Here is a 72,089-nt window from a genome sequence, read left to right as displayed (position 1 = left end):
AGCTATTTCACTTTTATGTGGATCATTAAGCTCTTCTTTTCATGATCAATAAAGTGATTATCCAAGGGAGACTGATCAGATGGTTGATGTTCTTGATGGAGTTTTTCAGAATCTTCCATAAGCTAGGCAACACTCACTGTGGTGCCAATTTCTTATCTAGGAGTACAGAAGTATTTTTAGAGATATCAACGCGCGATGAACCAATAGACACTAAATTATTTCAAAATTCAACAATGAAAGGACCATATCCAGAGTGGAAAGATGTGTATAATTTCCTTCGGTATGGGGGATTTCCAGAAGACTAGTCCCAAGCAAATAAGAAGGCACTGATTTTGAAGAGTCTAAAGTTCACCATCATAGAAGGAGCCTGAGAATTGATGGGGTTCTTCAAAAGTGTGTGCCTATGCAAGGAAGAATGCGAGTGATTACAGAGGCTCACGATGGGATCTTTGGAGGACATTCCGCTGACATCACTTACAAGAATATTTTGCAAGAAGAACTATGGTGGCAGACTATGATGGTTGATGTTAGGGCTTTCTATGAACTTGTGATATTTGGCAAAGGATGGGAAGGCAACATCAACAAATATGACCCCTCTGACACCCATCCAACCATTAGGAGTGTTTATGAAATGGGGATTGGACTTCATGGGTTCCATTCAAGAATGTTACCTCTAGGAAGAACAAGTATGATGGCAACATGCTATGTCAGCAAATGGGTGGAGGCTAAGGCAATACCTAACAACATTGCTCTATCAGGCAAAGTTAGGCCCAAGGAAAACCTAACCTGAAAGTTGCATGGCCAGGACCTTAAGAGATGGATTGGGTGTTCTCCAATAGCACAATTAGGTGAAAGGACTTATCAGGATTACTATTACTAGGGGTCTACAACGGGGCCAAAATTAAGTTGTATTATGCCAAATGAGATGAAACACTTGTAACACCAGTTCAGTATGCAAAGACAACAAACCTTTGAATCTGTTTAATATCAGATCAATTGAGGAAGGAGTGGAGGATACTAAAAAACTAGTAGATTTGTTCGGTATGGTCCTAGTTTAGGATCAAACTACAAAACCATCATATGAGTCTAAAATGGATAATGGTCACTCGCACAACATTAATGAACAAATTATTGACAAAATCTTGCCAATAATCATTAGAAGGACCAACCAATGCATGCATGCCACATCACAAATGGTGGAAATAAACCCGAGGAAGTAGGAACATGGCACATTCATGGCATGTATTCGTATAACTATGCAAAGAGTGCACAATTCAACACTTTATCCTTAGAGACTTGCACGCCTAGCTTGTTGGACTACAGAGATTCCTCCACAAATGTCTATGTCCTTGCCATCTACACAGCACGCCTCGACATTGCCAATGCCTTCTTCTTCAACTATCTCGGTTTTTCAACCAAAAGCCCCCAAGTGTTTGTGTTTTGATTTCCCATCCTCATTCAATGAGTTTTCTTTCTCTACGCAGGGTTGTTCATAAAATTCAAAGATGGGGAAACAAAAGTAATTGATGCTGCAAAAGATGCCAGAAGCTATGGATGAAAAAGCTACAAAGGTTGAGGCATTGTTTAGTCTAGCTGAACAAGAATGTTTGGTACCACATCACATGATACGAAAGCATGGTTTTCATCAAAATGAAGGGCACTTCTCAATCTCTGGAGTATAGAGGTGGTATTGGAAGCTATCACAATTAGTTTTGATGGAGAGACACTTTCAATCTAAATACAGGCACTGTTGAAATTAATGGCGGACGAGTACAAGCCACAATAACAGTGCTTTTCCACGTTTTGCATCTGCCTTTATCAACTAAGGCCAAACCAGTTAATTTGCTCCACAACATCAAATTTTACTATGTTTTATTGCTTTCATATATGTTTTCTGTTAGATGCCTCTTTGATTGTTTTTATTTGTTTTCACTTGCCTTTTGTTATGTGAAAATTGCTTGGATTGATTGAGGTTTTATAACTAATCTATGAAAAAAATTTGTGGAGTAATCTTTGGTGACCATAGCAAGGACAACCAACGACCTTCATGATCGAAATTGAACTAAAGTGAGGAATGCCAATAAATTTTGGCATTAAATTTGATGTGATAATTGGGTTAGAGCCTTTCCTTAAGGATGAGCAACCATGTAAATTTTCCTTTCTTAAAAGCGAGAGTGTACCCTTCAATTTTGATTGTGGTATCAATGGGCAAGGAGTGTGCATGTTTGGCAGGGGCCTATGGAAATATAGTATCAAGAGTTTAAGAGTGTTGCCACAAAAGGTTTCTAAAATTACTTCCACAAAGATTTTCCCTAGTCCATTAGTGGTGGCAATTATGCAAACCCCTACCACAACTTGCAAATAGTTGGATCTTTTGATTAATTTGTAGAATGTTTCACTCACACTATCATTCACATCTCTCTCATTACCACCAATGATTGAGACATGAAGCCCTTGGTCCGGCGTCTAGTTCTTCTCAAGTCACATACACCAATTAAGTTGCTCGTTAAGTTATAATTATGGTCATATGTCCTTCCCATGTCCCATGTACCCTTCCCATGTCCTTAACTTATCTCCCGTAGGTCCATTCCTCATCAAGGAGTCATTGCTTCCTTTCTTTACATAGTGTATGCATTTAGGAAATGTCCATGTAGTTTGGTTTGTACAAGTGTAGTGATGCCACAAGCCATGAGCTTGGAGTAGCATGCATCTTCAATTTAGATGTAAATAATAATAATAATTATTACTATTATTATTATTAGTTAGTGATGTCACAAGGCATGAGGTTGAGGTAGCATGCATCTTTAATTTCAATGGCCAAGCATATACCAAATGCGATAGAGAGGTACATCAAATTTTCTACACACAAAAAAGATGTGTTGAGATAGATTACTAGGCATGAAGAACATGCTTATTTTGAGTGATATCTAAAATTTAAACAAATTTATATATATGTGCACCAATGTAGACAACAATGGTCTAGGCTACATATGGACATATTATTATTTCCTAAAGGGTATCTATCCAACAAACATGCTATTTATTTTCTATGCACATAATCATGATAATTTCTTCATTTATATCACCGCCAAAATTACCACCCATATTTGAGCAATATCTTCCATAGAATTGTTGAAAAATATGGGGAACTGATTTTGGGCCTCAAGGGTTCCAACTTGTGATGAGTTTTACCTACACTATGCCTATCCTTCACGTGGAAAAATTTAAGAGGAATTTGTTTGCCCAAATGTAAGACATCGAGGAGGAAGTGTTATTATGATAGAAATACTAGTCTCATCTAAGACATGACCTATCGACCTTGTTGAGTCAATTTCCCACTCCAAGGACAAAGGAGCACTTCTCACAGGCCTTATTGACCTTGTTGAGTGCATAGCCCACTCCAAGGACAAAGAGTAGTCAAGGTCATGAGAATAGTTTTTCTCCCTTCTATGCATGCTCATTGTCAATGCCACAACCTTCTCAATATGGGCGCCCTTTCCCTTTATCTGCATGAATATACACCCATACATACACCTGCAAGGCACATGCATACCTACATTTATGCACAAAATACATATTTGTGCATGCAAGTATGTACCCATTCTTAAACATAATGCAACACACAAAAGCACACTTCCATGCACAAACACATTTAGATTGCTAGTGGGTCATGGTTAAGGACGATGCAACATAGGTATTTGTACAATAACGTATCCATTTCAATATAGAGGGAATGAACCTAGTTGAAGCATGAGGATTACATCAACTTGTGATACTAGAATGAGCTGGTCACTTTTGACAGCTATTCGAGATTGAATTATTAGTTAGTCATACCATATCAGGCTGGTGTCATGTATGCTTGAGAGTCAGTCGCTACCTGCATCATCGCCTACATCATCGCTAGAAGGATCCATAAGAATCTAGAAGGATCTAGAAGTTCTAAAAGTATCAAAGAGATTCTAGAAGCATGGAGAAGATTCCGAAAGAATCTAGAAGTTTCTCGAAAGCTCTAGAAAGTTGAAGAAGAATCTAGAAGGTTCCACAAGAACTAGAAGGATCAAGAAGTTTCTAGAAGCTTGGAGAAGATTTCGAAAGAATCTAGAAGTTTCTAGAAAGCTCTAGAAAGTTGAAGAAGGATCCAAAAGGTTCTAGAAGAACTAGAAGGATCAAGAAGGTTTTATAAGATTCTAACCTCCTCAAGAAGAACCTAGAAAGTCCTAACCTCCTCAAGTAACCTCCTCAAGCACTAGTATAAATAGGGGTCTTGGGCCACAAGCCCCTCAGTCTGGCCAACACCAGTTGTGAGCCTCCTATGAGAAAATCCCTCTTCTAGTTCTTATGTTCAAGTCTTGTCCTTGCAATCAAGCCTTGTCTTGTACTCAAGTCATGTAATCCAAGTCTTGTATCTAGCTCTCTTAAATAAGTATTAAGTCTTGTACTCAATACTAAGCTTATCATCAAATCAAAGTTCTTGTACATTGCGAGCACCTCCTCTTGCTCTATACGCGCTCATAAAATTTTGGCAAGACTACCATCTCTTAATCTTCTCAAGCCATCATGGAGCCGATGATGGAAGGTGTCATCAATGCATTGCAAAGCATCCAAGCTCAGTTACAAGAACTTCGCGAGAGTAATGCTCAACTTCAAGCAGGGCAAACCCTAATCTTGGGACTGCGGCGTTGTAAAATCTTCAACGTCAAATTCAAGAGCTTCAAGAGACAAGCACACATCAAGCACAAGCTGCAAGATCTAGCTATTCTCAACAACATAAGAAGGAGCCGAAGGTCAGCATGCCTGAAAAATTTGATGGGACTAGATCAAAGTTTAGAGGTTTTCTCCAACAAGTGCATCTCTTCATTTGAATGCAACGAGAGCGTTATCCAGATGATGCCTCTCAAGTAGGCCTTATCGGGACCCTCCTCTCGGGTACGGCTCTCTCCTGGTTTGCTCCCTTACTTGAAAAAGAATCTCCTCTTCTTCATGAATTTGAAGCTTTTGTGCGGGAGTTCTCTGCAACCTTTGGGGATACTCATAGAGCAAGGGGTGCTGAAACCAAACTTAGAAATCTCGCCAAGGATCAAGAACTACATCTGTCTATGCATCCAAATTTCAACAGCTCACTTGTGATCTGACTTGGCATGAGGAATATTTCATTAGCCAATTTCGATGGGGATTAAAGGATGACGTAAAAGATCTTTTATTGACTATGCCAAAGATTCACACACTAAGCGAGTTCATCTCTCAACAAATAGAATGTGATAATCGACTATTTGAGAGGAGACAAGAGAGGCGTCTTGGGGCACCATTGCGACCCCAAACAGAAGTGACACATAATGGCTACACACCTCAACAGGGCCATGAATCAAGCATTGAGCCCATGCAAATTGATTCAGTACGATTTCAACCTCTCTCAGCCCAGGAGAAGCAAAGGCGACGCACTAATGGCTTATGTATGTATTGTGGAGAGCAGGGGCACATAATTCAACAATGTCCAAGGAAGAGAAGGATGAAGGTTCATGGTGCAATGGCCTCAACGTGTTCGGAAAACATGGACGTCCAACCCCAATAGAGACCGACCGGTTGGACAAAAGACAAGCAAAAAAAGGTCTCTTTCTTCCCGTTGATTCCACTTCAAGTTTTATGCTACCAATCAAGATCCATATGCCGGGTAGGCACATGGATTGTAAAGCAATACTAGATTCAGGCGCAATGGCGTGCTTCATGGACAAAGAATTTGCAAAAGAACAAGGCATACTACTTGTAGAGAAGTCTAATCCAACAACTGTAGAAGTCATTAATGGTCGTCCCCTCGCTTCAGGGGATGTCAGGTATGAAACTCGCCCCATAGAAGTAACATTGCAGGAGCAGGTTTCAAGAATAGCGTTCAATATTATACAAAGCCCAAGCAGTCCAATTGTTATTGGGCTACCATGGCTTGAATTACATAATCCTGACATCGATTGGAGGGCTCGCAAAATTGAACCACGAAAAGTCCAAAAGAAGAAGGGAAGGCATAGTAGGCCTATATATCTTGGATCCAAGGTCTTCATGCGTGCAGCCAAAAAGTATCCAACTTTCCTGATATTTGCAACACCAACCGACACGTCGACAACAAAAATCATGGAGGTGTGCGCTCCTTGCCGCACTGTCGAAGCAAGGGACTTGCCAATACACCGTGTGCGAGCCACAAATGGCTCCAAGCACACAACAAGCCTAAACTAGCAAGCTCAAGAGAACAAAGGGTGTGTCACTCACCGCTCTACGCTCGCCTTCGTGGTGGATTCCTCGCCGCGATGAAGAAGAAGCTGCAGTCGTGCCGCGCTCAACCGCTTCGCCGCCGTCGTGCCTTCGTAATGCTCGATCGCACACACACTCTCCCTCTCTCTCTCTCTCTCTCACACACACACACACAAGGAGGTGAAGAAGAAGAAGATGGAGATGGAGCAAGAGCACTCTTCAATTGCACAAATGAGAGAATGAGTAAAAATTAGGTTTAGTTGGCTTTTATAGGAGCTCACCCCATTCACACTTGGGCGCCCATGCTTAACCAACTAATCCCTTGAATGTCCAAGTTAAAGTGCGCCTCTCATCGACGATCACTCTACCTTTTCCTATTGGACCGACAAGCCCGGTGCCTGACTCTAAATAATACAACGTTTATAGATCATAGGGTGTCCGTGTGCCGTGAGGGTTAACATGCCCCCCTTCCTGATGTAGATTCCGTCCTCGGAAGCTATTGAGTTGAAGCTGGTTCGTCGAGGTGGAAGAGCATTTGAGATGAATGTCCTTAGCCTTCTTCAGTCACTGCAAAATCAAACAACATTGGCACAGTAATTGCATTCTCTTAAAAAGCATATGCAGTTTTAGGTAGACAAATTGATTGGTAAAAGAATTTCAAACAATTTGGTAGCAATGAGCATTAAATTGCAATGTAATCAAATGCATAAACAGATGTAAAGGTCAAAAATTAAACAAGTCTGGGGTCGCTAATTTGACGGTCGAAAAGCACTAGAGATCGAATATTAATACCATGGGTAAGCTTCTTAATTTTCTGTGGTCAATTAAGTTGTTTAATCGCGAGAGCCAAGTATTCATGTTCGAGGGCTGACTAGAGGCTATATCTAGAAAACCTTGTAGTTAAGCTACCATAAAAGGAATTTCTCATGAAATCATCGCCTGACTGATTACTTTTTCTTTGACCCCCCAAAGTCTTTTCACATTGATTCAATTATGATGTGTGTGCTTATTTTGTATGCCTTGGGTTTTTTGCTTTTCAAGGAAAAGCGCCCACACTGGGAACCTCTAGGGCTCTAGTACCATAGGCGATACATGTGAGTGAAGTACCAAATCAAGCTGAGATTTCTCTTCCAGCTTAAAATTTTACATTGTGGCACTTTGATTTTTTGCTTGTTCATTTTCAGCATTTAAATTTTGTAACTTTGGGGGGTCATATAACATTGTTACACTCCCCAGGCTCATCACATTAGTAAACTCTCTTTATAATACTTAAGCTAAAGGTCGATAGGGTTAAGCCCACTAGAAAGCCCTAGTACATTTCATACAATGCTGCCTAAATCGGATTAAGAACCTAAGTAACCACTGCTTATTAGGAAGGCATTCCCCATGGTATTAAGAGAAGATTTCTAATACCTAGCTTGGTCAAACTAGCTTAGTCGGACTGCTTGATTTTTAAACCTAGACAAGTGATTATGACAAAACATTGCATTGAATTAAATGTTTGATACTAAGCAAATGCGCTGAGTATTATGCTACCAATCACAATCAAAGCAGACAAACATGGATGCAAAAAGATAAAGGCAATGCTAATGGACAAGAAACACCTGTTTGTGTTGATGGCCGCGCTTGATTTGAAGGTTCCATGAAGGTCCAAATCCTATCAATAGCAACACGCTCCTGTACACACTAGGAAACAAAAGGAATACCTCCAGGAGGCACATCAGTGGGAAAAGAGAACTTCACTAATCACGCAACTCTAAAACAGTCATGACATAGGTTTCTGTTTCACTGTACCAGATGTGACATGTGTAGGTCTGAGTCAATGTTTTGACTTTTATTGTGCATACTCGTTTGCTAATTGCTCTTGCTCTTTTTTTTTCTTTTTTTTTTTGAGTATAAAGCTTTATATGTACATTCCCTAAGATTGGAATTGAGAGGTCAGGGAAAAAGGTTGAGAGGGAAACAAATGAATGATGATTGTCAGCAAACACTCCCCCCTTCCTTGGGTAGATCATACCGTTTGAAATGAGCTTGTCACCCTTTGAAACCAATTGTTCCAGTTGGTAATAGGTGAGGATTTTTGCCAGTAGTTTTCTATTACCCTATGCGCCTCGTCAAGTTGCAAGGGTGGTAAGGTACTCTCCCAGGATCGAACTTGAAGTGGTTCATCAGGTGATTCTTGAACACTGGGAGGTGTGGATTCTTTTGTAGCTTCATGGAGGTCCACTACTATAGATGGAGGCTGTGTAGAAGCTTTTACCTCTATGGATGTATTACATGAGGAGCTAGAATCTTCATGGGACTCCCCCCTTCCTGAGCTAGGTGGAACAAATCGTTCTTTCTTTGGTACCCAAACTAGCTCGGGAGCGGGTGTGTAGCATTCTGTGATTTTTTTCTTTCCACGATCATTGATTCGTTTTGGAGCTACGGGATTGGGCTCACTTGGGTCAGGTGATAGGTAAGAGCACAATCTACGTTTGGGCACCCAGATTTGATCATTTCCTTGATAGTAGCCTTGGGCTTCCAATAGTCGTTTAGGGATCCATCGCAACATTTCTTACTTTTCTTGGAGCGAGTGGTACGTTTCTTACAAGGCTTCTGTTTTTTAGCACTAGCTATGGTCACTAAAGAAGCTTTAGGGACCCACTTGTATGTTTTCTTCGTTACATTAGGATGAGTCTTGTCGGAAGCGATATGCATTGCTTGTAGCATATTTAAGGGTATAGGCATTTCATCCCCCTCAGGTGTTACCCAGGTCGTCCCCCTATTTCCCCAAGTGTCTATGGTTGATGCTAGGTGGACCCAATCCACATTGTCTGATTCCGTCATACCCGGTAACACATCCATGTAAGGAGAATCTTGGCCAATGTCTGTATCCTTCTTACAAGTGTAACAATATTGTAGTGGGGCCGAGTGAACTGTGGTGTCAGAGCGATGATCAATAATGGTTTTACTCCCTAAGGGGTGTACCTTACCAGTCACCAAATCCACTCTAAGGACAGAGTCTTGGAATTGCAAATAGACATGATTTTTAGACCAATCGTGAACCATTTGTGCTTCCCTCATGAATGGTCGTCCTAAAATCATTTCATATGACATAAGGTGTTTAGAGAAATCCATTACAATGAACGTATGTCGTACCTTGTGTCCTAGAACTTTGATCTTAAGATCCTTGAGCATCCCCATAGGTTTGGCTATGGTACCATTTGCCATCTTTACCACAATGTTAGTAACACTGAGGCGGGGTTTTCCCATGGATTCCCAACAATCTTTTGTAACGATGCTAACTCCCGCACCACCATCAAGAATTCCCTTTATAGTTAATCCCTTGGTAGTGATGGGTAGGGTCGCATTAGACTCGTCGCCTTCAAAATACTGCCCTAATTCGTTAATGGGTACCTCGATCACAGACTCGTGTCCATCTAAGTCAAGTGATTGCACATGATTTTCCTCATCAATCATAATCGAGTCAGGCCTATTTGGTTGCGCAAACTGCGGTAATCCCGTTCGTAGCTCTCCGTTAAGGAATGCTCGAAGTGCAAGGAATAACTCAGGATCTCCATACAGCTTTGCTATGATCGTGGTTCGGACCTCAGAAGACATGAAGTCCACTAGTTTGGCAACATTCATTGGCGTTTTGCAGGGTGTAGGTCCTTGACTAGGAACTGGTGAGGATGGAATCTCATATTCCTCAATGGGATCAGGTATTCCTTCGTTAAACATCCTTTCCAACAAGAAGGGTGTATGCTCACTTTCTGATGTCCTGTCCTCACTCCCTTCTTGGATGATACTAGATATGGCTAACGGTCTATGGTTCATGTGGGGTGGATGAACTTGCGTGGGAAACACTGTGTCATGAATTTTGATATGCATGGGTTCTGGTTCTAGTTTCCTTTGAGTCTCCTCCACTAAACCTCTTAGATGTTTCACCTGCTTAATCTCGTCTACTGGGTTTGGGTACGTCCCAATCTTCTTTTTACGATTCTTCCCTTTTTGCCCCTGCGGTTTATCTTGGGGGTCTTGGATTGGATTTGGAAACACTTGTGGTGTTTTCAGAGGCTCTTTATGGTTTTCTCTTATTCGGTTTTCATTTGGTTCCATGTTACGGTTTTCTTTGTCGGTCTTTCCCTTTGTGGTATTGGTTCTAGTCTCCATTGTCTCGACTGAATCTGAATCATCCTCGAGGTCATTCATATACACGGGGTCATCTCCTGTTCCTATGTTTGTTTTGGAACTTGGCTTTGAATTTTCCGTATTCTGCGACTTCTTCCTTCGTGTCTTCTTTTTCTTTGCTTGGATAACTGACGCGGTATCTCTCTCTTCGAGGATATGTCCTGGCCCTTGAAGCATGGACCGTGTAATCGCATAAGCGGGTGCGACGGGTGGTATTGGCGATGTCACACTAGCAATTTCGACCAAATTCAGGGGTGTGATTTTAGGCGCATTTGGGTTATAGGGGCATTGGGCAATCAAGTGATCTATGCCACAACGATTACATGTGAGTATTGGCATTGCAGACGTGCTCCCTTGATTCATTTGCATCTGTGCAGCATTCTTTTGCAGCCTAATAGGGCACTCCGCTACTCGATGTGGTCCACCACACTCGTAGCATTGAAGAGGTGGCCTCCTAGCCTGGGTGTTGATATTTTGACCTCTGGATGCGAGAGCAGCAGCTTGATAAACCGGCTTGACTTGTCCCCAACAATCTTCCATGTAGTATATAGGACACTCTTCCAATGTATCAAGTCCGTAGGCAATACTAGTGTCTATTTCCTCCTCACAGCCATCTGCATAAGCATTAGATGGCTCGCAACCCACTTGGTTCATAGGGGCGACTCTTGGATGCGGGGGCTGCGGTCCTAGCACAGGAGGTGGTAGCGGTGTAGCTTGTACAACATTTTGAGATCTAGGGACCATGTGTTGCGGTAGTTGCTCAACAGGTGGAGTAGGCATCAATACAGGAGCTCGAGGTGCATCCGTCCAGGCTACAGGTGGTCTATTTGCCATCATACGTTTGATCATTAAACAATCCTTAGCTTGGTGACCATACCTACCACATGCGTTGCAAGTTCCATTAAATTTTACTCTAAACGTAGGGCACTCACTAGTGCTATGTGGACCTAAGCAAATGGAACACCATTGTTGCTCCCTTCTTGGATACATGTGACTATTTTGAGGGGGTCGATTATCCTTAAGAGACTCTTGGATTGCCTTGGTGAGGTCTGTCAAGAATGTCTCAAATACCTTTGGCTCATTGGCAATGGGCTTTGCAGTCATGGGTTCATACTCAATGGCTTGTGAGCTAGTGGATCTCGTGTCAGTAGACACCCTCATGCCTGCTATCATCAAGTTGTCCTCTAATTGGATTGCATTGGCAGTGACATCTTCCCAGGTTGTGATACCTCTAATCACTAGTCCATTATAGATTCCTTCATTCCTCAACCCTCGAATGAATCGATCAAGCAGTTGGTTATTGTTGAAGCGCTCATTTACAGGGCAGCGAGAGTTTAAGTGCTTTAGACGACTAATGAAGTCCCTTACTGACTCTCCTTCCTTACGTTCGGCCTTCTGTAGCTGAGATGCTACACCCCAAAGCACACCTTCTCGTATGTACTCCTTTAGAAACAACCTTCGAAGGGTAGGGTAGATTGTTTTCTCGTCCACCCTTAGGGTCCTATACCAATCTCCAGCCTTCCCACTTAATGTCAAGCTTAAGGCATTGCACTTATGTAGTTCGTTGCGTTCCCCTAAGGAATCACATACTTGTTCAAACACTTCAATGTGTTTCCTAGCATCTTCGTCCCCATTGAATTTTTGCGTGAGTTTGGCAATTTGTACTGCCTTACTTCTAGGCTCTCTATCAGATGCATGACGCATATTTTCCGCGATAGATCGACCTATGGTTTGAGCAAACGCTGCCAAGTCACCTATGTGAGGAGGCAGGGCCGGTGGAGGTACTCTTGGAATCATATGTGGGAGAGGAACGGGTGCCGGTCTTGGCATATGTGTGGATGATGCAGGATATGGAACATAACCGGGCATAGGTCCACTCGGATAAGGGCTAGGGAGCGGCACTCGAGGAGCATAAGCAAGTGGTACAATTGGAGGTGTGGGGGCCATGTGTGCATAAGGGGCTAGAGGCACATATGGTCGAGGCCCCATATTAGGTACTACGACACTAGGTAGTGGCACTGCGCTAACCGTAGATGTCATCGGTACATTCTCTGTCAGGCTTATCCCTGGAGTGAGCACTGTGTTTTCCTTGATAGAGGGTTGAGCCAAGTTAGGGAAGCTAAAGTTTTCGCTCGGAGGCTCAGATTGCATAGAGACCCCAGGTGAAATGACGTAAGATGGGTCCATGGGGCTCATTAGAGGAGTCTCCATTTGTGATAGAGTAGGCTGTTGAGCCTTGCTCGTATCCAGAAATCTCATGGGGCCAGTTGAGAGTATATTTACCCCTCGGTTTTGCCTTTCTGATTGAATAATGCCATGGATAACATTACAGATCATTTTCTGTTGATCTTCGATGCTCGTGGCACTAGAGGTGGATTGTACAATCTCTATCCATCCTACATGGTAGGCGTGGCCAGAGTGTAGATCCGTCAACACCTCAGTGTGGAGGTCGTATGTCCAATGATCATTAATGAACAATCCTTCTAGAGTCGACGTGTTAACGGTTTCTTGTGAGGTAGAAGCAATGTTGCTCCCCGTGGTTTTACTTGTCACCAACGGTACTCTAGAGGGAACTTCTGAAGGAGGCAGCTCAACAGGGCCTTCTTGGTAAGAAGTTGGCAGGATATCCACATGGACACTCTTTGGGGGTGTGGGGTCCACGTGCGATGTGAAAGGAGAGTCCACTTCCCCACCCCCTTCGTGTGCTTCATTTGCATCAGGTTCCGAGCGAGTAGCTCTACCTAATGTTTCCATGAAACGGCTAAACATACTAGTACTAGGCTGTGGAGCTTCGGGAGGTGCATGGCCTTCTCTCTCAGTGTTTTGGGTAGGGTATGCTTCCATGATTTCTGAGTCGGAGGAGGAATCACTAGCGGCTATTTTAGGGTCTTGGGTGGTGCTACCTTGTGTCCCCGCTGAGGGTCTAGAGCTATCGTGGATGGGTAATGGGTGTCCGTATGAACAGAGGCACCCTCAATATGCTCGTGTTCTAGCACCCGCCCAGAGCGTAAGTGCATGTGCTTCTGATACCCTTAGGTGTCAAAAAGCTGCTCTAGGAGGCCTTGTGACTAGTTTTTAGCGTGTTTTTTGCTTGTTTTTTTGCTAGATTTTTTAGAGCGTGTCGTGGAATGGGCCGTGTGATAGCTTGAAACGAGCGTATCGGTCAGAGGGTCGTGCCGTGCTTTACAGCCCTCCGTTTGGTCACTCTATGCTCTCGGAATCCCTAAAACTGTCAATTTCCAGTAGGGAACTAGGCCCAAACTAGAAAGTCTAAGGGTGCAAGTGGGAAGAGAAAGGAGGAGAGTGGAGGACTTGTCCCACATGCTCTCATTCTCTCTTGAGGGAGTAGGGTATATATATAAGAGTGAGTCTGGTATATATCATAAGACTGAGGTCTGAGGCTTGGGCTTGGGCTTGGGAAAATGATCCCGATTTAAGAGTCACGTTTTTTATTTTCAAAAAATTTAGCCGCCCGCTCGCTCGCGTTTTTGATTTCCGATTTTTTTTTTAATTTATTTTTATTTATTTTTTATTTTTTTTGGAGAAAAAATAAAAAACTTTTTTTTTTTTTTTGCTGCAGAAAATACAGAAATTGAAAACGCAGATATGCAGAAATTGAAAAAACGCAGATATGCAGAAAATTGAAAAACGCAGAAATGCAGAAAGTGCAGAAAATTGCAGAAATTGCAGAAAAAAACGCACAAATTGCAGAAAATGCAGAAATTGAAAACGCCGAACTTGAAAATGCAGAAATTACGGAAATTGAAAAAACGCAGACAATAGCAGAAATTGAAACTTGACAGCAAATGCAGAAAACGCAAAAAACAGAAATCTCCACACACTCCTTCCCTGCCTTTCCTATGATAGAAATTGCACCACAAGGAAGCGTAAAGTGCTAACCGAACTTAGTGTAGGGCATATCCCCGGCAACGGCGCCAAAAATGTGCGCTCCTTGCCGCACTGTCGAAGCAAGGGACTTGCCGATACACCGTGTGCGAGCCACAAACGGCTCCAAGCACACAACAAGCCTAAACTAGCAAGCTCAAGAGAACAAAGGGTGTGTCACTCACCGCTCTACGCTCGCCTTCGTGGTGGATTCCTCGCCGCGATGAAGAAGAAGCTGCAGTCGTGCCGCGCTCAACCGCTTCGCCGCCGTCGTGCCTTCGTAATGCTCGATCGCACACACACTCTCCCTCTCTCTCTCTCACACACACACACACACAAGGAGGTGAAGAAGAAGAAGATGGAGATGGAGCAAGAGCACTCTTCAATTGCACAAATGAGAGAATGAGTAAAAATTAGGTTTAGTTGGCTTTTATAGGAGCTCACCCCATTCACACTTGGGCGCCCATGCTTAACCAACTAATCCCTTGAATGTCCAAGTTAAAGTGCGCCTCTCATCGACGATCACTCTACCTTTCCCTATTGGACCGACAAGCCCGGTGCCTGACTCTAAATAATACAACGTTTATAGATCATAGGGTGTCCGTGTGCCGTGAGGGTTAACAGGAGGCATTGCCACAACAATATCAAGATTACAATGACATTTTTGAGAAGAAGAATGCAGACCTCTTACCGGAGCATTGACCCTATGATTGTGCTATAGAGCTTCAGGAGGGAATTTAACCCCCTTTTGGCCCAATATACAAGCTATCTCAAGATGAATTGGTAGAATTACGGAAAAACATTGATGAGAATCTTGCTAAGGGGTTCATATGGCATTCAAAGTCCCCAGTAGGAGCTCCAATACTCTTTGTAAAAAAGAAGGACGGAACTCTCCGGATGTGCGTGGATTATAGGGGCCTAAACAAGATCACAGTCAAGAATCGCTATCCCCTTCCCTTGATCCCAGAGCTTCTTGAGCGCCTTGGCAAGGCAAGAATATTTACAAAAATAGATCTTCGTGGTGTTGACAACCTAGTCAAAATCAAAGAAGGTGATGAATGGAAGACAGCCTTTCGGACAAGTTATGGCCACTTTGAATATACCGTCATGCCATTTGGTCTCACAAATGCCCCAACTGTTTTTCAACATTTAATGAACGATATCTTTCGGGAGTATTTGGATTATTTTGTGGTAATATTTGGATGATATCTTGATATTTTCCAAGGATCAAGAAGAGCATGAGCACCAGTACGATTAGTGCTTGAAAAGCTTCGTGCATCAGGGTTATATGCAAAGTTGGAGAAGTGCTCTTTTCATCAATCTAAGGTGGAATTTCTTGGTTATGTAATTTTTGAAAAGGGAATCTCCATGGATCCAAAGAAGGTTCAAACCATCCTTGATTGGGAGACACCCACCTCGGTAAGAGATGTTCAATGTTTCCTCGGATTTGCAAATTTTTATCGTATCTTTATACAGGGATACTCCAAGGTGGTTACAGCACACACAAGGTTGAGAGGCCATAATAAGTTTGTCTGGGACTCAGAGGCCGCGAAAGCATTTCAGACTCTCAAGCAAGCTTTCACAACCGCACCCATTCTAATTCACGCAGATCCTACAAAGCCTTTCATCCTAGAAAAAGACGCTTCAGATTTTCCCCTTGGCGCTATTCTATCCCAAGTAGGAGAGGATGGTTGAGTACATCCAGTGGCTTTTCATTCCCGCAAGTTTTCAGTTGCAGAAATCAATTATGAAATCCATGATAAAGAGCTCTTAGCAATCATCGACTCCTTCAACACTTGGCATCACCTACTTGAAGGAGCTCCTCATAAGATCACTGTCTATACAGATCACAAGAATTTAGAATACTTCATGACATCCCCCGTCTTGAATCGTCGCCAAGCCAGTTGGAGTGGTATCCTATCAAGGTTTGATTTTCTTATCTCTTATAGACCTGGCCGTCAACAAGCTAAGCCAGATGCCTTATCAAGAAGATCCTACCTTGCACCTAGAGAAGGCGATGCAGCATTTGATCAACAGGAGTCAGTGATTTTGAAACCTGAGCAGCTTAAGCTAAACGCCACCGTGAGCCAAGCTCCTGAAGATTCTACTTTTCTTTCTAAGGTGAAGATGCAAATTGACAAAGACCCACTTGCTCAGAATATTAGACAACAACTACAAGGGCAAGAGGTTAATGAGGACTTTCAAGAAATTGATGGACGAATTTACTATAAGGGTCTTCTCTATATTCTGCCAGGACCAACATGCTTGGAGGTACTTCAGCAACGACATGATCTTCCATCAGCAGCAGCAGGACATTTTGGGGTTAATAAGACAATTGAGCTTCTCTCTCGTGACTTTTGGTGGCCTCAAATGTGGAAGTTTGTCAAGGAGTATGTAGGCACTTGTGACACTTGCAATAGATCAAAGGCCCCTCGTCATCATCCTTATGGGTTACTCCATCCCTTGCCCATTCCAACCAAACCATGGTCATCCATCTCCATGGATTTCATTGTAGAGCTACCCTTGTCACAAGGATTTGACTCCATTTTAGTAGTCGTGGATCGATTTACAAAAATGGCACACTTCATTCCAACCACTAAAACCATCACCAACAAAGGTATGACCAAACTCTTTCTACAACATATCTATCGTTATCACGGATTACCGGATGACATAGTTTCTGATCGAGGCCGACAATTCATCTCTAGCTTTTGGAAAAGCTTATTCAAGCTACTCGCAGTACAAATCAACCTCTCCTCAGTCAATCACCCACAAAGTGATGGACAAACAGAGAGAGTAAATCAAGTTTTGGAACAGTATCTCCGCTGTACTATCAATTATCACCAGGATAATTGGGTCGAGCTCCTACCGCTAGCAGAATTCTCCTATAATAACAGTTTTCATGCCTCCACCCATCACACTCCATTCTTTGCTAATTATGGTCAACATCCTAAACAGGATATCCATGGACACTATCAAGTCAAGAATCCAGCTGCTATCATCTTACACAACAATTATCTGCAATTCACAAAGAACTTACAATTCATATCAAAGAAGCTCAATCCAAATATAAGGAAAGTGCAGATCTCCATTGCATGCAACATCCAAATACAAAGAAGGGAATAAAGTGTGGCTCCTCTGACGTGATCTGCGTTCATCTCGTCCCTGTCAAAAGATTGATTATCGAAGGCTTGGCCCGTTTAAAATTATCTATCAAGTCAATCTAGTCACCTATCGACTCCGATTGCCCTCATCCATGAAAATCCATCCGGTTTTTCATGTCTCAGTCCTAGAACCTTGTCACACATTTAAGATGCCAGGAAGAGCCCTACAACCACCACCTCTGGTTGAGATTCAAGGACATGACGAATATGAGGTTGAGAAAGTCCTAGATTCTCGAGTTTCGCGTGGCAGGTTACAGTACTTGGTGCATTGGAAAGGCTATGATGTTAGTGAACGAACCTGGGAACCAGCACACAATCCACAACATGCATCTCTCAAAGTCCAAGAGTTCCATCAACAACATCCATGGAAGCCCAACTCAAGGAACACCAGTGCTCCTCGTGGAACTCGTCTCGCTAGAGGAGGGGGTAATGTCATGGATGCTTGAGAGTCAGTCGTTGCCTGCATCATCGCCTACATCATCGTTAGAAGGCTCTAGAAGAATCTAAAAGGATCTAGAAGATTCTAGAAGTTCTAAAAGTATCAAGGAGATTCTACAAGTTTCTAGAAGCATGGAGAAGATTCTGAAAGAATCTAGAAGTTTTTGGAAAGCTCTAGAAAATTGAAGAAGGATCTAGAAGGTTCTAGAAGAACTAGAAGGATCAAGAAGTTTCTAGAAGCTTGGAGAAGATTTCGGAAGAATCTAAAAGTTTCTGGAAAGCTCTAGAAAGTTGAAGAAGGATCCAAAAGGTTCTAGAAGAACTAGAAGGATCAAGAAGGTTTTAGAAGATTCTAACCTCCTCAAGAAGAACCTAGAAAGTCCTAACCTCCTCAAGTAACCTCCTCAAGTAACCTCCTCAAGCACTAGTATAAATAGGGGTCTTGGGCCACAAGCCCCTCAGTCTAGCCAACACCAGTTGTGAGCCTCCTATGAGGAAATCCCTCTTCTAGTTCTTATGTTCAAGTCTTGTCCTTGCAATCAAGCCTTGTCTTGTACTCAAGTCATGTAATCCAAGTCTTGTAACTAGCTCTCTTAAATAAGTATTAAGTCTTGTACTCAATACTAAGCTTATCATCAAATCCAAGTTCTTGTACATTGCGAGCGCCTCCTCTTGCTCTCTTCTAGCTCTATACGCGCTCATAATAGCAAGAAGACTTTAGACACAAGATCATACAAAGATTGAAGTGAAATGGAGACACAAGACTGCTACTAGAACTAGAATTGGAATGTATATTCAGATAAGGAAAGTACAACTATCAAGTACAATAGTGAGAGCCAAGGAATGCTCTGAGCTAATGCCAAAAGAGTATAAGAGCACAACTAGCTCCATTGGTGACAATAGACTCTATCGAATGAGTAATGGGCCCTATTTATAGGTGGTGGAGTGGGCCTCTAACTGCCTGTTCCATGTAGAGTCCTCACAATTAATGGGCTCAGTAATTACTAGTTTTACTATACTGATTTGACTTCTTGATTGAGGTATGTTCCCACTATCTACATTTCCTTCCCCCCTTTCTTTGAATTTTGAAATATTTCCCAGATTTCATGCGTGCTTTTGAAAATGAATGATCTCCTTGGGATAGTGATATGAAACCACCTACTTTCCTTCTAGTTCAGTCTTTTGTAATTGATCTAAACTTCCCATAGTGCACCCTACTTCTTGCCAACTAAGGTGAGGCCTCTCAGCTCTCTATGCTTGTGCATTGGCTTCCATATCTGAACATTGTGTGGATGTCATCGTTTTATTTTATCTACTTTCTTGTGGGCTTTGGAATGGTATGAGGTGGAGCCTAATTGCTAGAGTTTGACCCTTACCTTGAGCACTAATAGCCGCGTTATTCTTCTAAATCAACCAATAAATAGCTTCCTACTCCAGCTGCTCCTTGCACTCATCATCTCTACTTCCTAGGGCATCAAAGAATTGCATGTCTTAACATCAACATCATACCAAGTGTGTTTGCCCCTGGTTAACCTAGCTTTGATCAGCTTATGATAGACTAAAGCTTTATGAATCCATCCCTCTAATAATGGTTGTTTTGTCTTCATTTGGGCTTTGAACAACACTACATCCATTTCCTTGCACTGAGGTTCTGATGCTACCTTATTTGCCATTTCCATTTCCAAAATTGAGTCCCCTCTTTTTACAACCACTTCACTTTTGTAAATGAATGAAGCTCATTATTTCTTATATGACCCATAAGGGGAGTTCCCACTACAAATATTTACAGAGCCATAGTGGCTTATTGAAATGAGATTCTAAAATACTGTGCAATTATAAAATGGCCAAGAGTAATTGCCGGCGCCTCTTCATCAACTCCCCGCATTCCACTCTACAAAATCATCATCAACTCAATTATAAAATAAATAGACAGCACATAACTAACCATTACGCCAGCTATCCCAATTGCAGCTAACCACTACAACAAGAGGGTGCCCAGTCTCGTAACATCACTAAGTCAAAGAGTAGATTAATGCTTTATTCTGCCAGTGTGATGTGCGTGTAGAAGGCAAGGTAGTGCCAGGCATGCGGAGGGAGAGAGACACCATGGAGGCGATGATGAGAAAGTAGCAATAAGGTGCAACCTTATACTCGCCACAACCAGCAATGGCCCCCAATTCATGTGTCTAATCAGTGATGACGAACATCGCAACCGTGATCATTGTCTGCTTCGGCCTCGTAATCGCCACAACTTGCTTTGCACGCCTTAGGCTATTACTTACTCGCGAACGAGAGGGAATATTCAAACTCACTAGTACATTTTAAATTAAAGAGAGCCAGCATGTGCTAACGATTTTTAAAAAATCATCTAAAATGCGAATCTTTCAGGATCCTTTGAGACTCTTGGTTGGCGGACAAGGAGTGCAGCTCTGCAGGTGGCATGCAATGAGTGGTTAGCAAGACGATGAGCAGTGAGCAGACATGGGCGCGATAAGCAAGCAATGGTAGAGCAGGGGCGCAGGGGCTGATGACCGCAACCTTGAGCTAAAAACATTTTTTTAATTTTTTAACGCTCTTGACACAAATAACATGGCAACTTCGGTGGGGTGGTTAGCAAAACAGTCTCACTGCGATGATGCTCGATTCCTGCATACGATTGGAGTTTTACTCAAGCCTGCAAGAGAATGAGGCAAATGAGGAATCTGCGAAGATTCTACGCAATATAATTACAAGCGAACCAATATGTGCCAGTAGTATAGCCAGTAGGGGGTACCACAATAGAACCTAGGGCTCTCTTGATTGTCCATCCTCTCCCCTAGGGACTAAGTGACACGGGCATTGAGGGGGTGGGATCTATGGTGGGATGAAGGAGAGCCGTAGATCGTGGCAAAGTAATCTCGGGCGTACAAAGTAATCTCGGGTACGCGAGATTACAAAAAGTAATCTCGGGATTACTTCGCACCCAAGCCTCAAACCCTTGACCTCACCTTTGGGACTCCCATGTCCTATCCACGAGCACCCGCACGTTTTTTGTGATGGTATGGACTCGAGATTACTGTTATACCAAATGCGACCTAAAGTAATCTCGGGTACCTGAGATTACTTTTTATACCCGAGATTACTTTTTGCGATGCCGACAAGATCTACGACGCTCGATGCTCTCACCGTAGATCCTATGCCCCCATGCTCGTGTCATATAGTCCTAGTCCTGAGGATCCTGTCCCTTCGCTTGTGAAAAGGGCACAAGATTGGTCACATATATGTCACACGTGTGTCATAGCATGTGTGCTGACCGACCGTTGCATGCTTCAAGACTTCCCTCTTTCAAAACTTTTCAATTCAAAGCTCTGCGCAACAGCTCAGGATGACTACACTCCTCCTCTCCTGAGAGTGTGATGGAGAACCAGGCGCAGACGTCTGTCTCCATGACCCCTTCTCGCTCTCGCACTCCTCTGCTTGAGAATCCCATTCTCGATGACGAAACCAACCCCTGGAAAGGCAAGCAATTAGTCTTCGCCGATCCAAAGAGAGGCTGCGAGAATGCCTGGGCTTGCACGCCAACCTCCTGCTCCTCCACTCCTGCAAAGTCCCGTCGCCAATTTCTTCATGGCACACTTCCTTGCACCAGGAAGCGCGCGGGCAGGAAGCTGCTTGCTTCGAGCAGTGACATCGAAGTGGGCAGGCTGCTTGTTTCAGGCGGTGGTGGCAGCAACATCCAGGCAATGGACCATGATTCCAATCCTCCTTCCAAGTCCATTGCTTGTCTTTTCCCAACACCTTGCACCTCATCCTCTCAGCATGCAAAATTGAATACGTTGGCCTCAGAGAATGTTGCTTTGGAGCAGGATCAGAATTTCTGGCGAGATCACAACGTCCAGGTCTGCTATTAAATGCTGAATCTTCTATTTCTGTTCTGTGACATTCCAATTTCCAACCGTGCCCACCAGCCTATGCACTACGTGCATTGAGGTGAAGAGCAGGTGTTGATTTGAGACAGACAGGCGTGACCAGTTGAGTCACCCAATTTTCTTGCTAGTTCCTTAAGCTAACAGATAATGACCATCTTCTAGGTGATTGTTCGCATCCGACCTCTCAATATTGCAGAAACAGCTGCTAATGGAACCAGCACATGCTTGAGACAGGAGAGTCCGCATGCCTTGACTTGGTTAGGACAGCCTGAATCAAGGTTCACATTTGATCATGTCGCTTGTGCAAGCACATCACAGGTTCGCCATAGCTTGAATTGTGGAACCTCTCCAGTACTGCTCAATAGAATGACACTTAATCATCTTCAGGAACAACTTTTTCAACTTGCTGGATTGCCGATGGTTGAAAACTGTATCAAAGGGTACAACAGCACAATCTTCGCTTATGGTCAAGTAAGCACTTGTATCCCAGTTCACTTAAGTAGCTGCCCACAAAAGACTGTTGCAAACATCATACTATATTGCCATACATAGCTGACAGACACTATCTGCAGAATGGAGAGTGCAAGGATTTCCAAACTGATTTCTTTTTTCTCCTTGCTGGGTTATATTCACATAGACAGGTAGTGGTAAAACCCATACGATGCTGGGTGATATTGAAGGCAGCGACCAGAAATTGAGCTCTGATTGTGGAATAACCCCTCGCATATTTGAGTACTTGTTTAGCAGGGTAGAGATGGTAAGCATCACAGACATATGGTTAAGTATAAAGTCATCATGGGGCTCATGTATTTACATTATAAAGTATGTAACAGGAAGAGGCATCATGTAGACAAGATCAGCTCATCTTCACCTGCAAATGCTCCTTTCTGGAGATCTACAATGAACAAATCACAGATCTCTTGGAGCCTACCTCAACCAATTTGCAGGTGAATTTCATTAGTGCTAAAAAGTACGCACCCCTCCCCCCCCCCCCCCCCCCCCCCCGGGCCGCCGGCAAGCACATGTGCACAACTTAGAGTAGCTTTGTACATTTTCTGTCATGAACAGATACATGAAAATCCGAAAAAAGGAGTCTATGTTGAAAACTTGAAAGAAATTGAGGTCAAAAACGTTGGCGACATCACAAATTTGCTGCTTCAGGTAAGCCAAAATAGTCCCTTTTTCCTCAATGCTGCTAACACTCTTAACACCAACAACCTGTATAAGATACAGGAATTGGTGTGCAAAGAAGCCAAATGTTAGTTGCAAGGATTTGAATGAGTGGTGGCACAATCAAAATTCTTTGACACAAAAATAAAAGATAAAGCTTTTTTATGCTGAAATGCCTCTTAATGGTTTGCCACTCATACTATGCTTCTCTTCGACCATTGATCCGCACCCCCCCCCCCCCCCCCCCCCACACACACACACACACACACACACACACACACACACACACACAGAGAGAGAGAGAGAGAGAGAGAGAGAGAGAGAGAGAGAGAGAGAGAGAGAGAGAGAGAGAGAGAGAGAGAGAGAGAGAGAGAGAGAGAGAGAGAGAGAGAGAGAGAGAGATCTGGATTGGAAAGGGTGCTGCCAATAGACGAGTCGCCCAGACAAGAATGAACCAAGAGAGCAGCCGCTCACACGGTGTTTTTACTTGTGTGATTGAGAGCCAGGTATTAGCTTGCTCAATCTGTGAGGTTTATTTTGTTGTTGTGCTCTGCATGATCATTTTCTTTGGATGAATTTATCTTGGTACAATGTATGATGAATGTTGGTACCATATACAATTTATCTTGGTACCATATACAGTGTATGATGAATGTTGCCCATTTGCAGTGGGTGAGTGATTCAGTGACGAATTTCCGTTTTGGAAGGCTGAATCTGGTTGACCTTGCTGGCTCTGAGCGGTAAGATTTCTTGAACCCTCATATGTAGTCTCATGATCCACAAACAAACACAACAATTCTTAAATATTCTGCAAGCTAGACAAAAGGCTTCTGGAGCTGAAGGAGAGAGACTTCGGGAGGCTGCAAACATAAACAAATCCCTTTCAACACTTGGGTAAGCTCTTTTTCCTAGTAGATTGAGAAGTGCAGTCCAATGCATAAGATTCTTGAGTAATCTGCAGCTTAAATTTTCAGCTTAGTCATCATGATCTTGGTAGATGTAGCACAAGGAAAGCAACGCCACGTTCCATACCGAGACTCAAAACTGACATTTCTGCTTCAGGTGATACCCCCATATCCAAGAAACTTTTTTTAATCGAAATGTTATCATATCTAAGCTTACAGGTTGATACAGGATTCCTTGGGTGGAAATTCGAAAACGACTATCATTGCGACAGTGAGCCCTGCTGTCTCGTAAGTCATGGACAATCCACACTATTGCTTTTACAAATTAAAATTCACTGTATTTCTGATTCAAGCATAATCTGAAACCAATTGATGCCACATTTCACATTTAGCATTACATAACAATATTATTGAGCTAAAAAGCTTGTATCGTAGTGACCTGCGATGATGGGGACAACAGGCCTTGAGATGCCGGGATAGTGTCCTGGGATTTGCGATAAGATGGGTCCAAATCGGGATGGATGGAGATGTTTATTTAGCAAGTTTACCTTGGGATGCCATTCTTGGACTGGGATGACTTGTACCTTGTTAGTGTTGATGCTTTCAAGGGATGGTCTTAACTACATAATAAATGACTATTGTGGGTCTATGTGATTATGTTCAACTCCTTAAGGCTTATTGGGTTAGTTTAATGCCTCAATGCTGGGTATACCAATGAGCCATTCATAATTAAGAGATAACAAAATAGACATAAGTTGCATTCTTGAGAAAGTGTATATAAGAGTCTCTCTTTATAGCTAGAGAGTAGCATGTAGGGCTAACTTCGAATGATGATGGGATTGATTACCTCATCTACAAGAGAAAGAAGTCGACCCCTCTTTCTAGGGATGCTTTTGGTCTCTAGTGAAATGCATAATTGCCAGCTAGGCTACACATGGAGTGTCACATGCATTGGGTACATTATGGTAGTTACTCATTCGGTGACTCAAACTCATGGAATTGCAGGCTAATGAATGTGAACATAGATGATGATAGGGTACACTGTACATGAAACTAACATATTATGATGATCAGCTTTGTGATGGAATAATAACAACTGAATGTGGGATACACATCATCAAAACCCAAGATAATAACTTCCCATTGCTCCTAAGTTGACTCCAAGAGGATCCTTAGGGTCACTCTGCTCAAAAGGTTTACACACTTAAAGTTAAGTCATCAACTTCTTCGGCCTGGCAAGAATCTGTATGCAAGAAAACTCGCACACATGTAGAGAGACGGTAGACCAATTACCGTCCAATCCCAAATCGCATAACGCCCATAATCTTGTTAGTGTCTAATTGTGCTTTTCCACATGAAACCATATACCTGTAGCACAAATTTTCTATGTTTCTACAAAAGCTTTGGGATGCAAGTGTGAGTGCGCGTGTGCACGGATGTATGCATGCGTGTGCGGTGCGGTGTGGTGCGGACAGGGAAGGGGAAGAGCGCAAGACCAATGTGGGTGGAGCAACCTCTGGAACTCGTGTGAGTGAGGTGCTCCTTATTCATATATGTCTAATGAATAAGGGCATGTACACACGTGGGGGGACGGCCAGACATCGAACGTCCGGCCCGAGCAAACGGCGTAGCGCCTTTACCCCAACAACTCCCACTTAAAGGCGATGCGCCAATAAGTGAGACCTGCTGCCCCGAAACGGCTGCTATTCTCCTTACTTGCCACTGCTCGGCCTGGCTTCTCTCCCTCAATTGCTGTAGTGTGTGTGTGTGTGTGAGAGCACCACACACATGCCTGGGTGTCCCGATGCTACTCTCCCAAGCTCGATGCCTTTGAACTGCAAGCTGTCTGATTTTGCTGCGATGCCTGACCTGGCTGCAGCTGCTGCCCAAGTGTGTGTGTCTTCATGCAATGCCCTTGTCACGTGACACATCCAACCCTATGTGTCCATGAACAAGCTTCAGCACGACAAGGGTTCGGTTCAGTCAAGTCAGTCCAGATTAGCAAGTGTTCTGGCACTTTTGTGAGTCTGTTCGTAGACCGTGCATGCCCAGACACTTAGTGTAGATGCATATCCTTTGGTTGCACACAGCATGATCGTAAGCATTTCCATCAGAATCCATAAGAATCCTTCAGGGGATTTTTCCAGTGCATTTAGTCTATTTTTCCTATCTTTGACATTTTTCACTTATTGTTTTTAAGTGACTTTTGGTGGAAAGTAGGTAGGGCAAATTGAGTAAGTTTGTATATAAGCAAACCTAGACTAGCAGTAAATGGCAGAAGAGGCACCAGGAGCACCATTGCTCAACAGGCAACTTCTCAGTAAGAACCCTTGGTGGCATTTTTCCTCCAAGCAAGATCCCCCATCTCCTAGCGTTTTTCATCATAGCATCATCGCCATAGACCTTCAGCAACAGGCGTTTTTCAGCACGAACACCATCGCCATAAGATCCAGCATACTAGCGTTTTTACACCTGCATACTCAGCCCTTTTGGCATGGCGTTTTCAGCAGATAAGGAACCAACAGATTTCAGCCTTTGAACCCCTAAAGACCAGCATTGCAAAGACTAGCCCATATCAGCATTGTTGGTGCCAGACAATTCCAGCCATCAGCGTTTTTGGGACAGCAGCAAACAAGCCTTAGATTTCAGCTAGTAGCGTTTTTGAACAGCAATACATAGCATCAGTTTTCAGCCCTTAGATCGGTCTTGCCACTCCCGTCGTCGTCATCGATCTAGCCTAGATTTTCATCAGTCACATGCATCCACTTTGTACCAGTTTGTGCAATCAATAGTAGACCACTCTCACCGACAAGAGTGGGGCCTTCGGAGGAGGGTTTTACAACGTCTTTGGTGTCGTATTCTCTTCTCTCTCAGTCTCATACACTTGTACGCATAGCGTCCATTCACTTTGTTTGTGATCATTGCACTCTCTCATTAAGAACGGAAGGCTCTCCCTTCCATAAGAACAAAAGGAACCTTGAGCACAGTTCGGAGCACTCATCTTGAGCAAAGTTCAAACATTCATTCCGCTGCACCTTACAGCCCGACTCTCAGCTGCTTCTCAATTTCCTGCTTCACCCGCTGCTGCCATAATTGGCTCTAAAATCCCCCAGTTGCAAACCAATTGCAAGGCTTGGTCTTGCTAGCGACTTCAAATTCTCCCTTGCAATGCCGAGCTATTGCCCTGCTTGATCTTCCCCCAAATGGTTCAAAGCTTCACTGCCGGGTTCTGTCGAACTCCAAGATTTCCAAGCTCTACCGAGATTTGCACTCCTCAAGCTCTGCAAAGCTCCAAGCTTCCTCTTTCTTGCTTGATTCTTGAGTATTTTCAAGAATCCCAGAGGCTCAAGAGGGGGCTGCGTACGCAAGACTCCGAGATTTGCCCGATCTCCTCCGGATGCTCATCGAGGAGCTCCTATCTGACGCTGCCGAGCCGGATCTGCCGCCGCTGAGCTAAAGCCGCCATGGCCAAGCTCCGTCGCTTCCGTGTCTGTCGTCGGGAAGCGGTCGCGTGCGCGTCGTTTGCTGTCGTAGCTTTGATACCACTTGTGAGTGCGCATGAGTGTGGATGCGTGCGCGCGTGCGCGGTGCGGTGCGTGCAGGGAAGGGGAAGAGCACGAGACCGATGTGGGTGGAGCAACCTCTGGAACTAGTGTGAGTGAGGTGCTCCTTATTCATATATGTATCATGAATAAGGGCATGTTCACACGTGGGCGGGCGGCCGGATATCGGACGTCCTGCCCGGGCAAAAGGCGTAGTGTCTCTACCCCAACAGCAAGAAAGTAAGATTATGCAACTTCAGTATGGTCGGGAGTTGAAAGCATTGCCACGATTGGGCCTTGATTAATAGTATGATGAGTCTGCAGAGTCACTTAAGTTGCTTACAGTATAAGTAAAGCAAGAAAACTGTGTTGTGCTGTCTACTGAGGGTGTTTCTCAATGCAATATACGTAAAACCTCACTCCTACAAAAACCAACTTTGTCTACTTAGTCGAGCTTCCAAGGTTTTGCTGTCCCATGTTGGCCTGGGTCCATCAACATCCATGTCAACCGGTAGAAGTGCATAAGGATACGTGACGATTGACTTCAAAAACAAAGATAAAAATTTCTTTAAACTGTTGCAGATCAACCACAAAAGAAGAAGAAGAACAGGGCCAAACTGGTAAAAAACACGGCGGACTTACTACTTCCTTTGCCATTCTCAAAGAGCTAGACTAAGGCAACGCGCATTCCATGACGCTCTCCTCCTTTCGCATGCTGCTAGTTCTACTGTGTCGGTGGTCAGCTCTGTCACAAAGTGATGACGTGGCTGCCCGAGAGCATTTTGAAAACCCTAACCCTAGATGTTGCTGAAATCCTAATTTTGGAAACCCTAACCCTAACACCTGCAAACCCTAAAACTGCAAAAACCCTAACCCTAACTTTAATGGCAGCAAGGGAAATCCCGGAAAGTGCGGAGGCATGATGACGTGGCACCGTACGGCAGAATTCCGAAAATTGCAGCGTGATTTACGTTGATGCTTTTTAGCTACGCAATTTGAGAAGAGAGAGAGTCTTTGCTTTATTTTCTGAAGCTCAAGAGAGCTTGTGAGAGAAAGAGCCTTTGCTTTTATTTTTAGGCTTTTGATTTGAAGCTTTTGGGGCACTGCTTTTGGGCAACCCTTGTAAATAACTATGTGATTTGGACTCCCACTCTGCAGAGCATCTGGACGCAGAGTCTGAGAATGAGACCCAACCACTCTTGTACTTTGAACACTGATTAATACAAAAAGAAATACCGAAAGGGGCGCCAGTCTTTGGGGCGAATATCTCTAGGCACGGAACTCCGCCGGGCCAGTGTCAATCTATTGTGAACTGTGAAGTGAAGAGAGCTTGTGAGAGAAAGAGCCTTTGCTTTTATTTTTAGGCTTTTGATTTGAAGCTTTTGGGGCACTGCTTTTGGGCAACCCTTGTAAATAACTATGTGATTTGGACTCCCACTCTGCAGAGCATCTGGACGCAGAGTCTGAGAATGAGACCCAACCACTCTTGTACTTTGAACACTGATTAATACAAAAAGAAATACCGAAAGGGGCGCCAGTCTTTGGGGCGAATATCTCTAGGCACGGAACTCCGCCGGGCCAGTGTCAATCTATTGTGAACTGTGAAGTGGTTATTTGGTGTTGTAGTGATTGATTCTTGACTTGGAGTGTCCAAGTCTGTTACAGTGGTATTAGAGCACGGCCGATTTCTCTTCTACGGGAAATTCAATCCCAATTTTTTTTCCGCGGCACGTATGGCTTCACACAAGGATCAATCGACTCCCTCTGCATCCAGAGATGCGGGAAGGGATCACAATGAAGATTTCGGCAGAGAGTATGGCTCGTCTCGGCCTACTCAGGCGGAGCAACGAGAGATGAAGCGTCGTCAGTTGATCGGCGATGCAACAAAGATGATGCTCAGTTTTGCAAAGGACCCAAAATTGGCAAAATATATGAGCGAGACTTCTTTTCAGGAAGTGCACGAGCAATGGCAGAAAACCACAACACCACCCCCGAAACCCGCTCTCAAGAAACCTTCTGCTCACAAGGAATATTCAGAGAAGGAATTAGAAGAGGTGGTTGATGCACGGATTGCTCACCTTTTTGACGTGCTAAAAAAGCACGGCAAAAAGCAGAAGAAAGGCACTGACTTCCCGGGTTATTTGGGTCGTCAATTGACATTTGATAAGGCAAAGAAACAGAAGAAGCGTGTTCGATTTGAAGGAGTATTCAGTTCTTCTTCTTCTTCTTCTTCTGACAGTTCTTCTAGCTCTTCGGATTCAAGCGAAGAAGACAAAAAAGGCAAAAAAGCGAAGCAAGAAACAACGCTTCGGAAAGGGTAAGAAAAAGGCAAAGAAATCTAAATCTCGCCCAGTGAGTGACAGTTCTAGAGAGGACTCGTCTACAGACAGTTCAGACTTGGATGACGGCAACTTTTATGCGAACAAGAAGAATTTTTATAAAGCCAACCAGTATGACTTTCTAGAAGATAAAAGCAAGAAAGTCCAAGAGTTCAAGGAAGGTGGACAATCAATCAAATTTGACACTTTTTCAGGATATAAAGATGCTTCGAAGGCTTTGTCTTTTATACAGCAGTTTGACATCGCTTTCGCGGGAGGACGCTACTCAGAGCACTCCAAGATTCAGAGAGCTGCCTCTTATTTTAAGTGGAATGCTCGAACTTGGTGGTCCACGCTTCTTTTAAACAAGACTGCACCAGTTAAATGGTTGAAATTTAAGAAGCTTCTTGTTTCTTCTTTGCTGACTCAAGAGTACGAACGCGATATACGAGCTGCTTGGAACCATCTTCGGATGACCAAGAAAGATACAGTGGATGCTTATTGCGAGAGATTTTGGAGCTCTTTTCTACCCGCCTCTTCATTCAAGAAGATCTCGTTAAGAGAACAGATTGAGCGGTTTACCTTGGGTCTACCTACAAAGATCCGAGATCACTGCTTGGAACAGAAGTCAGCTTCTATTCAGGAGTTGATGAGTCATGCGAAGCGGGGTTTTGCCATTCACTCTGGCAGTCTGACTTACCCCACCGATGAGGTCATGACACAACGAGCCGAACAAACTCGACCCAATGTAACAGACTTGGACACTCCAAGTCAAGAATCAATCGCGACACCACCAAATAACCACTTCAAAACAATTCACAGATCACAATAGATTTGCACTGGCCCGGCGGAGTTCTGTGCCTAGAGATATTGGCCCCAAAGACTGGCACCCCTTTCGGTATTTCTTTTTGTATTAATCAATTCAAAGTACAAGAGAGTGGCTCGGGGTTCACTCTCAGACTCTGCGTCTAGATGCTCTGAGAAGTAAGGGCCCAAGCCACTTATTTAAAGGTTTACAAGGGATGCCAAAAGCAGAGCCCCAAAAGCTTGAAAGCAAAAGCCTGAAAGCAAAAGCTCTTTTCCCTCTCTCACAGAGAGCTTCTGAAAGCAAAAGCAAATTCTCTCTCTCTCTCTCTCTCTCTCTCTCTCTCTCTCTCTCTCTCTCTCAATGAGAGCAAAAGCTGAGATTTGCGTCGCTCAAAAATATAAAAATAAATAAATAAAATAAAATAATTTTCTCCACCTCCGCGATTTTCAAAAATTAGGGTTTTTTTGCAGAAATTAGGGTTTGTAAGAATTTTAGGGTTTTTGGCAAAAATTAGGGTTTTTGCTGTCCGCCACGTCATCACTTTGTGATACCCAAGCTTACTCCTTAGGAGAGAGCTCGCTTCATCAGGGAGGGAAAGTGCTTTGGATGCAGGGAACATGGACATATCTTTGCGAAGTGCCCTAAAAAGGCACAGAAAGAACATAATGACAAGGACGACGAAAGGCGTGAGAGTTCAAGAGCAGCTGAGAGATGTGGCAGAAAAGGCAGATAAAAAGCAGGACCAGTACCACATGGCGTGAAGCCGAACCGAATCAAATAAATGAAAGTACAAACTTTGCTGCTCTTGGGACAAAGTGAAAGATCAGGAAGCTCTTAAAGGAGCCAAGGCCAACTTGGAATTGGCGGCTCGATTTGGAACTACGCCCGACAGGCTGAGGCCACAGGTAGAGGTACTTCGAGTAACACCCAGACGGGATGTTGCCATTACACCGAGCATTGGCAAACTTCGTTTGCAATGACAAAAGGGTGCTTAGGGCACGCGAGTGACGTTCTACTCGAAATCCCTTGGTACCACAAGAACTACGCCATGGTTGACTACCGGGCCGAGAAAGCGACTTTGACAAATGAAGGGCTCAGAGATTGTACTTGATGAACTTAAGTTTCTTTACTCATTCTTTTGGGAGAGAACTGAACAATGGATAAAGGTCGAATATGTTTTGACCTGAACAAAAGAACGCCAAGATTTTCTCCACTCACACGCCGATTGCTTCTTAGAGTGCCTACCAGGCGAGTTACCACCTGCTCGTCGTGAAGATCATACCATTGGTCTGATACCTGGAAGCACACCACCGAACCGGCCACCTTACCGCGTGAGCTGAGCACAGAATGAAGAGATTATGAACCAAGTGAAAGGCCTCTTGGAAAAGGGTCTTGTCCAGCCTAGTACTTCACCGTATTGCTCTCCAGTGTTGTTGGTTTTGAAGAAAGACGGATCTTGGAGAACGTGCATCGATCATAGACCTCTCAAAAAAATCACCATCAAAAACAGATTTCTGATTCCTAGGATCGATGATATACTCGACAGATTATAGGGATCCTCGTGCTTTAGCAGGGTTGATCTGAAGAGTGGATATCATAAGATCAGAATCGCGTCGTGAGACGTCTACAAGACAGCTTTTCGGACGACTTTTGGGTTATTTAAGTTTTTGGTGATGCCTTTTGGCTTAACCAATGCTCCTGCGACATTTAACCGAATGATGGACAGGATTTTTCGAGAGTACAGGCTATTTGTTGACACTTTCTTTGACAATATCATTGTTTTCTCCAAGAATGAAGCAGAACGTAGAGATCATCTGCTTCAGGTCCTTCAGGCATTACGAGATCACAAGTTAGTGATTAATGCAAAGAAAAGTAAAATTTTCCTACCAGAGATACACTTTTTGGGACACATTGTCTCAGCGTAGGAGTGCAAATGGATCCGGCCAAGATAGAGACTATTCGTGATTGGCCCGTTTTGAAGAATGTCCATGAAGCTAAACGCTTCTTGGGACTGTGTTCGTACTACAAGCGGTTCATTCGAAAGTCTACAGAGGTTGCTTCCCCTTTGCATATCTTGACACAGAAAGGAGTCCCTTTCTCGTGGGAACCCACAGAGGTGACTGCCTTTCAGACATTGAAAGAGAAATTGACTACGGGACCAGTTTTGACTTTGTCGGACTTGCAGAAGTTATTTGAAGTATATTGTGATGCTTGTGGTGTAGTTTGGGTGCGGTCTTAATGCAAGAAGGCCATGTCATTGCTTACGAGAGCCGATTGTTCTCAAGGCCGGAAATGACAACACAGATTTCTGAGAAAGAGCTTTTGGCGGTTATCCATGCTCTTGCTCAGTGGCGGCATTACCTACTCGGAGCGGATTTTACTGTCTTTACAGACCATCAGAGTTTGCGCTACTTCTTGTCACAGAAGCAGCTTTCGGAAAAGCAGATGCGGTGGGCGAACATCTTGTCAAAGTTTCACTTCCAGATTGTCCATGTGCAGGGACAAAAGAATGTGGTGGCAGATGCTTTGTCTCGGAAGCCGTTGGTTTTGGCTATTTCCGCAATACATCATAGGATCTTCGAGGATATGGTCGACCAGTACGCCACAGATACAGGTTTTGCAGACGTTTTCACACGGATACGGGATGGGGAGACAGTAGCGGGATATTCCATTCGGGATGGCTACTTGATGAGAAAAACCATGTTGTGCGTTACACAGCCGTTGAGGGAAAAGGTTATGACTCAATGCCACTCTCCACCTTTTACGAGTCACCGCGGCATTGCTACCACCATGAAAGGGTAGAAAGATACTTCTTTTGGCCGAGACTCAAAAAGAATGTGGAAGAGTTTGTGCGCAGTTGCTTAGTATGCTAGAAGGTCAAGTTTGACAGGCATAAAGCACAGGGATTGTTACAGCCTTTACCCATACCCAGCTGCCCCTGGGAAAGTATTGCAATGGATTTCATTTTTGATCTCCTGAGAACACAGAGTGGTCATAATGGTATCTGGACTGTTATTAACACATTTAGCAAGCAGGCTCATTTCATTCCAGTGAAGAAGACAGTCAAGCCGGATCAGTTAGCGAGACTGTTTGTGGCCTAGATCTTCAGATTAAATGGCATGCCTGAGACGATTGTCTCCGACAGGGACCCCAGATTTACGAGTTTGTTTTGGAAGGCAATTTGGGAGAACATTGGCACGCGGTTGCAGTTCTCGTCGTCGTTCCACCTGCAGACTGACAGGCAACCTGAGATTGCCTATTCAGTGGTTCTAGATTTATTGAAGTCTTATATCTCGGATCAAAAGACTCAATGGGAAAAGTACTGACCTTTGGTGGAATTTGCCTACAATAACACGATACACTCTTCGACGGGGAAGGCGCCATTTGAGATTGTTGAAGGTGTTGTGAAGGTTCCACCCTTCCTAAGCACGAAAGATAAGATCTTTGAAGCGGATGAGTATACGCGAGACTTAGATACGGCTTTTGCCAAGGTTCGCGAGACTTTGCAGAAATCTCAAGAACGATAGAAAAGGAAGCGGATCGCCATCGTCGCGACTTGAAATTGAAGGAGGATGATTGGGTGCTCTTACGTTTTGAGAAGGCACGCATGAGAAAGAAAAAGGGAAAGGAGAGGCTTTTTCCAAAGCTTAGTATGCGATATTACGGACCTTTCCAGATCTCTGAAAAGATAAATGATGTCTCCTTCTGACTGAAACTGTCTGACACTTGGAGGATTCACAATGCATTTCATGTGAGTCTCTTGAAACCTTTCAAAGGTGATGTGCCTAATGATGGGGAGCCTGATGAGAAACCCGAAGTGGAAGAAAACGAGGAGATCCTTGTTCCTGAACAGATTTGGTACATAAGGATACGAAGAATAAAGGTAAAGTCCGAAGAAGGTTCTTGGTCAAGTTCAAGAACTATCCTGCATTGGATGCGAAGTGGATGGAGGAGGAAGACCTCGCAGATACTCCTCAGATTGTGAAACTTTACCTCGAGGCTTTTGGGTTTAGCATAGTCTACTCCAAATGGAACCCAGAATTCAGCTTGGCCGGAGATTTGGTGCAGTGGGATGCACAAGAGGGGAGTCACTCCGCTCCTTTGTCAACAGATGCCTCGATTTTGATACTAGAGTCACTGATGTCTCTTTGAGCTTCAGGGATACTGAGAGCTAACAGTATTCTGCTGTATGACTTTATGAAATGGAATTCCTGAATATGATATTGATTTGTTCTTGACTTCTTTTTAAGTGCAGGAACTGATAGACGAAATGATTGCAGCATTTTGGTCTAATTGATCTCGAATAGACATGGTTGCAATAGGGGTTAGTCAATCGGACATCGATGAGGTCCCGACTGGATCTAGATGCGATTGCTAGCTACATTGCCGATAAATCATGGTCTAAGATCCGAATGAATGTTGAATGTCATGTGATGTCTAGTGATGTCCTGTGATGTCGTGTGATGTGACTGTCGATTGGTACATGTGCTAGATGTGTGTTCCTAGTACATAGGTACTAACAATTAGTGTCTAGTTAGTGTCTGCTTCAAGAGGGGGGTATGTCACAAAGTGATGACGTGGTTGCTCGAGAGCATACCCTTATCCTAGCTGTTGCTGAAACCCTAATTTTTGGAAACCCTAACCCTAAAACCTGCAAACCCTAAAATTGTAGAAACCCTAACCCTAACCCTAATCCTAATGGCAGCAGGGGAAATCCCGGAAAGTGCGGAGGCATGATGAAGTGGCATCGTATGACAAAATTTCAAAAATTGCGGCGTGATTTACACTAATTCTTTTTAGCTATGCAATTTGAGAAGAGAGAGAGTCTTTGCTTTATTTTCTGAAGCTCAAGAGAGCTTGTGAGAGAAAGAGTCGTTGCTTTTATTTTTAGGCTTTTGATTTGAAGCTTTTGGGGCACTGCTTTTGGGCAACCCTTGTAAATAACTATGTGGTTTGGGCTCCCACTTTGCTGAGCATCTGGACGTAGAGTGTGAGAGTGAGACCCAACCACTCTTGTACTTTGAAGACTGATTAATACAAAAAGAAAAACCGAAAGGGGCGCCAGTCTTTGGAGTGTCCAAGTCTGTTACAAGCTCTGCCATTCTTGATTCACCTCTTTTTGTTACGTCTGTTTCGTCTGCAGCCTCTCACATGCACCTCTTCCTACTTCCGTCTTCACTCCTGCCACAATTACTATTTCCTACACACCACTTGCAGTTACCTCGTCATCTCTCCCTATCTCAGTTCTCTCGTCACTGAGCATGTTACTAGCTTACCTGTAGTGCCCCTTGAGAGCCCTACACTCCTAGGTACTACTGGTGGATCTTCAATTGTGGTAAGACTCTACTTCGCTGTTTCGGCTATCTATGGAGATCTTGAAAGAGTCAAAGAATGCTATTGCTACCATTGAGCTTGGAGCAGAGCAGTTAGCTGCTAGTCACCAATGCCACTTCACGAGACTGTGACAACCACTATATATATTTGCTGGTTTCTTTCCCTTGATTTTTATTTAATTTTTGGGACCCTCTTTTTGAAATCACAAATGTCCGAACATTGCATGGCATTATGAAACGGTAGTTGGCCGAGAGTTTCACCCGCAGAAGTCAAGGCCAGGTAGCCATGAGTTGGTTCGCCGATCGGCACTGGAATCCGACTTGTAAGGAAGTGGCTCATTTAAGCCCCTCGGCAAAACTCTATAAGTTGATGGGTACTAGGAATTACACCAAAAGGAGCAAATTGGACACATGGTAGTAGGAGAGCCATTTGCAAGTCAACACTCAGTCCAAAATATCTCATCCCAGGAGGGGGTGTCCAAAATTGAGGTTGATGCTGATTTTTATCATAGTGCTCCACAATGTGTGTGTGTGAGTAGTGGGTGCAGGTGCTCACAACTTTAATGGAAAGCTCGTCTTCTCACTTGTCTCATACAACGCAATGACTTGCTCTCGCGCATCTCTCTCTCCCCTTTGCACATATACTAATGCCCCATTAGTAGGGCTTCCCAGATGACTATGTACAATTTTGAGGATTTTATGCACGTTTGCCAAGGCAAGAACCTTATGTATAGGAATCGGATTAGCTAATTGCTAATCCCCCTACAAGTACGCACAGTTCCATCACGAAGGAATGAAAAAACGGAGAGTTTCTCGTGTGAAAACTTGTTCAATTTATAAGGGGACTGTCCCATTGCGTACGGGAGCTTCTGAGACACGCGTAGGCATGTTTGCTCCGCTCAAAATGATGCAAAACAGAAATTACAGCCTGTTGTGTTTTTTCTGTAGGTTTAGGGTTTCGCACCTAAAATGCAACATAATACAAGGGGAGCCTCGGGAAAGCCTTGGGTGCTTGTACATGACAATTTAGAGAGATTTCCTGCAAGAATTCGTCTAATTCAAAGGGTAAGTGACCCTACAGGTGCGAGAGCTTGAGGGCTACCCACAAGAGTGATCGGCACGCAAATCGGAGAGCAAAACAGAGAATTACAACTTACTGTACTTTTTTGCATGTTTAGGGTTTGGCCAGTTTGATGCCTAGAGGTCCCAAGAGCTTCAATGAAGCTAGGGAATCACTAAACAGGTGCTTTGGTGCAAATTGGAGGCCAACAACAGAGATTTCAACGTGCTGTAATTTCTTGCTAGGTTTTGTAAAGTGCTATAAATACGTGGAAAGTCACTGTTTACTTGGGATTTTGTCCGTGGAGACTTCTATTGTGGTTCCCAAGCTAGGGAGTCACCAAATAGGTGTTTTGTTGCAAATTGGAGGCCAAAAATAGATGCAGCCAACACAGAGAGTTCCGTGTGAGGGATGAGCCATAAGATAAACGTAGCTGGACTGTCAGGGATATTTTGCTAGCCGTTGGTGGCTCTTTATGATTGTATATATGTGTAGTTGGTTCTAGTCGTGTTATGCTTCATCTACTTTCTATGGTCTTGCGTCTTGAGTCTCGTGTCTTGGGTCTAGCACCGCACATTTGCACTCTCCCTGCTTATTGGAGCCTCGATACCCCTACTGTACGTGCGAGTCCTGGCTTGGAACTGTGTGCGCTTCCTGATAGTCTTTATTGGTTCCATGAGTTAGTTGAGTTCCATTGAGGACGGGGTCTTTTGTGTTGTGTCTTTGAGTTGCTCGTTCATTTGCTCTATTGTGTTTTCTTTCTGTTGGAGTGGGGTTTCACGCATATTGCAACGAGGAGCCCCCACAGTAGAGAGCACGTCACACTTTTCCTGCTACAATAAGGTAATAAAATAGCAGAAACTTGAAACGTTTCTTAGTCACCTTGAGAATAATACATAGAAAATGAGTGAACATCGAAGAAACTATAGATGCATAGACTTGGTCTTCGCTTGTTGACTTCAATACGGGGCAATATGAAGGCTTTTACTCTTCTCTACACATCAAGAACTTGTTAGAGTGTGTTTTCGAAATTGAAATTATCTTTCTGCTTACAAGATCCTGAAGGAAACATAGCTTCATGTGTAAATGCGTGCTCATCAGATAATGATGGACTCGTAAAACCTCTGACATAATTGAAGTAATTGAGGCTTCCATCAACTTTTGCTACCTACAAATGAAGTGGAGGGAGAGAGATTGGACTCATTGTTCTCCTAAAATACTGTGGCCTTACAAGCTTCCATGATATGGCATCTAAAGTACGAAGTAGATGATCAAATTTCAAAATTTAGTAAAAAAGCTATAGCCCAACTCATCATTCCTCACCCTATAACTGAGAGCAAGGTCTGTAGGAAGTGCTGCCTCCTCTTGCACCTCGCCATGGAGGAACTCCCCTCCACCTTCATGGATGGGTAATCTGTACACAATGTACATACTCTTAAATATATTCTAGAATAAGCTTGCACAGTTCACCTTTTACCCTGATGTGCACTAGTAGACGAGGTGTACGAAAAATGGTTTTTGTAGTAAAGAACAGCTATCCAGCTCAAGATTGCTATCAAGGCAAAATTGCAAGAACACTCTTTTCATTGCGAGAATGTTGAGATAAATGGTATTGTATGCTTGAAATATGATAATAAGACCCTTTTTTCTGTGCAGGTGTGCTAATGAGACACTCAGTACATTAAAATTTGCCCAACGTGCTAAGTTCATCCAAAACAATGTGAGCATGCTATGCTCTCCATCACCTTCTTTGTTATTTATTCCACTTGAAAGAAATTCCTTGAATTGGCCTCTGTGAGTGTACATGCAAGGAAAGAACTTAAAATAGCTCTTGCTGTTTTTTGATTCCTGTCGACCATTCCTTCAAGAATGCATGTGTGCAAGTTTGGATGAATGCTCTTCATTTAGGGCCTGACCTCATCTGGAGATTTATGAAGATAATGCAGAAGGCGAATATTCTGGTGTATTTGTGTTAAATTCATCAAGAACAATGTCAATATGCCTCCATCCACCTTTTTCATTCATAATTCCACAGAAAGCACTCCAAAATAATCCTTTGATAGTGTTTTATTTTGTAAGAAACAGCTAAATAACCTCTTTTTGATATAAAAAATTCCTTCCTGAAAACAAGCGCGCAAGTTAACGTGCATCACTGGGATAGCCTCTTCTGGACATTTCTGGAAATAACTGGAGTAAATCAGCTCTTTATTTGCCTGCACCAGGCCATAATAAATGAGGATGCATCTGGAGATGTCAAGGCTCTTCAATTACAGATACAAGACCTTAAGGTTCATAATCAGTTTTCCTTTTTTATTTTTTTGGGGTTGCTGATCCTATCTTTGTCTTTTAAACCACCTGTACCTGAACTTGTAGAAAGAGCTCAAGCGACTGCAAGACCAAACATCAAAATCAGTACCAGTGGCACCAATGCAAGACACACAAGCAAGTGGTTCAAGAAATGATGTGCAAACAGTAAGCTCCCTAAGCTTTCAAATGACCGTGGTTTTAAGAGTTTCTGCTTTGATCCTACTTGCATTCATACTTTCTTAAAATGTGTCACCAGCTGTATTACTTATTTATACCTTTTGGGCTTGATTTTACGAAATGCAGATTGAAGGAATCCATTTAGAGTACCCCAAAGGCGCAGAACAAGAGAACCACGAACTTGCTGCAGTGAATGGGCAACTTAATTGCATGGTACTAGAACAAGAGATCAGTGTATGCTATTCTTTTACCAGTATCTTTAAACTGAGCACGGCATGAACTCAGCTCGAGGCGTATGAGAGGGACTTGGAATATGCAAAGACAATGTTGCAACTCAAAGAGGATAAAATCCAGAGGCTTAAACGAGTGGAGGATGCTGTGCTATCAGCGGAAAATTGTCTTCAAGAAGAAAACAGAGCATTGCAGCAAGAAGTGCATTTATTAAAAGAGCGAATGAATCAACAGCCCGAACTACTGCGCTTTGCGTTTGAGAATAAGCAACTGATACAACAACTTAGAAGGTAACCTCCACAAAGCTGAGGTTGCTGATTTGTAACAATAATAGCATGTTTCTTGATGGTATTCTCTGAAAAATGTAGCCAGGATGAATTACATGGAAAAGAGAGAGAAATGCTAATGGGAGAGCTTTCAAACTTGAGAAGACAGGTACTGCAAAGCATGTTACCTAGTGTTAAAAATATTTGAAACTGTTAGCTTGGTAGGAACAGACACAACCCGTGTGCTGCTTACAACTTTAAATTATAAAGAAGGACAAGTAGCAACTTTATAATATACTCAAATGAGACACTTGAACCATCCCGGTGCAGGCTCTTCAAGGCAATGCTATGCATTCCATACACAAGGAACAGACCAACTCATATACACAGGTAAGATATAAGAGCCACCGTCCCTCTCAAAACATCATCTGCTGAGAAAAATGCTCGCCTTTTTTTTTCCTTTGAAAATCATCAGGGAATAAGTTGCTGTTGTCGGCATGTATGTGAGCCTGTAACCTTCCTGAACTGTCAATATCTGCAGAATGTTGTGCAAATGAAGCAAAGTGACCAGACAGCGAACTCCAAACGACTCGTTGAGGAAAACAAGTTAATGTCTGATGAAAACTCTCAAGCAGGCAACATCATCAAGAGTGGAATTGAAAGCCAAGGTGACCAGATGGATATTAACTGCCTTCTTGACGAAGGAGCTCAGGCACTTGATGAAGCTTTACAGCAACTCCAAAGCATAACCAAACACAGCTTCAATGCCAGTGAAAACCGGCCAATAAGCTTTATTCATCCAGACATCATCCACAGAGATGATCAAGAAATTAGATGTTTCTTGCAGCAGGCTTTTGAAACCGCCAAGGAAATAGAAAGTCAATTCAAGGTTTGGTGTGGTGTGGCAGTAGGTGAGCATAAGCGGAAACGGAATGAGTCGATGAAGACACTTCCACCTAACTGGGGGGGCAAGCGCATGAGAGCTTTGAAATCAGATGCAAGCGACAAAGCTAGTGAAGAGCAGCGAGAAAATAGAGTATCATGTAGTCTGCCAAGCTTGACAAAAAATTGCTTGCCTTTTGAAGAGAATTGTGAGTTCAAAGGTACATTGAAACCACATGAATTGAGCATCGATGAAAGATTGCCAACGTTTCATGCAAATGAAAACCCATCTTTCACAAAAGAGCCCCAGAATGGACAGAACTCTTTCAACTTCTCAATCAATGTACTACGTGAATGGCACAAAACAGGAGGCAAAAAGCTATCAAATGAACGCAATAAGAGAAATATTGTTCTGGATGCACATGCTATGCCATACAGTTCAGAGGCTGAGGCAAAACAGCGGGCTCACTCGCACTCCATACTGCAGATTGAACTTGCTTTAGCTTCAATGCAAGAGCTGTTGCACATTGGCCGGCAAGAAAGGTCAACTCACAATGAGTTAGATGAACAGGTTTTTGAACAGCTTGAAAGACAATTGGTATACATGTCTCAGATGCTAGAAGATGAAGGCCAACAATTTGATGCACTCTGCACACTCACAGAAAAGCTGCAGGCTCGCATAAAACAGTCAAAATCTCAAGCAGTTGGCCTGAAGCGTCAAGTACTTAAGCTTCAATCAGATGCAGTAGCAAAGGAAAACGAAATATATGCTTTGCAGAAGGAGGAGAGAACACTTGCAACCATTGTTGAGAAGTTGCACAAGGAAGAGGAAGGATTGACAACACGTTTGCTTTGTCTGAGCCAGCAACTTGAATGCTCTGAGAAGCAAAGACTACAGGGTGAGCAGATTTACAAGCAGACGTTGCGTGGAATTGAAGAGAATCAGTTTCAAGTGAAACTAAAACTTCAGAAGGTGACTGCTGAAATTAAAGAGGGCAATGACAAGTTTATGGTTGTGAAGAAGCAGATGAAAGCTACCCTGAGAGACCTTAGGATGGCAGAGAATACCAAACAAATACTGGAAGAAGCGTACATATGCACAAAGGAATCGAAAGGGGATGCTGTTTCCCTAGAAAATGGCTTAGCAGTTGTGTATCAGTTGACTTCTCAAATGCAGAAACAACTCCTGGCTATGGAAGCAGAGATGATGAGTATAATGCCATTGCTGGAGGGTCGACTAAAGGTTATTACAGATGCTTGGAGAGAGGAGAAAGCGACGATCCTTGTAGAGCTTGATAAAACAAGACTAGATGCTGCCGAGAAGATAGGCGAAGCAAGTGAAACTTTGGAGAGATTCAAACATGGACATGTTATAATAAGAGAAGCAGAGCTTATGGTGAATACTCTCACAAAAGCAATCGAGTCTGCAAGAGGAAAACAGCTAACATTGAAGAGCCAATGGCATGCTGAAAGAGAGAGCATGTGTGCAGAGATTGCTGAATTAAAGCGCCTGGTTGCCCAAAAAGAGGAGGAGCTGCAGCTGAAAGAGAAAGCGCTGATTTCAAACAACACAATCATGAAGACTTTTGACCTCACAGAAGTTCAATCTTCTGTGCTTGAGCAAGGGGAGAGAACACACTCTACTCCTGCGGGAAACATGGTAGACGACAGTGAGTGTGGCTTCAAAGATGTATGCCAGGACAACAAAGAGCTATGTGCACGCAAAGGCGATGCCTATGCTAAGGACAGCAAACAAATGCTGGCTGAAAAAAGTGAATTGATCAATTTGAAGGAAGAAAGATGCCCAGACAAATCAAACATTAGGCTACAAGAAACGAGTCTTCACAGTTATGAATCAGCAAAAGCATTTGGAAGGATCAAGAACAGCTCAATGGTTCAACAAATTCAACTGGATGTTGCTGCTGAAATACCATTGCAACTTCAAAGATACGATGAGGACACCAACATGTTGCTTGAAAAGCTGGACGGCATAGTTGCCACACTATCCCAAAAACAGGGAGGTGAGGATGCATGGGGTCGCTTCTTAAACAGCTTTGCAGTTGCATTGTCCAAGCTGGAAGAAGATGCAAATTCCTGCCTAAGTTTCTCTAGTGTCATCTGTGAAACACTGGATAAGACCTTAGCTGAGAAGCAGGATCTACAAGAGGAGCTCAAAAGAAAACAAGAACTTTTGAAAGGATCTTTCTTTGATCTCAGCCTGCTACAAGAAAGCATTGCAGATTACCAAAACATGAAAAACAAGCTAGATTCCCTCCAAGCAGAGCTTGAGATCAAAGATGAAAAGCTTCAGAAGATGGAAAGTGATTATGCCATGCTTGAAAATGAGCAGGTCGAGAGCACAAAGAAAGCTATCTCTTTAGAGGTCATCATACTTGAAGCTGAGCAAAGCAGGACTTCCATGGCTAAGAAGAACGCAGAAATGAGACAAAAAATGGAAGTAGCTGATGAAAAGATTGCTTCTTTGAAAGCAATGCTTGAAGAGCAAAGACAAGCAAACGAAAAACTCCAGCTGGAAATGCTGGACATGGACTTCCTGATTGAACAAAAGATGACCGACTCATTTGACAACATGAAGGAAGCATTAGGTTTAGCCTTTGATGAAAAACAGCAGTTAAAGGTCAGGTTGGCCAATGCAGAAAAACAGTTAAAGACAGCTGAGCTGGCTGCAGACAGAAGCAAAAGGCTTGCTGATGAGGCTCAACAGGTGCATCAAACTACCTACCATATCTTTGTGTTAATTCACAATCCATCATTTAAAGTGTGCTATCATTAATTTGGGTGTATCCTAAGACTGTGCCAATGCTAAGTTTTAGTCCCTGTCATCTTTGATTTCCAGATTGCAGAGACAAGTATGCGTTGCATCGAGGAAAATGCATCAGAACTTAACAGAATGGAAAGATCCATCCACGAGTTTGAGAGGACAATCAGTGTGCTAGAGAGTCAAGTGAGTAAATGTCATGGTGCCCCATGTGCACCTTATATATTTTTGCCAGGAACTCTGTAGACAGATTTCTTGTCTGAATTACGAAGTCCATTGTTGCTTACAGCCTCTTACAAGCATTTTCTGGCAGATAGAGATCTTGAAAACAGAGGCAGAACTACAACAGCTTAGAAGGGAGGATTTGGAGATGGAGCTGCAAGCACTTAGACATCAGCAGTACCATGATCCATTGAGCTCCAGTGAAACTCAAGGTCAACATTCTGCTGAAGTGATAACACTGAGGAGAGAGCTCGCAGAAAAATCTATAGAGGTAGTCATGAAAATTGCATGCCCTTTTTCCTTGACTAGAAACCAAAAGTTTTGCTTTCCCGTTGAAGAGTGGTGGTCAGTCCGGAATGATATGAGATACAAGGGCTGCAGTATATAGAAGGTATTTATCTCAATAAGGGCTCCAGGGATTACCTGGCAGATGCAAGAGACAAGACGTCTAAGTGTATCACTACTTCAAAATGCCGAACTTATCCACAGCTCTGAACACTCCCAAAACTACTGTTTACTGAATCTCTCTTATGCTTGGCGATGCTTTTTCATATTTTAGTCCATTCTTAGGATTATTGATGTCACAGTTAACAAGATTCCAACCAACTTTAATTGTCTACAATAGAAAAAATCAACTTCTTAGCTATACCAAATTGATGCATGTATGAGTAGTCTCACTGGATCTCGGTGTAAGTTGCAGAATGCTATTGACGCAGTTGGCCCTAATGCTTTCATAGTCCTTACGAGAACGTTTCTCCTCCCTAAAGTTCCCTTTTCTGCATAACCTTTCTTCTCTTTCAAGGCTTGAGACCCTCTTCTAGGAACCTGTCGTTACTGAAAGTTCTGTTTTGCTCTGAGAACATCAATTATTCTCTGTTCAAAGGCTGGCAAGGGCCACTTTATGTGATGCCTCATATTTGATCAATCCTTTGTAGCAGATTAAAAATCTGGTGGTGCAAGTCGAGGAGCTCATGCTTGCAGCAGAAAGGCAAGCCACAGCACATCATCAAAAAGTATGTTCGTATTATCCTCATAGTTATTAATTGAATATTTGATGTAACACAATCCTTGTTTTGATGGTTCTGAGATGTTTGTGATGGTTAGCTTATTTCTTTGGAGGCCATGGCTGACAACCTTAATCAAGAAAGGGGGCACTTGAGAATGGCCAGCCCAACAACAAAAAATGCAGGAGAAAGACATGTTGGAAATTGCTCGACTTCTCCTTTTAAATGCATCAATTCTGGATTGGCCCAGCAAATAAGCTATGAGAAAGATGAAGAGTTATACCTGAATAAATATCGTATTGATGAGCTTCAAGACTTGGCCGCATCGCGCCAAAAAGAGGTACGGCAACCAGCTGGACTATGTTTGTACTTGGTGTAAGGCCTTGTTCTTGGTTTTGGGATTCCAAGTTGACCCAAGGTAGTTAGCAAGGAGTATGAAGGCATTAGAGGAAGAGGTTGTCTATCTGGGTAAATTATGTGATGGTTGCTGCTGCAGATATTTCGGCTTCACAGAAAACTTGCGGAGGCAGAGGCGATGACTTACGACGTGATAAGAGACCTCCTTGGAGTGAAGTCTGACATTGCGACTCATGCGGTAAGGGTGCAAACACCTTATTACGAACCCTCATCTTTTCCATGAACCTACTAAACGTGCACTAGTGCAATGCCATCCGTGCAGTCGCTTCTTAATCATGAGGACGTTGAGACTTTGATAAAAAGGGCGTCTTTTCACGAGAGAACAGCCAAAGACAAGGTTGGAAATGTTCTTTACTCCGCACAGCTTTGCTCATACAAGGTTGTTGAATACGGACTTGCGTGCAGGAGAAGGAACTGGAGGCACTTCGAGAAGAATACAATGAGGAGAAACAAAGGTGGAAACTCGCCCTATTACATAAAACCAAAAGTCCAGTCTCGTAGTTAAGAACTTATGCAATCCCTCCTCCCTGCAGATGGTCCAAAGAGAGTGGCAGAAAACAAGCCGAGGTGCTGGCCGCACATTTTGCCATGGAGAAGCTCCGCCAGAAGGAGTTTCTCCTCAAAGGAGAAAACAAGAGGCTCAAGGTAAGTCACCGCTCTGCATTAGATTCCTGGGATCGGCATGGATTCTTCGATTGAACTGCAGCTTTGTGGATGCTGTACAGACGGACCTCTGCAAGCAGAAAAAGCGACTGCTGCGATTGCAGGAGAAGATTAAAGCGTCCTGTGACAAGGACACCATCACCATCATCAGGTTAACTACGTCTTGCCCTCTTCTATTTTATATGCATACATACGTTGCTATGCTCTGATCTCCTGTATGTATTTGTGTGAGCTAGCAGGGCGAGTTGAGGCGGGCGCATATGCTTCTCAATCAGGAGCTGGGATGCGAGAGATGACCACATTTAGTTGCTTACATGGCAACAACAATTCTCCATTACTTACACCGTCTGTGTGTAACATGGATGTATAATGGTTTTGTACATTACTATTACTGTTACTATTACTATTACTATTTCTGTAATGGAGACCACAATGTTTACACATCCTATCTCTATGGTCAAGGTGAGAGTGAGGCCTCCCAATGCTCCCTCAAACCTTCTAAACATTAATAAAAATAAGAAAAGAATGAGAAGTACGCTCACATCTTCATCTAGACATGTTGTAGCCCTCTATATATATAGCAAACAAAATTTCTCAAATTGAAGGTGCATGTTTGATTTTGAATGCACCTTGCCATCGATCATTAAATTGTGAAAGTTTTCAATGTGAATTCGTGCAATATTAACCACATGCATACATATGTGGCTAAAAATGGTGAAGTAAACAGTAATATAGATATGGCACCCAAACACGGAGGCACTTTCTATTGTGTTGCCCAAGACAACTCTTGATAGGATTTGAAGGGCATCCTACACTCAGGTTTCACGTAGGTTTACCTTCCCTTGTAGTGCTATGCTCTTGAGGAAAAAATAATCAATGGTCTTTTTTAACATGCTTTTTTTCAATACAAGGTTCAGTGCGTGGCAAGGTGTTGGTCCCTATTGATCTCTTGTAAACTAGAGGCGTCAAATGAATGTAAAGAGAGCAATTCTTATCTCAATTTATTTCTCACAATCATGATTGTGTAAGAGGTATGGCGGATAAAACATTGTGGCATTCATCATTCTGCAGGTACCACAACAATAGAAAATAGCTAAGTTAAATAGTGTACTCAATACAATGGAATGGAAACTTCTTAATTGATTAGAGTTACGAAAGAAAATACCAGCTTTGCATAGTGGCTTCATAGGTTCAAGATGAAAGGTAGAAATAAAGGCGAGAGGGATATGATGTGCCTTACAATGTGTAGCATGTGCATAGCACGTGTTAGAGAGTTCTATGTAGGATGGTGTATCCATGTACATAGAGGTGCATGCATGTATGCTTGGCTTTAGGAATTAGCCACATTAGAGTATAAAAAGCTAAAGGCTTACCCCAACAATAACCTCCATAAGTTGAAGTTACATGAGAAGCATGGATTTTGATATGGGTTACATTCGGGGTAGCTACATATGGTTCATAAAGATAAATCTAATGCAAGAGGCTAGGTATTAGCACCAAACTTCGGGTTTGAGGTAGTGTTCAAACTTGTTATTAAACATCTAGTGTTGACATCCAATCCTTCTTCTTCTTTTACTACATGTACTTTGCCTTTGGAATTTTTAGAATTCTCTTGATTCTTAGTATTGTTTTTAAAGAAACACTTGTTAGGTGCATATCCCTTTTTGTTGCAATGAGGGCACATCTTAATGAAGAAGCAATCTTGTGATTTATGGTTGCTTTTGCTACAATGCCTTAGATAACCATTCCACTATTTTGTGAACTTATGTAAGTGCAAAGTCTTTTTTCTTCCTCTAGAAGTGACTTGATTACATCTTCAAGTGTGAACCCTTCTCCTATAGCACAATTGTCAAAACTACTTAGTAGGGCTTTGAGGAGGATGGCTATTTTATCCTTGTCTAAAACTTATATCTCGGCATAGTTAGACCATATAGTTGGATCATAAAGCTCATCTTCGAGTGCTTACCTTGAGCACTAGATGAACGCTCTAGGGTTTGCCACATATGAAGAGCAGATGTAGTATCATCAATGTGGTGGATCTAATCTTCTAGTGTGGTGATGATGACTCTAACAACTAGCTCATCTTTGGCTATTCAAGGTTCATGTCAAGGCTTGCCCCGAGCTGGATGGGTGGCTTCACAATGCTCCAAAGATTTTTCTTCATGAGCACCCCCTTCACTTTGGCATGCGTGTGAAACTGGACGCCATTGAATTTGTCAATAGGGTGGTCTTATCAAATAAATTTGGCGGTGTCACAAGTCTCATTACTTGCCAATGAAGATGAAGTGACTACTCCCTAAGCCTTCTATACCAACTTTGGGTGTTACACCTCATGTAACCCATGCTTAGAGTCAGTTTTTCCAAAAGAGATGGGTCATGGCTATGGGTCATCCTTTGGGCATCCATGGACATGCATATACATGCACATACATGCCCATACACATACATACCTTAGAACTATGCATTAATTCCATTAACATTAGGATAAGGATTAATTGACTAGAGTGAGCTTAACTTATCAGAATTCAAATTTGAAAGTTTCTTTTAAAAGACGAGCTTGACGACGATGAGCTAAGGTGTCAAATGCACACGCCTGCTATATTTATAAGTTTTCGGAAACAGACGTCTATTTTTATGGAAATTCAGGACAGAGTTGATTTAGATGAGAGGATCAAGTCTAGAGGTACAAGCACCTCAAAACTTACTATTTTTGGACAAAAAAGTGACAAAAAAGTAAGAATTTCATTTTTGAAAAGCTTACATCATTACATACATCAGTAGCTCATTGGAGGTGAAAAAAGCTGCTAAAAATAAAAACTTTCTATTTATGATTGAAATGGCCTGATAATTTTACTTTACATGGAGTCCCCTCTCCAAGGATCGTGGAAACCTTACATTCTTCCCAACTTGAGGAATTCAGATCTCCTCATCTCAAAGGTAAGTCTAGATGATCTTTGTCGAGAGAAGTTTTTTCTTCTCATGTTGCATCCTGTTCAAGAAAATCTTTCCATTTGACCAAGTGCTTGATGATGTTTCTATTCCTAAGCTTCCTTTCTTGACTCTTTGAAATATAGTCAGGTTGAAGTTCAAGGACCCCTTGGAAAACAACTATTTGTTCGGTATCCAAGAATTAATCGGGGTTAGGAACATAGGATTTTAGTAGGCTAACATGAAAGACATCATGAATTTTGAGGTTAGAGAGTAGCTTTATGCTGTAAGCTTGATCACTTATTTCATAAGGTCCACAATATCTTAGGCTGGGCTTCTTATACTTTTCCAATAATGAGCTGCTTTTCTTGGGTCTGACTTGAAGAAATACCTTGTCTCCTTCCTTGAAAGTTCGGTATGATCTCCTTTTATCCTTATAATACTTCTGTTTGTCTTGAGCAACTTAAATATCCTTGAGAATAAGCTTTGGTTTGGGATTCCATATATGTGAGCATTTTCTTTGAGGCTTCCACCTTAATATTAGGTTCTGAGAAGTTTAATGGAGCTAAACATTCCTGACCATAAAGAGCTTTAAATGGTGACATGCTTATGCTTCTATGATTAGGGGCATTATATGCGTATTCAACCAATGAAAGATATTGAATCCATCTTTTTGGTTCCCGTGAACAATAAGCTTTAAGAATATCCTCAATCACTTGTTTTACTCTTTCAATTTGACCATCTGTCTAAGGATGATATGCTATACTAAAACGTAGTTGTGTTCCAATAGCTTGAAAGAGTGAGGTCTAGAACTTTGAGGTAAACTTTGAGACAATTTGTTTAGGGAGAACATGGAGTCTAAATATCTCCTTAATGAAGATTCTACTAATATCAAAATCAGTAAAGGTTGTTTTTATAGGCATCAAATGAGTTACCGTAGTGAGCATATCAGCAACCACAAAAATTTAATCATAGCCTCCAATAGTGGGAAATCCAATGAAAAAGTCCATGCTGATACATTCCCATTTCATTTGGGATACATCAAGAGGTTGAAGTTATTTGGGTAAGTTGATTCTTTCAACCTTAATTTGTTGGCATGAGAGACATTGTTTTAAATAGGAAAGAATGTCTCCTTTCATACTTAGCCAAAAGTAACTTCTTCTCACAACGTTTAAAGTTTTTACATACCCAGGGTGTCCTAAAGTTGGGCTATCATGAGCCTCAACAAAAATTTCTTTTTTGAGTGCCAGGTCCTTAGGTACAGAAAGCCTCTGTAAAAATAGAGACATCCCCCTTGAACATAGTAATCTTTTATCGAGATGTGCCTTGCTTTGGGCATAATTCCTTGCTGAATCTGCAAAGATGAATTCTTATAATCCGATTCTCTCAATGATGCCTCCTTAATTTTCTCCCAGATAGGATTGTTAAGTATAGAGACAATATTAAGGAATAATTTACAACTAAGCCCATGTGCAACCACATTATCCTTTCTAGGTCTATATTTTATGTCAAAGTTGTACTCTTGAAGAAGTTCAATCTATCTTCTTTGCCTCATGTTGAGGTTCATCTCTATAAAGATTCACTTCAAGCTTTTATGATCAGTGACTAATTGAAATTGGCAACTAAGAAGATAATGTCTCTATAGCTTTAATGCATGGATGATTGTTATAGTTCCAAGTCATGGGTGGGATAGTTCTTCTCATGATCTCTAAGATTTTGAGAGGTATAAGCCACATGCCGGTGTAAGAGTTTCAAAACTTTACGAACATGATATACATGATCTACCTCATCTTTAGAATAGATATCATCAAAGAAAACTAGAACAAAATCATCTAAGTAAGGTTTGAAAATATCTTGCGTCAATCGATTGAAGCTTGTTGGAGAGTTGGTAAGACCAAAAGGCATTGTGAACTCATAATGTCCATACCTGGTGTGGAAGGCTATCTTTGAAATGTCTCATTCTTTGATCCTTATCTGATAGTATCCAAATTGAAGGTCAATCTTTGTGAATATTCAAGACCCATGTAGTCTATCTAACAGCTCATCATTCTAGGAATGGGGTACTTGTTCTTAATAGTGACTTGATTAAGCCCATGATAGTCTATACAAAGTCATAATGAACCATCCTTCTTCTTTTGAAAAAGGATTGGAGCACCCCAAGGCAAAGTACTGGGTCTGATAAAACGTTTCTCAATGAGTTGCATGAGTTTCTCTTTGAGCTCAATTGCCTTATGGAGTGACATCTTATACGGTCTCTTTGAAACTGGTTCACAACTAGGGATAGTCTCAATTTCATGATCAAATTCTCTATGTGGTGGAAGACTTGTAAGGTCCTCAGGGAACACATCATGATATTCCTTCAGCCACTCAGGTCAAAAGTTTGAGTCTAATTTGTCCACTTTGTTGAGCTTAATTGCATAGATCTATTGGCCCTTTTGTAGACCCTTCAAAAGTCTGCTAGCCTTAACTAAGTGAGCCTTAGGTTTCCCATTCTTTCCTTGAACTAAAACCTCATTCCCAAGGTCATCTATAAAAGTAAAGTTTCCTTGTGCACAATGAATGTGAGGTTGGTTCTATTTCAACCAGTTCATCCCTCATATCCCATTAATATCCCATCATAAATCCCTAGAGGTAAAGTGAAAAAGTGAGCGGAAGTAGAGTATCTCTCTTGTTCAAAGTCTACATGGCCTGTTGTATGTTGAGTGAGGTTTTCTTTCCCACTTGCTAGCTCTACAATTAATCTCTTTACAGGGTATCAATTTAGTTTTAGCTTTCTCATGAATTTAGGAGAGAGAAATGAGTGTGTGCTTCCACAATCAATTAAGAATCCATTTTTTTCATCTTGGCAAGCTTCTGGTGCTTGGATGACTGCATACTGTTGTCTTGCCCCAAGATTGTCGATTGAGGCATGAAGAGTTGCTCGCTTATGGACTTGGTCTCCTACTGTAGGCTCTTCTATAATAGCGGCATGATATTGAGACATAGCTCCTCTTCCACGGCCTCTTCTTGCACTCCTTTCTCCACGATGAACAAGTTGATCTCTACCATTTGGTGCTACAGGAATTGCATTTGTGGTTGTTGTTACATTTCTTTTGGGACACCTATTCTTGGAGTGACCTAACTCGTTACACTCATTGTTCAACGAACATTACGATGCTCAAGTTGACGTTGTAGTTGCTAATGCTACAGGGAACGAGGTTGATACGCTTGATTAATAGGCCTATTGTTCCAATTTTTGGGCCTGCCCCTTTGGTTTCTGAAGTTTGCTCTCCTTTGATTCGTGGTCATTTATTTAGCCAAAGGTGTTGCCCTTAAGAGAGCATCCTGGAGTGATATGGGTCTCATTGCTTGAAGAAGAGTGTCCAAAGATTGATTTAATTCTTGAGAAAATCTAGCTACGTGCTACCCAATGGACATACTGGGCGCATGTCTTCGTAGGATTACAAATTTAGAGTAGTACTTGTTACAAACAAGGATCAATCTAAGCTAGATTGGATGAAATCTAGTGCTTGGCATGATGCATGTGTGTGTGTGTGTGTGTGCCTGTGGAAAAACAGTGTTACTCAAGCAAATTAGGCCCCAAGATGGAAGCTTGGGCTCATAAACATGATCTCGAGTATTGTACTGAAAGAAAAATCTTGGATGCATTCCATTCAACCATAGGTACCTTTTATACTTGGCCTTTCAACGTTACATTGCATGTGGAATTTATGCCCTTTCCTCTCATTCACTCTACCAAATTGGACTCCCAAACTTCAACTATACCCCCCTATGTCTAGGGATAGTTGATTTAAAGCAAAGTACTCATTCATGTTGATGGCCTGATGATATCGTGTAAGATATCACGCTGTAATTGCTCTTTTAATATCCTCCCAAGACTGAGAAGATCTTGGGATACCCAAGTCCTTGCAATGCTGCTTCCACCATATATTTGCATCACTAGCAAGGTGGAACATTGCAAACATAGTCTGATTTTTGGTTTGGGTCCCCATAGCTTCAAAATAATCTTAATCTTCCATAGCCTCAATCCAAGCTTCTGCATTGTGCTCAATATGGTTCCCTCGCCTTTGAATGTGGGAGGTTGGGCTTGTTTTAGGAGAAGTTTTTTCTCTTGTATGGTAGAATCGTGGATGGTACCTACGCAATCATACACTTATCGGTTGTGTGATTTGATACTCAATATAATATCAAGTAATTGTAAACTTCAGCAACCCCCAAGACAAAACTCAAGAAATAATTAATTCCACTCAATTCAAGTGCCATAGCTTTATTTATTTCAAGATATATACAAAAGTCGGCCTTACTCAGAAGCTAGACAAGCATCTCTTTATTCTCTCATGATATATACAAGGGTTAGCTTAGCTAAAAAGCTAGATAATTATCAAAGCTAGATTCCCAGGTACATAGTGGTACAACTGATAGGTGTTTGTAGTTAAGTTTTTACAATCCAGTATTTCATTTGAGTGATGGCTCTTATACACATAATTGAGAGGGCTGTAAAATACAAGGCTCTTATTTTGGGGGGAAATGTCAGGAAAACAAATGGGTTTGATTCTATAATTAGGGATCATCATCACCACTTGATTGAAGACCCATTCATTTAAGGTTATCTCAACGTCGTTGTGGGTGGGATGGAAACACACAGAACGCCTCTATAATGACCCGACACACACTCTTGGGATGATATACACACACAATATGTGGCACCACTCGGCTTACACAACCCACCTGGCCGAGACAGGGAACACACCTATGGAGTGAGAGGAGAGAGACTACCCATTTACCCACTCCACACAGAGAGACACACACATACACAACCAAAAAACTCAGATCAAACGAAGAGAATTTCTGATATTTAGACACAATTGAGCTTGGGCCAACACCAATGGGGCAAATAGCTCACACAATATGGGTAAAATATGCCAGATACCTTCACAAATTGGAGCAACAGCTTCGCTCATAGGAGAAACTTACACAGCCAAAACAGAAAAAAAACAGTGAGAAATTTGGCAAAATGGACAGCGCCATCGCGTCCGGAGCGGCCCAAAACCCCAGCCTACAATGTCAAAGAGCTCAAATCCCACCTCGGATGAGCAGTTTAGAGCCAAAACAGGCTCCAAAAATAGCATAAAACACAGTTGTAGATGTTCCTCCTCTTCTCTCCACGTTTTTTATGGTCTTCTCTCTGGTTTTTCAGTCCCCACACTTAGCTTTATTACTTGGGCACCTTTGGCCTTTTAGTTGACCTCAAACGGACCCCGAACATGCCAAAAAGTGGCATCGCAATGCATAGTTGTCACCCTGCTGCATCCATCCGTACACCTGGCACACAACTTTTTCCAATAATGCAACCCGCCACCACGTGAAGTGGCCCCCAAGTATAGTACTCATGATGACCTTTCTGCATAATTATCACAAGAAAACACCCACGTTGTGTCCGTACTTATCCACGTGCAAGTATTGACCCCATTCGCCCTCCTGATGCCACTAGATGCCATCTGACGCACCTGCTTACCTCATGTCGTCGGCCCGCGGATAGCTTGTTTTACGCACTTCCAACTCCTCATTATTATAGAAAAAACACACTGGTACTGGTGATAGTGAAAATCGATGCACTATGTACATGTTGTCCTACCTGTACACATGTGGGCCCCACGTAACCACCTGGCTCTGGAAAATGGGCAATTCTTTATTTGATGCACCATGCATGTGCATATACATATGTGCAATCCCTTGCTCCAAAAAACTCCTGACATAATTTTCCCATCCCCTAGCCTGCTAGATCATTCATGATCAGCAGTAGCAAAAAGAGATATGAGACTCACCGCGTCACAGGTCTCCTCATTCCTCACATACATTACTTGTTCTGCAGACAGCTCATCTTGTTCCACCATCATCAATTTAGCATGATACAATTTAAGACACAATCCATTGACCCTTGACTTATGCAGAATCCCATCCAGGTTAGCCAATTGATATGTACCATTTGGAAAACACTCCACTACCTTGAAAGGGCCCTCCCACTTAATTTGAAACTTCTTTTGGAAGGTGTTTTCCAGCTGACTGTTGTACCGCAAAACCAAGTCATGCTTCTTGATACCCTTACTTTTGAACTTTTCATTTATCTTTGCTAAAGCCTTATTCTGCATCTGCCCATAATGTTCCAATGCACTCATCCTATCCAGCTGAACCTCTTGTAACTGTAAGAGCCTCTCTTTGAATGCATCACTAGGCGGCCCAAGCAACTTCTCTAACATCTTTACTGCAGGCAACTCTACCTCCACATGCAATAGTGCTTCCTTTCCATATACCATATGAAATGGAGTAAACCCTGTACCTGTCTTTACCGAAGTACGGTAAGCCCATAATGCACTAGGCAATTCCAAGTCTCAATTCTTTCCTTGGGGGCTCTGTCACTTTTGAAAGAATTTGTACCAACTCACCATTGAATCTTTCATTTAAGCCATTACACTGCGGGTAATAAGGATTGGTATGCTGATGCCTAATCTTCATCTTCGCGCATAAAAAATCTAGCAGTTTAGCTCTAAATCCTGGCCCCTTATCCAAAAGTAGCTCTAGTGGCACCCCAAACATGCAACATATTTCATCATACACAAATTTTTCCACATCCTTTGCAGTGATTTGTTTTATTGCTATAGCCTCTGCCCATCTAGAGAGATAGTCCAGTGCAGTCAAAATATAGCTTTTGCCCCTGCTTCTGATAGGTAACGGGCCTATTGCATCAATCCCCCACTTTTCAAACACATCAAATGCCATAATGGTTTTTGCTTGACACCTATTGCAAGACCTACACCAATGGTGAACATCCTTGTGCAAACTAGGCCATACATACCCCTCTTGCAAGATCTTATGCAAGGTGATCTTTAGAGCAAAATGGCAGCCACATGTGCCTTCATGATTCTCTTCCAACACTCTATAAAGCTCCTCCCGCCAAGGTACACGTCTCAGCACAAGATCAATCCCTTTCATGTATAAGACATCACCAATCAATTTGTACTTGTATGCTCTCTATGCACAAAGCCATACTTCTTAGACTTCTGAATGTCCTTTGGAATGATTCTTGTTAGCAAAAACTCCTCTTCTTGAGACAAACTTTCACGGCCATGATAAAGAGATAAGTTGGTCCCCAACACAAATAGCTCCCCAATCATGCTTTGAGCTGCTTCATGTGCTTCTCCATTTAGAGCACGTTCAATGTCTCTAATGCTCCATGCTTCAAACTTTTTTAACAGGCCTTTAATTCTGAAACACATTTCCTTCAATGAGGTGTTCTTGCTCTTCCACACACCCAACACTTGCTTCACAACTAACAAGGCATCACCTTTTATGCTCAACCTTCTAATCCCATGCTTCAAACAAATGTGTACTAGCTTCCAATGTATCATATTCAGCCTCATTGTTACTACGCGCATCCAACTTGAACCCTCTCTTGCATACTAGCTTCCCCTCTGGATCGTAAGTGCTATACCCCCTGAAGCCGCATCATGGCTCTTCCTATATGAGCCATCAAAGAACAAAACATGTGCATTGCTGATCTGTGGCACTTCTTCAACTACTCTTCTCACCACCTCTTCCTTAACAAGGAAGTTTCTCATGATGAAGTGTGTTTTTAGTTGTGTCGTCTACGAGCTGTTTTTTCTTCCTGCACACAATACACGCACCAAAATTGGTTTTTGCTCTTAGGAGTAGGTAGAGCACGTCTAGAGGAAGCCATAGAGTGTTTTGGGTGCCAAAATTGACTGACCTAAAATGGGTTGTTTATCTTATATGTGATTTTTTTTAGTGTTAGAAATGACATTTGAGTACATGAGAGCGTTAAGGATACTTTGCTCATGCTAGGCATTACGTTTTGTTTCATTTGGAGACTCGTAGCTATATCAATTCATTGGATCAAGCTTGCATGTAAGAAAAGTAGATTTTGATGTCTGACACACATTTGAGACTGAGTTAGGTAGGAGCGGCTTAGACTTGCATTTTTTAAGAGATTAGCTATCTCTTGTAGCCTCCATACACTAGTTGGGTTAGCTACGTCCCGATTCTCCTTGTAAGTCAACAAATCAGCTAGGGTAGCTCTTGTACTGTCTTCCACTAGAAAAGAGAACTCAAAATCTTGCAACTCAATTACCCATTTCTTCACCACATTTGACATGTTAGTGCCATTAATTAATTGTGGCAAAAAGACATAACTCGTCAAGAAAACAAAAGGTCGTGGTAGCAAGTAATGAGGAAATTGTCGACAAACAAATATTACACTGGCCATCACTAGCTCTACTTCCAAGAACTTTCTCTCTACTACCAACTTCACTCGGCTTGCACAATACACTGGCCTCATATAATGGCTGCCCTTCCCCTTTTGCAATAGCATGGCTCCAATGGCATCATCCCCTACTCATGGATTTACCTAAAAAACTTTCTCCCAATCAGGAGCCTGCATGGCTGACAACCCCCCTAACACCTCTTTCACCTCTTGAAACACTTCTTCACACTTGTCATCCCATTGTAATGGATCATGCTTTGCCACTTGTTGTAATGGATAAAGGAGCTATGAAGACAATGGAATAAACCGCGCCATGTACTTCACTTTGTGTATAAAGGTTGCCAATTGCTTCGTACTCGTAGGTGATGGAAGAAGAATAATAGACTTAACCTTGTCTGGATCAGCCTCAATGCCATTTTCTGACACCATATGGCCCAATCACTTCACCCTTGGCTGTGCAAGATGACATTTCTTTGGATTTAGTTGTCCTCCACATTCATCATATCGAGTCAATACCATCTGCAGCTTCTCATGGTGTTCAACCCTATTACTGTAGACACAGAAGTCGTCCATAAAAGCTTTAAGACAACTGCCAACGAATGGTGCCAATACCCAATTTTCTCTCTCTTGATAGAAAGATGGTCCATTTGTCAACCCAAATGGCAATACCGTGTAACAATAACAACCCCACGGCATAATGAAAACTGTCTTTGTTCGGTCTTTAAGAGCAATCTTCAATTGAAAATAGCCTGAAAAACCATCGCACACACTGTACCTCTCATAACCTGCCACTGAATCCAAGATTTGATCAATGAATGGAAGAGGGTATGGGTTCTTCTTAGTGGATGCATTTAAGGGCTTAAAATCTACACAAATCCTCCACTTCCCATCCTTCTTTGGACTGACTACTATTGGACTCACCCATTCTGTGGTCTCCACAGGGACTATGAACCCTATCTTCAATAACTTGCACACCTCTTCCCGCAAGGCCTCCATTTGCTCTTGACCCATCCTTCTTAGCCTTTGCCGCACTGGCTTAGCACCCTCTTTCAGCTCTATATGCATCTCTTCGCCCTTGAATCCTCTGATCTCTTCATATGAAGTAATGAAAAAATCAGGAAAACTAGCCAGCATGTGCAAATATATCTCCTTCTCCATAGCTGAGAGGTCTCCACTGATCATTTGTGTCATCAATTCCTCCTTCTTTGACAATTCAACCTTGGTTTGCATCAGCCCTTCAAACACTTCATAAGGCCCTTCACTTTCATCTTCAACCTAATTTGCAAATGCAGCTAAATCAGACTCCTGGATTTCTTTGTCCATCAAAAGAAATGCAACATCAACATCCTCATCACTGCTGGTAGTACTATCACTGTCCTCGTCAGACACTGTGGAATAGTCTTCATCACTAGACTCACCCTCATCTTCATAAAGCTCCTCCAGTCATTTCCTTGTGTCCATATTATATAGCTTCTTGGAACCTGTCTTTCCATAGAGGCTAATCGTACCACTTCTCCAATCTTGAACAGCTCCCACTACACGTAACCATGGTCTGCCCAATATAATAGGATATGCTCCCAACCCCCCTGGCATCACATGAAAATCAACCACCACCTTTGCATCATACACCTCCACTTCTAAGCTCTTTACAACACCCAAAGATTTTACTTTTTGATGGTTTGCCAATCTGATCCGAAAGCCTGACACCCCAGTCACTGTAAGACCCATCTTATCAACGCATGAGTGTGTTATGACACATATTTGAGCCCCACCATCAACATAACCTTGTCCTAGATTTTTTCTTTTGTGCCACACATCTACTATTGGACAAATGTCTGGTAGCTCATCCATCGCCAACGCCTTCACTGAAACTCTCTCTGGCTCTTTCTCCATTGGGTTAACCATCCTCTTCCATTGTCGCTTTAGCTTAGGCACCATCTCTATAAGTTGCCCAAAAGTAACATCTGCCTTCCTGCTTGTCAGATCCTCCTTCAAGTCATAGCTTAATTGCCCATCCCATAATGGAAAATCTGAAACATGAAACTTGCAACGAGCCCTCCTTTTCCTCTTGGCCTTGACATCCTCGCCTTCATGGCTCTTTCCCTTCTTCTTACTAGGACCTGGGGCACTTCTTCCTTCCTTTTCCTCTGTGGTCCTCTTCCCAATAGGCATCACTAATGTATCCTCTAGCTTTGATGCCTTCTCCAAGGTGACTACACTTATCACTTTTGTCTTTCCCTTTTTCTCTTGGGTTAATCCACTGGATCCTTCTTCTCCCTTAATTTCGATGCCATAATCATTTGACCTAGTTAGCACATGTTTTGGCAATGGATACATGTCTCCCCCCATCCTTCGTGGCTTATCACATTGTGGGCTGATGTGGCCCAACTCTCCGCAATTATAACATGTGGGTGTCTGCCTCCAGAACCTACCATTGCTTTGTCCAACACCATTCCTAGGTTTTTCTTCACCTCTTGGCTGATTTGCAAACCTTCCTCGACCTCGATTATTTTCCACTTGACCTAGCATGTTTAGGCTGAGATTCTTCATTAACTCTACCACTTGCCTCATGTCTTGCCTTAGCCCATCATCTTGCACTGCTGTAGTGACCACTGATGGCATAACCTGAGGAGTAACAGAAACCACTGGTTCATGATGAGCCCCTGGAATGCGACCTTGTAAAGAGTCCATAGGCTGAAATTCACACCTCATGGGCAAAGACTCCACCCCTAGCTAGCTCATTTTCCTCAGCTTCCACTCTTTGTTCCTTGCTACCTCTAGTGCATCTTCATATGTCCTATGCTTCTTTAGCTCCACTCTCCAACGTATATTCTCCCAAAGACCACTAGCCAAGAACCTGTCCTTCTTCATCATGTCAGGTGGGGGTACTTGTGGTGCTAAGGCCTTGCACATCCGCTCCCATGCCAATGAAAACTTACGTATGTACGCATCTACTGGCTCACCTTCCTTTTGCACCAAACCTTGTACTTCTTGCCACACTTTGTCGGGATCTTCTATCTTCACAAACTCCACTTCCAATCCATGCCTTAGATTGTCCCAACTCAATCTTACAGGTGGATCAGCTGTACGCAACTCCTCTTCAAATGGTTTGGACCAAACCCGTGCATCACTCTTCAAACAAATCTCGAGAAGACGTAACATCTGAGCCGGGTCATGAATCTGGTTGCTAATACAGGCAACCTCCATCTTTTCCAAAAAGTCTTCCACATCTTCATCACTTCTTCCATGAAACTCCGGATAAGAGAAAGCCATGGCTACCCAAGTTACGATGCTTTGAGAACCCCTTCGAACACACGTGCAAGAACCCAAAACTTTTTACTGACACAATTCCCAGAAACTTCAATGGAGGTCAACTTTAGATAAGGACAAACACGTGCACATCAAATGAGTTTTAATAGTTAATCATAGGAATTACAACAGGAAAAGGACATTCCAGGATCTCTCTTAATCTTCTTGGCCCGAACATAAAGACTATGCGCTGCTGGAAAAAAATCTTCCTGGACACATGAACATTTATCTGGATTCTTTGAGTTAAATGAAAAGGAGTGAATTGAAAGCCATTTTGATCATCCATTAAAGTCAACCATGCAACTCCCAAGAAGGAACACCTGACTTATCCTCTGATTTTGCCAGAGTTTCAGCAGCATAACAACATAAATGGCTTAAAAGACCAAAAAACCAGCCATCATAACTTGGAAATTTTTTGATAGATTTTCCCCAGAAGTAGAACAGTAAGAACCCAAAATATAGACTGTATATGTATGCATAAACTGCCAACAATAGAACTCGAGCATCAAGTAGGAATCACTAGTACATAGCCTATGGTGAGGTCACGAAAAGGATGCTCCAGCCACCTATATCACCAAAAGGATCTCACATTTGAGAATCCCCAAGCTCAATAAAACCTCACGCTATCGACCCTCACACGAAGGCTTACACAAATCTCGTATAGTCAAGTCTCAGAAATGACTATCTTCTAGACCAAGTCTCAGAAATGGCTAGGACTGCCAAATAAAACCAAGTATGGCTCCACAAAGGCGTACAATGGAAGTTTCCACAAGTAACGTACAATACCAGCAGACAATGCGCTAAAACAGGTGCCAAATTATGCATACCCACGGCAACTGCAAGCGACTCCACTGTCAGTGTATCACTCTACTCCAGCTACCTGTACCTGTGTGAATCACCTGTACCTGTCCCTGTAACCTGTAACCTCCCGAAGCTGAAGGTACTCGAAGAAGATCCTCCGTGGGGGCACCAAAAGAATGTGGGCGGGATGGAAACACATAGAATGCCTCTATAATGACCCACCACACACTCTTGGGATGATATACACACACACAATATGGGGCACCACTCGGCTTACACAACCCACCTGGCCGAGACAGGGAACACACCTATGGAGTGAGAGGAGAGAGACTACCCATTTACCCACTCCACAGAGAGAGAGAGAGAGAGAGAGAGAGAGAGAGAGAGAGAGAGAGAGAGAGAGAGAGAGAGAGAGAGACACCCAAAAAACTCAGCTCAAAAGAGGAGAATTTTTTATATTTAGATACAATTGAACTTGGGCCAACACCAACGAGGCAAATAGCTCACACAATATGGGTAAAATATGCCAGATACAATCACAAATTGGACTAGAAGCTTCACTCATAGGAGAAACTTACACAATCAAAAAAGCAAAAAAACAGTGAGGAATTTGGCAAAATGGACAGTGCCATCGTGTCCAGAATGGCCCAAAACCACAGCCTACAATGTCAAAGTGCTCAAATCTGACCTCGGATGAGCAGTTTAGGACCAAAACAGGCTCCAAAAACAGCAAAAAACACAGTTGCAGCTGTTTTTCCTCTTCTCTCCACGTTTTTCTGATCTTCTTTCTGTTCCCACACTTAGCTTTATTACTTGGGCACCTTTGGCCCTTTAGTTGACCTCAAACGGACCTCGAACAGGCCAAAAAGTGGCCTCGCAGTGCATAGTTGTCACCCTGCTGCATCCATCCGCACACCTAGCATGCATTTTTTTCCAATAATGCATCCCACCACCACGTGAAGTGGCCCCCAAATATAGTCCTCATGATGACCTTTCTACATAATTATCACAAGAAAACACCCACGTTATGTCCGTACTTATCCACGTGCAAGTATTGACCCCATTCGCCCTCCTGGCGCCACTAGATGCCATCTGATGCACCTGCTTACCTCATGTCGTCGGCCCGCGGATAGCTTCCTCGCGAAGTTTTACGCACTACCAACTCCTCATTATTATAGAAAAAACACACTGGTACTGGTGATAGTGAAAATCGATGCACTATGTACATGTTGTCCTACCTGTACACATGTGGGCCCCACGTAACCACGTGGCTCTGGAAAATAGGCAATTCTTTATTTGATGCACCATGCATGTGTATATACATATGCGCAATCCCTTGCTCCAAAAAACTCCTGACACCGTCTTAAGAGTTAACAACGTAGTCATCCCTAGTAGTACCAAGGAAGTAGTGAAGTTGGATAACTCGCAACTCTTCTCCCCACCGAAGGTTCTTTAAGTCAGAGGAGAGACATCCAATCTTCTTTACATTGATGTAGAAGAATCCACCTTTGTAGTCCCATGCAATTTTCCATCCCCTTTGGATTATAGTTGATGGAGAAGAGAAGGTCTCTATCACAATTTCCATCATGTTGCAACAAAAAGTAAAGTTTGAAGAGAAACAAGCCTCCAAATACATTAACTCAAATGTCTTGAACTTGCGATACTTAGCGTAGGAGTCTTCTTGAAACACCGATGCTAGTAAGTTTACAGACTGAGCTTCCAATTTGCATATTTTCTGGAACATTTAATGGCCTAATAACTTATGTGTAGCGGAAATTAGCATGAACATAGTGGGCATTTCATTAGAATAGATTCCTAATGAGAATTACAAGAGTGCTTGGGTGGAGAGAGCAACAAAAAGCATAACACCTAGTTAGATAGCATCGACAATACTTTCAAAAGAGAGAGAAATTAAGCTATTGACAACAGTTGAGGACCGGATTTTCATGGAGCCGGTCCCCCCTCCAAAAGGCTTTGTATTATGGTTTCTCCCATCAAGAGAGACATTGTACAATACAATTCTTTGTGTTCCTTCAAGACTAGCTAGTGCAATGAAGATGGAAACTTCATGCACTAAGCAAAACACTTAACAAACACAACTTGAATTATCCCCGTTCACAGACCCAAGACCTCACACACCTTGCTTGGAAGATGGTGAGAGCTAGCAGGGTATGAGAGTAGATTGAGAGGAAGAAGGAGTATCTTACGAGAAAGATGTACATCTCCTCACATAATCACTCATATGTAGCATAGATTATCTTAGTAATTAGCTTGGTAGAGGAGATGAGCATGCATTGAAGCTTGGCTCTTGGTTGGATTTGCATCCACATGCCAAGAGAGTGTTGATGTAGGCTTCTATCTCACAAGCTTGGAGTAGGTGATGAGTTCTCCATTAAAGCTTGGGAAGAGATAGTCTTCTCTTTCTTCACACATGAGCTTGTGTGACTGTGTGATAATGCCTTGCAAAAATCAGCCCCCTCTCTCTCTTGGGCGAGCCCTCTTGCTAATTGCTCTTGCTGAAGCCTCATTGGCCCTCCCCAAGTCAAGCCAATTACAATTAAGCAGCATAAGTGATAGCCTTCTGACACGTGTCCCCCTTTCCCCTTTTGTGAGAGCTTTAGGTAATTAAATAATTAAACTAAGCTCTTATTGGACCCCTTTGCCTCCTGGCCAATAGGAATCAGGCAAGCCATGGGGCTCCTGAATGCTCATTGGACCCCTTGGGAGACTACCCAATAGTCTTCTAGGAGACTTAATTCTCATTGGTTTCTTTTATTAAATGTTTTTAAATTAATTAAACTAGATTTACTCTAGCTTAATTCTCATTGGTCCACTTCAAGGGTCATCCAATAGAAATTGGGCACACCTTGTGGGAATCTGGCCTAGGGAGCTGACATGTGTCCCTCATTCCCTTTGTGTAAAGGGAGCCTGTGTGTGTGTGTGTGTGTGGCTTTCTCTCTCATCCCCTACCTTTAGGGCTCGCCCCCCCCCATGTAGGGACGTGCAAAGACTTTTAGGACACACACAAAGCATCCAATTTTCCCTAGGGTTGACCTTTGGACACAACCTTTGAATTTTGGAACCTTAGCATTTTGGAAGTCTTAATGGGCCCATTGTTGCACATGGCTCCTTAGGGTCTTTTTAGCCCATTGTTGCACATGGCTCTTTTGCAGATGGCCCCCCCTTTGGATCCCTATTTTCCCTCCTTTGGATCCCTATTGTGGCCGGTCTGCTAGCTTAACCAATATTCTAGCTTTTTCTCCCCTGGCCTTCCCCACATTAAATGATCAGTTTAATATGAGAAAATCATTTAGGAGAATTAGATATTGATTATTATGACATTACCTCTCTCTTGAAATCATAGTCGTCCTCGACTATGGTGTAGAGAAGATAAAGCATGTTCATGAGTCCTTTTCTTAGCGGGTAGAGGATCCCTATGTTACCCTATGACATCATTCCACAATGGATGACTAGTCCATTTGGTGCTTGAGAGCCTGAGGCTGCCGCAAGCATGTCTGCACATTATTCCTATCAGTTTTCCATAGTAGAGTGACAAGCTCTACTTGGTGTTTGGGAGACGTCGTCTCCGCAAACTTGATCTAAGCATGCATACTACTTCATTTTTGTGCACAAATAAAGAAAAAGAGAGTCTTATAAGACAAAAATTTTGTTCATTTTTAACATTTTGTACATTTGCTTACTCTTGGGAAGCATTGTAAGCATTGACAAGGTTTAGGTTATCCTTTAATTGTATGCCTTGCATCCATCTAGCATCTTCAAAAGGATAATTCTTAAAATTAATAAGATATCGTCGGATAGTCTTACCGCCTCTTAGTACCTTGTCTTCATGTCGGAGAATGGACTCCAGCTGCAGCACTTCTTCTTGGTCCTCGATCTCCGGTGGGTCTTCAATAGTTGGTTCTTGAGGTGGCTCTCCTTTGTAAGGCTTTAATAGGCTCACATGAAAATCATTGTGTATGAGCCAATGATTGGGCAACTTGAGTTGATAGGCCATCTCATTGATTGGCCTAAGAATCTGAAAGGGACCATAGTACCTTTTTGCTAGTTTAGCATAGTACTTTTGGTGACCCGTAGGATTCTTGCCCGTTGTGTGCCTTAATCGAGCCTTGGGAAACTTTAACAAGACCCAATCGTTTTCTTTAAAGGCTTGGGCTCTTCTATGCTTGTCAGCAACAGCCTTTTGCCTTTGCTGTGAGATAGAGATAGCATCCTTAATCTTTTGGAAAGATTCTTGTAGGTCTCAGCTATACTCATCTGCAGCGAAGATCTTCCCATGTACCTTAAGTAGCAAGGGAATTTTTGATCTTCCCTCAATTACCTCGAAAGGTGCTTTTCCCGTGGAAGTATGTACAGTGTTATTGTAAGCATACTCCCCTAAGGGTAAGTACTTCTCCCATTGGGATCTTTGATCTACTTCCATTACATAGGCTTTTAGTAGATCGAGAATGGTTAGGTTAGCTATTTCACTTTGGCCATCAGTTTGTGGATGATAGGCCGAAGAGAAGTTTAGCCTTGTTCCTAAATTCTCAAAGAGACCCTTCCAAAAATTACTAGTCATTCTAGGATCTCTATCTGACACTATGGACATGGGCAAGCCATGGTACTTGAAAATTTGTGAAATAAAGAGGGTTGCCATTTGATGGGCTTTGATAGTCTTTTTGATAGGTATAAAATGAGCTTGTTTACTAAACCTGTCTACTATCGTCCATATTCCCGTATTCCCATGGATAGACTTAGGCAATCCAAAGATAAAATCCATGGATATGCTCTCCCATGGTGAAGTAGGGATTGGCAAGGGTTGAAGCAATCCAAGTTGCTTCCCTCTATCAAATTTTGTCTTTTGGCATACCACACATTTGGAAACATACTCTTGTATGTTCACTTTCATGGTAGGCCAATAGAAATATGTTTCAATTTCCTTTAAGGTAGACTGAATCCCTCTATGTCCCGCATAAGGTGGAGCATGAGATTCATACATTACTTTCTCACGTAGTGAGTTAGTAACGCATAGTCTATTGCCATAGAGAAGATAACCATCTTGTAAAGTAAATGGTTCTTCTTTCTTCCCTAATGCAAGGGCTGAAATCACATCTCTAAAATCGGGATCAATAGCATACTCATCTATCATTGAAGATAGATCATTGTGAGTTGCTATGGAAACCGCATTCACTCTCGGCCGTCTTGAGAGTGCATCAGCTACTTGATTATGCTTGCTAGCAATGTGAGCAATATGAAAATGAAATTGCGAAAGGAAATTTTCCCACCTCATTTGTTTGTCGGAGAGCTTGGTCTGCCTCATGAAGTACTTAAGACTTTGGTGATCCGTTCGCAGAATGAAAGGAGTCCCCAATAAATAGTGCTTCCATGAGTCTAAGGCATGTAGAACTGCAAGGAGTTCCTTTTCGTATATACCTAGAGCTTTCTCAACAGGGTCGAGCCTTCGACTCTCATTGCCTATGGAGTGCCCTTCTTGGAGCAAAACAGCTCCAAGGCAATCACCACAAGCATCGCATTGGACCTCAAATGGTTTTGAGAGATCCGGTAGTGTAAGCACAGGTTGAGAGATAAGCTTTTCTTTAAGCTTTTCAAAAGCATTGTTCTCCTTAGCAGACCATGTATACCTAACGCTTTTCTTTGTTAGGTCATGTAATGGTCCCGCAATTTGTGAGAACTTTTCTATGAAGCGTCTATAGTATGCACACATACCTATGAAGCTTCTTAGTTCATGAAGATTCCTTGGTTTAGGCCATCCTTTTATTACCTCTAACTTGGATGGATCCATTTGGATGCCATCTTGAGAGATAATGTGACCTAAATACTGAATCTCTTGCAAGAAAAAATCACTTTTCTTTCGATTAACATAAAGTTTATTCTCTCTTAAAACTTGAAATATTACCTGGAGGTGTTGCTTGTGTTCCTCCAATGAATTAGAGTAGATGATAATATCATCAAAGAACACTCCAGTGAAGGTTCGATGAGGCCTGAACAGCTTCTCCATCAAGCGGTTGAATGTGGCTGGTGCATTGGTCAAGCCAAAAGGCATGACAATGTATTCGTAAAGACCAAATGTAGTACGAAATGCAGTCTTTACAATGTCTTGATCAACTATCCTTATTTGATGATAGCCACTTTTTAGGTCAACCCTACTGAAGTAGGTCGATCCTTGTAGCTTATCAAATAGGTCTTCTACCCGTGGAACGGGAAACCTATTCTTGATAGTGATCCTATTTAGTGCTCTATAGTCGACACACATACGATATGTGCCGTCTTTCTTTTGCACTAATAGCACAGGTGAGCAAAATGGAGATGAGCTTGGCCTAACCATACCCTTCTCAACTAACTCATGCACTTGCCGCATAATCTCCTCTTGTTGAGCTTGAGAAACTCTATAAGGAGGTTTATTAGGCGGTGAACTTCCTGGAAGAAGTTCAATTGCATGGTCATCATTACCTCGTTTAGGAGGTAGCCCACAAGGGATGTCGTCAATAAAAACATCTTGAAACCCCTTGAGAAAATTGGATAACTCTAATTCCTTTTGGTTGCTTTTATTTTCTTTTGCTAAAGCATTAGGTTCATTTTGAGAGTCTTTAACAAAAATCATGTACACGGAAATAGAGCTCTTTATTGACTTGTTGAAAGCTGGTGTATGTACAATGGGGATGGTGTTACCCATTTCCTTAGCATCTATATACATGTCTTTTTCCCTGAACTTAAAGGAGATTCTCCTTTCAGGAAATTTAACATCGGCAGCCAGGCGGTCAAACCATGGTGCCCCTAGGATTACATCCTCATGCTTGAGAGGAGAGATAAAGAAGTCCTCTTTGTCCACATAGCCTTGGACATGAAGCCTCAATTTCCCGATTAAGGGAGTGACTGAAGCTTCTTGCCCCTTGAAGGCACTGTCTGCGGGTAGGACATCTCCCATCTCGTAGGATTGTATTCCTAGCTTGGTGGCCAACTCTATAGATATAAAATTGTGAGTAGAACCAGGGTCAAAGAGAATAAAAGCATCATGTTCTCTTACCTTTCCCCAAGCATGGCATAGAGGAGATCCTTTGTGGTGAGTTTGGTGAGTCTCCTCCTCTTGGATTTCAACCAAGGAAGCTCTAGGAGGATCTTGGTGGTTGTTCTTTTGGGGACAAGCGCAGTACGCATGCCCTTGTTCGCCGCACTTGAAACACCGGTTATCCTTACGATAACGCTCAAGCTCTTCAGGAGAGAGTTTATTCTTACCTTTGTAAACTCCCTTCTCTTTAGCTTTGTTGGAGTTGCCCTTAGGAGACTTTTGGACATTGTCCTTCCCCTTAGGCTCATTGGAACCCTTGTTTTCCGGGGGCTTATTATTTCTTTTTGCCCCCGTTTGGAAATTGATTCGAGAGGCGACCATAGTGTGGTGTATTACCGCCGATATGGTACGTGGTCTTTGGGAGTTGACATACTCCGCCATTTCTTCGGTTAAGCCCGCACAAAATTGTTGCTTTTGCTCTCCAAAATCCAACTTTTTGAAGACAGTGGCTTTGAGTTGTAGGTCCCAAAACTTGTCTACATATTTGTGGATAGATTCATTGGGAGAGAGCTTTAAGCTTCGCCATCTGGTGAGTACTTTGTCTTTGGCATCGGTGGCCAAAAACTGCTTCATAATGGAAGCTCTTAAAGCTTTCCATGTTCGTGGAGCTTCACAGTTGGCTCGTAGGCTAGACCACCATTGTCTGGCGGACTTTTGAAAGTGAATAGCTACATGGTGTAGCTTAGAGGACTCCGTGAAGCCCTCATCTCCAAACGCCGCATCGAATTGTTGGATAAAGGCCAAGACTTTTTCCGTAGCATCAAAGGTACCATCATAGGTAAGGAAAGAGATGCTCTTCCCTCCCTCTTTGAATTTCTTCAACTTGGACGACCTCTTCCATGCGGCATAGGATTTCCTATGGCCTCTTCTTTTTGATGGTTCAAAGGTTGCACCATCACTTTCTTCAGAAGGTGAAGAATTTGAAGAAGGTGGAGAAGAGGGTGACCTCTTTCTTGCCTTTTTCTTGTCTTGATCTTTGTCGTCTTCACCATAGCTTTCATAAAAGGAAGAGGATGAAGAAGATGGAGAAGAGGATGTCCTCTTTCTCGCCTTTTTCTTCTCTTGCTTTTTATCATCCCTCTTTGAATTATGGCGTGGAGAAGAGTGTGATGGTCTTCTCCGCTTTGGTGGTGATGGAGAGCATTTAGCCCACCGTATTTGTGGAGCCATCTCCGCCAAGGTGGCGGGAGACTCGCTTCTTTCTCGTTCCTTCAGTGGAGGCTCTTGAGTTCTCCTTTGGGAAGGAGATGCATCATCAAGAAGTAAATTCTTGAGCCCTTCATATGGATTCTCTTCTTCTTCTTCCCCTTTGGATTATAGTTGATGGAGAAGAGAAGGTCTCTATCACAATTTCCATCATGTTGCAACAAAAAGTAAAGTTTGAAGAGAAACAAGCCTCCAAATACATTAACTCAAATGTCTTGAACTTGCGATACTTAGCGTAGGAGTCTTCTTGAAACACCGATGCTAGTAAGTTTACAGACTGAGCTTCCAATTTTCATATTTTCTGTAACATTTAATGGCCTAATAACTTATGTGTAGCGGAAATTAGCATGAACATAGTGGGTATTTCATTAGAATAGATTCCTAATGAGAATTACAAGAGTGCTTGGGTGGAGAGAGCAACAAAAAGCATAACACCTAGTTAGATAGCATCGACAATACTTTCAAAAGAGAGAGAAATTAAGCTATTGACAACAGTTGAGGACCGGATTTTCATGGAGCCGGTCCCCCCTCCAAAAGGCTTTGTATTATGGTTTCTCCCATCAAGAGAGACATTGTACAATACAATTCTTTGTGTTCCTTCAAGACTAGCTAGTGCAATGAAGATGGAAACTTCATGCACTAAGCAAAACACTTAACAAACACAACTTGAATTATCCCCGTTCTCAGACCCAAGACCTCACACACCTTGCTTGGAAGATGGTGAGAGCTAGCAGGGTATGAGAGTAGATTGAGAGGAAGAAGGAGTATCTTACGAGAAAGATGTACATCTCCTCACATAATCACTCATATGTAGCATAGCTTAGCTTAGTAATTAGCTTGTTAGAGGAGATGAGCATGCATTGAAGCTTGGCTCTTGGTTGGATTTGCATCCACATGCCAAGAGAGTGTTGATGTAGGCTTCTATCTCACAAGCTTGGAGTAGGTGATGAGTTCTCCATTAAAGCTTGGGAAGAGATAGTCTTCTCTTTCTTCACACATGAGCTTGTGTGAGTGTGTGTGTGATAATGCTTGCAAAAATCAGCCCCCTCTCTCTCTTGGGCGAGCCCTCTTGCTAATTGCTCTTGCTGAAGCCTCATTGGCCCTCCCCAAGTCAAAAGCCAATTACAATTAAGCAGCATAAGTGATAGCCTTCTGACATGTGTCCCCCTTTCCCCTTTTGTGAGAGCTTTAGGTAATTAAATAATTAAACTAAACTCTCATTGGACCCCTTGGCCTCCTGGCCAATAGGAAGCAGGCAAGCCATGGGGCTCCTGAATGCTCATTGGACCCCTTGGGAGACTGCCCAATAGTCTTCTAGGAGACTTAATTCTCATTGGTTTCTTTTATTAAATGTTTTTAAATTAATTAAACTAGATTTACTCTAGCTTAATTCTCATTGGTCCACTTCAAGGGTCATCCAATAGAAATTGGGCACACCTTGTGGGCATCTGGCCTAGGGAGCTGACATGTGTCCCTCATTCCCTTTGTGTAAAGGGAGCCTGTGTGTGTGTGTGTGTGTGTGTGTGTGTGTGTGTGTGTGTGGATTTCTCTCTCATCCCCTACCTTTAGGGCTCGCCCCCTCCCATGTAGGGACGTGCAAAGACTTTTAGGGCACACACAAAGCATCCAATTTTCCCTAGGCTTGACCTTTGGACACAACCTTTGAATTTTGGAACCTTAGCATTTTGGAAGTCTTAATGGGTTGAACCTTAGGGTCTTTTTAGCCCATTGTTGCACATGGCTCTTTTGCAGATGGCCCCCCCTTTGGATCCCTATTTTCCCTCCTTTGGATCCCTACTGTGGCCGATCTGCTAGCTTAACCAATATTCTAGCTTTTTCTCCCCTGGCCTTCCCCACATTAAATGATCAGTTTAATATGAGAAAATCATTTAGGAGAATTAGATATTGATTATTATGACATTTTCCTTTCAAATTTTCAAACAGTATCGAATTTTCAGTTTCCTAACTTAGGCTATGATACCACGTATGAGGTCCCCACCTCGTCACCATAACCACTTGAAAACTAGAGGGTACCTGAAAGGTCTCTAGGCCCTAGTCGATTTTTTAAAAAAACATAGTCAAGAGAGAGATTTAATTCCAATGGACAGACTCTTATGACAAAGTAACTCGAGTATGTGCCATTAGATATGTTTCCTAACCCTGTCTCAAAGGGAAAGCATGAAGTAGCAAGAACATCTAAATGTTCCTGGATCTCATATTCCAAAAGAGAGAAACTCAAATGCCTTTGTTCCCATAGGTTTCAGAAGCACAAACGTTTGAGACCTTCTTGTCTCTTGGCACAATGAGGTTCTAATTTTTCTTTTCCTATACAAATAGGGAGCAGAGAGTTTCTCGACCAATCGAGACCACCCATCCACTGACATGGCAACTTGAGCCAGTATCCACTTTGCATCTCCGATACTCACATTTAATGCAAAGTTAGCATAAAACACAATTGAAATTAAAACATAAACATACAACCTAAAATACAAATATAAAACAAATACCTACAATGCAAAGTAAATCTATAATGCAAACATAAACTCTTCATGCAAAGTAAACATAAAACATGAGCATGATATAAAATCTAA

General features: G+C 42.6%; 1 protein-coding gene across 4 annotated transcripts; it reads left to right on the top strand.

The window, feature by feature from the left end:
- The first annotated feature begins 21,214 nt into the window (after positions 1 to 21,214).
- Positions 21,215 to 46,536, top strand: LOC147425822 (kinesin-like protein KIN-12C). Of its 4 annotated transcripts, none has more exons than XM_086498026.1 (29): positions 21,216 to 21,775; positions 21,968 to 22,123; positions 22,193 to 22,276; positions 22,443 to 22,562; positions 22,639 to 22,752; positions 22,874 to 22,966; positions 23,392 to 23,481; positions 23,645 to 23,715; positions 23,795 to 23,869; positions 23,950 to 24,037; positions 24,110 to 24,168; positions 38,598 to 38,661; positions 39,164 to 39,229; positions 39,315 to 39,413; positions 39,552 to 39,638; positions 39,711 to 39,946; positions 40,025 to 40,091; positions 40,253 to 40,312; positions 40,464 to 43,529; positions 43,662 to 43,769; positions 43,897 to 44,076; positions 44,744 to 44,818; positions 44,910 to 45,149; positions 45,306 to 45,404; positions 45,489 to 45,563; positions 45,632 to 45,681; positions 45,760 to 45,871; positions 45,952 to 46,040; positions 46,126 to 46,536. In XM_086498026.1, exons 1-29 carry the CDS (start codon positions 21,293 to 21,295, stop codon positions 46,136 to 46,138), a joined length of 6,219 nt encoding a protein of 2,072 aa, XP_086354152.1. In that variant the 5' UTR covers positions 21,216 to 21,292; the 3' UTR covers positions 46,139 to 46,536. The 4 variants fall into 4 exon arrangements, 3 of the variants coding, with proteins under 3 accessions (XP_086354152.1, XP_086354153.1, XP_086354154.1); XM_086498027.1 differs by having other exon boundaries at positions 46,129 to 46,535; XM_086498028.1 differs by having other exon boundaries at positions 21,217 to 21,775; positions 45,638 to 45,681; positions 46,126 to 46,535.
- The last annotated feature ends 25,553 nt before the right edge of the window (positions 46,537 to 72,089 follow it).

Source organism: Adiantum capillus-veneris, chromosome 24 (assembly GCF_014529385.1).
Source record: "Adiantum capillus-veneris isolate H3 chromosome 24, ASM1452938v2, whole genome shotgun sequence".
Taxonomy (NCBI): domain Eukaryota; kingdom Viridiplantae; phylum Streptophyta; class Polypodiopsida; order Polypodiales; family Pteridaceae; genus Adiantum; species Adiantum capillus-veneris.
The sequence above is the reverse complement of the archived record's forward strand: the minus strand, read 5'-3'. Positions and strand labels throughout refer to the sequence as shown.

Coding starts and splice junctions, on each gene's coding strand:
- LOC147425822 (XM_086498026.1), top strand. CDS start 21,293: ATGGAGAACCAGGCGCAGACGTCTGTCTCCATGACCCCTTCTCGCTCT. Junction 23,482..23,644: donor CTTGTGTGATTGAGAGCCAG/GTATTAGCTTGC, acceptor GCCCATTTGCAG/TGGGTGAGTGATTCAGTGAC. Junction 45,682..45,759: donor TACAATGAGGAGAAACAAAG/GTGGAAACTCGC, acceptor TCCTCCCTGCAG/ATGGTCCAAAGAGAGTGGCA.